Here is a 72,089-nt window from a genome sequence, read left to right on the forward strand (position 1 = left end):
TTTACCACCTAACTTTCACTAAATAAAGAGAGGAGTGTGTCAGCTAATGCTGCACATATATTAGTAGCAGACATAATGGACATTTTTTAAAAAATTAAGTGGAAGGAAATAAATAAAAAGTGTTAGTTGCTACCATATGAGGAACTCAGATTGCCTATGAATAAAAATCACGGCCAGTCACTTCTTTAGGAAAAAATAGCCAGTGAAAGGCTACAGGTAATTTGGCCACCTTAACTTCCGAAATCTAACCGAACACACCAGTTGCATATGGAGGACATGTTTAAGTATACAGTATATATCCACAGTTACCTGTTAATAACGCTGCAAAAACAAAGATGAGCCATAGCACAGGGATTTAAATATGCACAACACACAGAACAAACTCTCAGTGCTCGTTGTGGAAGTATGAAACAAAAGCTTGTCATTCAGTTTTCTTATTTTGTTTTAACTAAGTTAATTCAATGCACAGAAGAAAACTACAAAATTTGAGCCACCTTTTCACAGCAGTTCTTTTTGTGGTGATGGCTTCTAAAGACTTCTAGGTTATTAACTTTGACATTTCTGTACTAGGTACTTACAGGCTATTATCAAAATGTTTCTAGGCGACAGCTTCAAAAACTCAAAGCCCAAAATAATGTGTTTCAGAAATTGTATTTAAAAACCTCTAACTGTTGCTACTGCCATTGACCAAGGCCCAGTGTTTAAATAGCCAACAGTAATCTCATGAAATCACTTGAAATGCTAAGAGAAATTTTTAGCTCTTTGGCTCATCTTTTACTTCAAGAGAAATCATAGGAAAACAACAACTTCTGCATTTTGTATTATCTATGTGTTTCAAGGCAACAGTCACATCTCATTTGTACTTGCAAAATGTAAATATTATCATAGTTAATCTCTTAAATTTTCATCATTGAATGGATACTCTCCTCTATATAAGGTTTGGTTCAGCATTGCAAACATAAAGAAATAAAAGAAGCACAAAAGTATTTTATTAAAATGCTTATTTTGTATATCTAAGCAGAAGAAAAACCTAAATGATAAGGTTTTTAAATTTAATGTATCACTCAATATTTCTTATATCAAAGCGAATTAAAAGCTTTAATTAATGTGTCAAAATATGAGCATCTTATTAAAGTCTTACTCTGCTGCACAGACCTTTCTTATTCACTCCTATTCTTCTAATTTCTCATCTCTTCCATTCTGCTGACAGCCTTAGCTAGTCAACATTCTTACCACCATGAAAACTGTCACAGGGGGCAGCTCTTAAGTGTAAGCCGAGATGTCTAAAGCGGTGGAGGTTCTTAATTTTCTTACGTAAACGCAAAAGATTTCTTTTTGTGCTAAAATGTAAGAAATGAGTCCCTGCTGGCTGTTTCCTATGCATGGAGGCACTAAACAGTAATTAGTCACACACTTGAGAAGATCTCACAAAGTACATAAACGAGAAGGTTTTTATTATGGAGCTGAGAGATGAGGTGTCCTGCCCATATTCCAATAAGGAGTGGCAGAATCAGCAAACTGGTTTATTAGTCCAAGTTACTAAGCCGTTGTGACATCTGTTAGAATACCAAAGCTCACACATAGACAGATACGAGACCTGTTGCCAGCAACAGTAGCGAGGTCCTACAGTAAGCTCTAACAGAACCTCAGGTGAGAGCCTCTACCATCCCCTCATTCTCTTCTCTTTTAATGTTCTCCGTTATTCTGACTTTGGTGATATATTGTAATTATAAAGATTTTAACATACACAATGTTAAAATACTTATGAACATAGACTGCTCACTTTTGTTTCAACTACAGTAGGTTTCCGTGACAGTGTATTGGTATGATGATCCCACTTATTTCTTATGAATTTAACTCTGTGTATCTAATTTAAAAAGTAGCTTTCTTGTAAGCTATATGCATAGGAGGACAGCAATACTATATACTACTTGAAGTTTCAGGTATCTGTCGTGGTTTTAGACTATATCCCCAGAAGATAAAAAAAAAAATTCTACTGTAAGCCACACAGAAAGGGTCCTCTACTTATCATTAGCACAATCATTGCCGTCACCACTGCACACACTAATATAGTTGATAAGATTGTTTGTTTTGTGTATGTGTGTTTTAAGTGGAAAACAAAAGGGAGGTTTATAGAATGTGGTCACACTGAGAAGATGGACAAACGGACTGAGCAATACACCCATACCCATCACGGAGTCAAGAACTGAGCTTTTCGGAGAGCAAGTATTTGCACATCTAAACAGTCCCAGTCAATACTGTTTCTGTTCTGTTTTGAGATCATCTTGTATGCTAGGATACCCTCCTCAGACCCAAGAATTCCCACTGTTCTCTCAAAAGCATTAAACAATCAGAGCTATAAATTAATGTGACTGGTGTCTTGAATCCCAGAGATGACACTGATCATAGAAAGTAATCTTGAAGGACAGGGAGAAGTGACTATTTAGTCCTTGTGTAGTCGGCATCTTGTAAATACATTTTACCTGGAAAGAGTTACAGAAATTATTTATGAACTTGACTTTTCAAAATCTTCATTCTTAATTGAGTGTCATTACATCATATTTCAAGCCCGATATAGGAAAGTGCACACACTTCAAATAACCCACAGTCATCACCAATTCCCTTATATTTACTTATGCACTGAATGTCTGCACCTGCAACTCGGATATGCACAGCAGGAAAGCTTTCTGCTTAATTTAGCGAAGAAAGTGGCAGCCAGAATTACACTCAAAAACTGAATTTCATACAACCATATACATGAATTATCCATGAAGAAAAGAATAGTAGTCTAGGGACAAAGGGGAGGTCTAATTTTGCTTATTTTTCTTTTTGATTAAATATGACAAGTGGTTAAAAAAACTACATCTAAGTTGAGGGGTTTTGAGTAACATTAGCAAAAATTTTGTAATAAATACAATTCATTTCAGTAAATACATTAATGATTTTCTGTTTAGTTCATGTTTTCTAAAATACATGTTTAAAAATATTTATATGGTAGCCCAGGCTCTGAAATATTACATATTTTATAATTAATGATTCATAGTGAATACTATGTGTAATGAAGAAAGGAGGCAAGGTAGGAATTTGTGACAGACATACAGGGTTATAGACATGAGTAACTCAAAAAGTATAAATCTATAGTCATACAATTTCCCCCATTTTAAAACTTCTGGCTTTTTTGTTTTCCCCAAACAGCATGATTCTGTACTGCCTAGAGTCAATGTCCCAAATACAAATTCTCACCTTAAGGTAAGGTTGACATCTCAGGGCTGTAATGTGTAGAATATTCATTAAATATTCATGACAGGTCTTCCTTAGAGAGGCATGGAAGTACTACGTAAGGAATGCTCTCATGGTAAACTTTCTGGCTAAAAGAAGGCCAGACCTAGGCAGCAGGCAGTCTATTTGGACCAAATCCAGACCTACAGTTCATAAGCTGATAGCCCTTTTCCTATGAGATGCATAAATTTCAAACTCTCTTGTTTGAAAGATTCAACCTTGGAGTTGAATCTCCTCTCAGGCTCCTATAATTACACAAAAATGACATCACCATGTGAGATGAGAAATTTTTCCTACTGAATATTTTATTGTCAATACAGAAAAGGCTTCTCTTTCTATTTTAAATTTGTTTCTCATATCTTACATCATGAAGTATTATTTTGGTAGATAAAACAAATAAAGTATAAATAAACATGGTACATTGTGGAAAGTGAAGCAGAGATCAGCCTCAAAATATACGGAGTTTCTGTTAGGGCTAATTAGGAGGGATGCTTTTGAGTCACAGTTAAGGATGGGATACCCTGCATCATGGAAAGGAGGCATGGAGGCAAGAATGTGAAACGGCTGGTGGCATTGCGATGACAGTCAAGAAAGAGAGAGGACAGTCAATGGGGCAGAGCTTCAAAACCTCCTGGCCCTCACTCAGGGCCTCTTCTCTGGCAGTAAGGCTATCCTTCCATCACGTTGTACAACACTAGTGTCGGGGACCAAGTGACCATCAGAGAGAGTTCACGATCACATCACAATACACAGGTACAGCTAAAGTAGACATAACATGATAAAAATCTAACACAAGTTTTTCTTCTCAGACAGTGGGGATGAAGAGGGTTTTCACTCCCACATCGTTGAGGCATCCAGGGAGATACATTAGTGCAATGTCTCCAAATTTCATCACATGGTTGTAACTCTATGAGTCACTGAAAAGAAATCTTGGCCATGAAATCTAGCTGTATGCCCAAAACAAGAAGGAAATTTAAGGAACAACTAGGCACTCCCTGCCAAAATCATGTGGACCATTATGGCTGCAATATAACCCTCCTGGAAAACATATAGCAAAAAAGTATTTGATTAATACATTTTAAAATTAATATGCCAATCATTGTGATAATAAATTAAAACCATATGGAATTTTTTAAAATTTTATTCATGGAATTGTCATCAAAAATAAATTACTGCAGATTGCTAGCCAAGAAGGTGACAGAGCATGTTGATTTGACAATGTTTTGCAGATGACATCATACATAATGTAATTTAACAGAGCATTCCCAAAGACAGGCTATGTTCTTCTCTGATGTATTATTAACTACTATTATTACAATGACAACTCTGTATATTTAAGGCATCATTGTATGTCTTATAAGCAGGTTTCTGCTGCTCATTTGAACACTATGAAGTCAATGAAGTCAAAGAGTACATCTTTGTTACCTTGGGTCAGATTGGAGCACATGATGAATTGGAGTACACAATCAATCATTTTTTATTGAATCAAATGAAGAAACTTGCCCATGGATACAACACAATTACAATGTCAGAGCAAGTATTGGATTCTGACGTTTATTAGAAAAGCTTGCCTCTTTCCACTACCATAGGTTTATGATATATATATAAAATGAGACAATCTTGTATTTAATCTAGCTACTTTATGCCTCCAGGACGCTAAGCTGGAAAATTACAACAGAATTTGAAAACTCACAACACTTTATGTGAGATGGTTATTACTATTACAATACTGTATAGTTTCTCCTGTCAGGAATAAAAATTCCAATACAATTTAATGGAGATAGAAATGATACTGTAGGTCTTTAAAAGATATAGTTGCCCTTGTTAATAAGGAGACTATTATATATCAACTCACAAATATAAAGCTACCAACAGAAAATTAACTTGACTTATTGTCTGTGTGTTGTCATCTACTTATGAGTGAAGAATTACTATATTTGGAAATGAAGTGGTGTCTCAGGGGTTAAAAATTCTTACTTTCAGTTCCATCATATATCTACCAGAATGGCTAAGATCAAAACTCAGAGGAAGGACAGCAGGTTACCAAGAACAGACTTGATACCCTATGAGCATATACAGGGGGAGGTAATCCCCCTCAGGAACAGTCATAGGGGAGGGGAATAAGGGGAAAATGGGAGGGAAGGAAGAATGGGAGGATACAAGGGATGGGATAACCATTGAGATGTAACAAGAATAAATTAATAAAAAATGAAAAAAAATAAATAAACTAACTAAAATGACAGCACATGATGGCAAAGATGTGGAGAAAGAGAAACACTGCTTCATTGCTGGTGGGAGTGCAAAACTGTACAACCACTTTGGAAATAAATCTGGTACTTTCTAAAAAAAATTGAGAATACAAGACCTCCTTCAGCAAGGGTCAACAACTCAAAGGTCATAGTGTGCAGCCTATGCATGGGATTTCTAACATGGCTGAATTTAGCATGGCTCCCCACAATGGAGAAATGGCACCATAACATTAGAAATCTGTTCTTTCAAGGTAGAGTGAATGAAGCACTGAACTGTATCAGAAACTTTTAAGTAGTTTATTTCTTAAGCATGAGCATCTATTATGCATCTAGAAGGCTTCAAGGCAGCTGTCCACTGCACAGCGAGCTGCTTGGAGGGCATGGAATTCCATCTCTACATGTACCTCCTTAATGCTGGAGGGATGAAGTGTGTGTGTGTAGCTAACCATTCATGACTCTGAAATGCCTCCACTCAGAAAGATACTAATTTAAGTTCACATTTTATTGTTCCACACAGTCATATGACTATGCTCATCTCTAAGGGATATATGCATACCAGCAAGCTCTAGTGAGGTCTGTTACAATTTTTCCTTTGGGAATATTCTGGCATAAGTTAATGAAATATAAGAAACCTAAAACAAAAGCTGCTTTTAAAACATGTCTTGCTTCCCTACTACCCTACTATTCCATCATTCAGCATAAGGCAGAAGGAAAAGGAAATCATTTTGGAGTGGCTTTGTAATGCTTGGAAGGTGATGTTTGCCTTGCGATGTTAAATGTTGGTAAGTAGCTTGAAGAGTACTGTACCTAACCCTGATCACTAGGTCCAACAGGAGACATATATGATTCTAAAAGTATTGAAACTGTCGTTCCTTTCCTTAGATTTGTTCAATGGCCTTCCATTTGATTCTTTAGTGACAACATCACTCAAAAGTTAAAAAAAAAAACCACATTTCTGCATTACTTTATTTTACTATGGAATGCTATGGAGAGGATTTTCCTAAGAGTCATTGAGAAAACTTGGCAGAAATGTAGTCAAAGGGAGTCAGCATTAAACAGTGTTGGTTGTCATTATCTTTGCTAAGTTTTCATGCTGGTATGAAGTGGCAAGCAACAAAAATCTTCAAAAATCTCATTATTCAAAAATAGTTTTAGAATAAATACAAAATGTTACTCATGAAGTTACCAATATTATTAATTAACTTTGTTGGTCATATGATCACTATTATTAAAACATTTTGCTTTGAAGCACATAAGGAAACTATTACTATATATTTTGTTATGATTTTTCAGTCTTTCACTCATATGTATATTTGAGTATATTCTCTTACACCATCTTACCTATATTTTGGTCCCTGTCCCATTGGTTACCTTTTATTTATACACATTTCCACTTCCTTTAAATTTGTGGGGTATTTTATTGTTGTTGTTGTTTGTTTGTTTGTTTGTTTGTTTCTATGTCTGTGTATCAGGAATATGTCTGATGCCCATGTGTTGTGGGATTTTAAGAACAAAAACAATGTGCTGGCTAGGCATACTTCAGTTCATAAGAATACTTAGCCAAAGAAACAACAGAAGTCAGAAAGCAAGGTTAGTACATTTAGAGATTTCCCAGGAGCTATGGACTTTGATTGATTAAGTCTTTGTTCTAGTTTAGGTAGATGGTGTTCCCTATGTGCTGAATTTTAGAGGCTGAATGGTACTTCCAAAGAGTCAGTCGTGCTAAGCTCTTGGAGCTTGCTAAGGTCTGGGACCCTGGGTCAGAAAAGGGCACTGGACACCCTGAAACAGGAATTAAAGATAGTGTGAGGCACTGCACAGGTGCTAGAAGTTGAACTTGGTTCCTCTGGAAGAGCAGCAAGTGCTCTTAATCTCTTAATCACTGAGCCATTCAGCACTTATTTCTACTTTCATCTCTCTTCTCCATCCCGCACCCCCTCTCCCTTTCCTCTGTCCTCTCTCCCTCCTCTGCCATTCCTCCTCTCATCACACAATATGTATATAAAGCACGAGGGCCACAAATGAATGAAAGCGTGCTGTAGTTGGCTCTTTGCAACACAATTAATGATTGTGTCTCTAGTTGCATCCATTTTTTTGCCTTGTATCATAACTTCAATCTTCCTCGTTGCTGAAAATTTCCCATTCTTTATATAAACTACATTTGCTTATCCACTACTCTGCTGTAGGAGACCTAGGTGGGCTCTGTAATTTTACTATGGCAAACAAAACTAACATTGATGTATAAATCCCTTTCTGCTATTCTGACTTGGAATCTTTTGGAAAGGTATAGCATTGTCAAGTGTAATGAAAACATAAAAAAAAACAATGCCAACTAAAGAAGTCCATGCCCAAAAGGCCGTACTGAAAATTCTATGAGACTATTAAAGAAGTAATATCTTACAGTGTGGGACGAGGTCCCCTTCTGTCACAGACCTAGGGGAGGGGAACAGGATAAAAAGGGGAAGGAGGGGGAACGGGAAGATAAAAGTGGGGCACAGCAATCTGGATGTAATCTGAATAAATTACTTAAATTAAAAAGAATATTCTATTAAGGGGGAAAAGAAAGGGCACTTCCAATCCTTTTTATGAAGCCAGGACAGTTTCATACTATATTTTCTAAAATAGTTAAAAATATTGATTCATTTTAAGAAATGTTTCCAGAAGGCATTTAGTATCCCAAACAATGCAACTTTCTTTAAAAAAAAAAATAGAAAAATGAGCAAATGAAGGCTGTTATTTCCTAGGAGTTAACAATCTACAGTGGTTCTCTAACAGACAAAACAAAGTTCAGCCATATCAAATTAAATGCAGACAGTGATTGATAGTTGCACAAAGAGTATAAAAGCTATTATTTCATAATTGCTATGGATTATGTTTAATTACGTTCTAGTGCTCAACAAACTTAAAGTGGCATATGCCCTTCTAATCTAAAGGATGGCATTTTGATTAATTGCCATGATAGACGTTAGACAAAGTTATTAAAAGTTATTTACAAAGTAATGCTCTTGCTTTCCTTTGTCAATAAAGTGTTGGAGATAAAGTACACATCTTCTGATACTCCTTTTCAACCATGATTAGGAATACAAAACATTATATAAGCACCCTATTGTCCTTTGGTGCTTATGTGTTTTCTTAATTTAATTGAAACATTTTCCAGAACTTATACCAATAAATCTGTGGTGCTAACAGTGAACATCACAGGCTGAATTAAGTGACCACAAAGACCAAACTTGCTGAGTAGCAGGGGCATTGTCTGCTACAACTCAAGATATCCTCCTTCAGAGATTCTTCCTAAGATATGTTAACCTATATTTATCATAAGCCATAGTGGTATGAATGCATTAAATTCAAAGTGCAATGGAATTGAATTATGATGTAGCTTTCAGCCACTTCTTACCTACAAGTCCTTCAAGACAATCTTGCTTTGCCTATTTGGTCTCCTGAGGGGAGAAAACAGTTAGTTTGGCACAAATGTGAAGATTCTCTTTGTTTGCTTGGTTTATCTCTTTTTAGAAAAGAACCAGTGCAGGAAAATACATTTAATGATACTTCCATGGAAACAGGAGGAACGTTCAGATTCCCAAGCCTGTGGTTACATTTCTATTATCAATGTACACTTAGGTCAGGGACACATGCACACACTCACATGTGTGATTCACAGAGAAAGGTGAGATGTGAAGGTAATTTTGGATTGTGTGTGGGAAAGTAACAAGATTTCTTTTAAAGTATGCACAACAAATTATTTGGTTTCAATCCAGGGAATATTCATTCATAGTCCAGGTGCAAACAGAATAATTACAAACCTCAGTGTCTGACCATGAGTCGCCCTTTGATACTTCAGGGATTGTTTTTCCCTCCTGGATTTTCTAAGAGCAAATTTACCAACAAAAACCATCTGTCATATCAAGAGAAGATTTGTTATTTTCTATGGAGAAGGTATATGTAACTAAAAATATACAAGCCACCACAGGTAGGCTTTGGGTTTTAATGAGATTTACAGACCCTGTCACTTTCACTAAGTTCAATATTTGTTGGCATTGCTATATTCTATAAGGATTGAGTCACTTCCTGGAAAAAATTGCATTTAGGAAAGTAACTCAAAAGATAACTCTTGGATGCTTAAAGGACAAACAGACAAGTAGTAACTGACTAGGTTTACTGTAACTGACCTATTTCTGCATGTTTCACAGTCTGATTTCCTGTTTCCCTGGAAGGCTCTCATCACGCACTCACAGAATAGTAGAGAGCTGCACAGTGGCTTCTCAGTTTTGTTTTGTTTCTTAGTTTGCTCACTTTACATCCCCAACAGTCTCCTTCTCCCTCATTGCCTCAGGTCCCACCCTTCCTCCCTTATTCCTTCTGACACACACTCTGCTAGTCCTCAGAAAGGAGGAACCTTCCTCCCCTGTCATTTGACTCCAGCCTACAAGTCTCAGCTGGACTTCCACCATCATTTTCCCCTGAGGCCTGGCATGGCTGTCCCACCAGGGTGAAGTGACCAGTGAGTGGGTAAAAGAGTCCATGTCATAGGTGTCCCCTACTCCCCATATTATGGGACCTACAAGGAGACTGTAGTGCCTATCTACTACATCTGAGCAGAGGGTCTAGGTCCTCACCATGCATGGTCCTTGGTTGGTGCATTAGTGCTGCAGCACCCCACTCCCCACCCCAGATTTGTTGGCTCTGTTGGTCTCCTTGTGGAGCTCCTTTCCCTTCCAGGTCATTGTAACCCCCAATTCTTCCAGAGGTGCTCCAGCCCAAAGTTTGGCTATGAGTCTCAGCATCTGCTTTGATCCCCCATTGGGTAGAGCCTTTCAGAAGACATCTATGGTAGGCTCCTTTCCTCTTCCTTCTTTTCAACCAGTTCCGGTGTCTACTCTATTTGCCCTTCAGAATGAGAAGTAAATATTCTCCCTAGGGACCTCCTTGTTATTTAGCTCCTTTAGGTTTGTGTATTATAATGTGGTTATCCAGTATTATGTGGCTAATATCCTTTTCTAAGTAAGTATATACCATGCAAGTGTGTCTGTGTCTGGGTTACCTTGTTCAGAATGACCATTTCTAGTTCCACCCATTTGCCTGAAATTTTCAAGATTTCCTTGTTTGTAATAGTTGATTAGTATTCTATTGTATATATATATACCACAGAGTTTTTAAATTCATTCTTCTGTTGAGGAACATCTCGGTTGTATCCATTTGGGCTAGTATGATTAAAGCTGCATTAAACACAGTTGAGTAAATGTTTTTGTTGTATGCTGGAGCATCTTTTGGGTATATGCCCAGTAGTGGTATAGTTGGGTCTTGAGGTAGAATATTCCTAATTTTCTGAGAAAGTTCCAGATTGATTTCCAAAATGGTTGTGCAAGTTTGCACTCCCAACAACAATGGAGCAGTGCTCCTATTTCTCCACATCCCTGACAGCCTGAGCTTTATCTTGAGTTTTTTACCTTAGTCATTCTGGTAGGTGTAAGGTAGAGTCTCAGAATTGTTTTGGTTTGCATTTCCCTGATGACTAGGTACATTGAACATATCTGTAAGTGTTTTTGACCATTCCATATTCCTCTATTGAGAATTCTTTGTTTAATTCTGTACCACGTTATTTAATTGGATTATTTCATTTGGTAGTATTTAACTTCTTGACTTCTTTAAATGTTTTGGATATCATGCCTCTGTCTGATGTAGGTTTGGTGAAGATCTTTTTCCAGTCTCTAGGCTATCATTTTTTTCTGTTGACAGTGTACTTTGCCTTACAGAAACTTTTCAGTTTCATGAGGCCTCATTTATTAATTGCTGATCTTACAGCCGGAGCTATTGATGTTCTGTTCAGGAAGTTGTCTCCTACATGAGTGCAAGGTTTCCCCACTTTTTCCTTTAGGACATTTAGTGTGTCTGGTCTTATGTTGAGTTCATTAATCCACTATGACTTTACTTTTTTGCATGGTAATAAATATGGGTCTATTTATGTTTTTCCACACGTAGACATTCAGTTAGACCAGCACCTTCTGTTGAAGATGCTATCTTTTTTTCCTTTCTATGGTTTTGGGTTCTTTGTCAAATATCAAGTGTCCATAGTTGTGTGGGTTTATCTTTGTGTCTTCATTTCAAGCCCATTGATCCTGTCAGTTTCTAAGCCAATACCATGCAGTTATTTTTTTAATCAGTGTTGCTCTATAGTACAGCTTGAGATCAGGGATGGAGATACCTCCAAAAGATCTTTATTGTATAAGATTATCTTAGCTATTTAGGGTTTTTGGTTTTCCATATGAAGTTGCGAATTGTTCTTTCAAGATACAAAAAGAATTGTGCTGGCATTTTGATGGGAATTGCATTGAATCTGTAGATTGTATTTAATAAGAACACCATTTGTACTCTGTTGATCTTACCCATCCATGAGCATGGGAGAGCTTTCCATTTTCTGATAAGTTCTTCAATTTCTTTCTTCAGAAATTTGAAGGTTTTTTTTTTCATATAGGTCTTTCATTTGCTTGATTAGACTGACACCAAGATACTTTATGGTTTTTGTGCCTATTGTGCAGAGTGTTGTTTTCTCAGTCTGTTTTTTGTTTGTTTGTTTGTTTGTTTTGTATAAAAGAGAGCTGATTTTTTTTAGTTGATTTTATATCCAGCTACTTTTCTGAAGGAGTTTATCAGCTGTAGGAGTTCCTTGGTAGAATTTTTGGGGTCACTTATGTATACTATCATGTCTTCTGAGAATAGTGATAATTTGACTTCTTCCTTTGTAATTCATATACATTTTATCTCTTTTAGTTGTCTTATTGCTCTAGCTAGGACTTTAAGTGCTGTACTGAAAAGATACAGAGGGAGTGGACAGCCTAGTCATTCACTATTTTCAGTGGAATTTATTTAAGTTTCTCTCCGTCTAGTTTGATATTGGCTATAGGCTTGCTGTATATTGCCTTTACTATATCTATGTAAATGCCTTGTATCCTTGATCTCAGCAAGACTTTTAACATGAATGGGTGTTGGATTGTGTCAAATGCTTTTCTGGCACCTAAGGAGATGATGATTTGGGTTTTTTTTTTCTTTCAGTTTGTTTATATTATGCATTACATTGATGGATTTGTGTATATTGAACTACCCCTGCAGGCCTGAGATGAAGCCTACTACTTCATGTTGAATGGCATTTTGATGTGTTCGTGGCTTCTGTTTTTCATTCTTTTATTGAATATTTTTGCATCAATGTTCATAAGGGAAATTGATCTGAAACTTCTTCTTTTCTTTTGTCTTTGTGTGGTTTGTGTATCAAGGTGATTATGGCCCATAGAATGATTGTGGTAATGTTCTGATTGTTTCTATTTTGGGCAAAAGTTTGAAGTGAATAGGTATTAGCTTTTCTTTGAAAGTCTGGTAAAATTCTGCCCTGAATCCATTTGGTCTTGGGTTTTTTTTTTTAATGGCTCCATGATTTTTTATTTAAAATACTTCTTTTCCAAAGATTTTATATTTTCAAATGTTAGATTTGTATCTTTTATTTATTGGAGTTGAATACTGTGCATACATAATGTGAGAGCCCAAGTTTGTTCTTGTTTGCACATGAATCTTGTTAGTTTTATTATACTATAACAAAATGCCAGACAGAGAAAATACAGCAATGATTCTCTTTGCTCAATTTCAAAAGGTGCAGTCTATCAGGACATCAGAAATACAGTGCAGCTGAGTAGCTCACACAATAGTGGTCAGAGGAGAGGAAGAGAGAGGAAATACAAAAGGGGTTAGGCCTAGATGCAGCCCTCAATGACACACCCCTAGGTATCTAGGCCCTTCATGTACTTTTCTCCAAGTACTGAAAAATGGGGTTATATTAAAAATTCACCAAGGATTGGTCAGCTGATAACATAAATGCCCTCATGATCCAAAGACACAAAGAATGAGCATCTATGCTCCCATTTCTTATTCAACTATTCATGCTTATCTTCCTTTCTCAATATGATTTTTAAAAAGATTGTGTTTTCCTTACTGCGTGTTTTATACGTTCTTGTCAAAAACCAGTTAGTTATATATTCATGGGTTAGGGCTGGTCATTCTATTCTATCATTTTATGCTACAAGTTCATTTGTATGTCATTCATGCTGGATTTCTACAGCTCTGCAATGTACTTTGAGGTAGGATAAGGTACAACTTTCAGGTTTCTTTGTTCCCGTTATTCAAATTTTCTATGACTATTTGAACTTTTTTTTTTATTAATTTATTCTTGTTACATCTCATTGGTTATCCCATCCCTTGTATCCTCCCATTCTTCCCTCCCTCCCATTTTCCCCTTATTCCCCTCCCCTATGACAGTTCCACTCAAACTAGGCATCAGACAAGGACAATACAGGCGGTAAACCTTAAACCCCTACCCAGATCTAGACAATGGACAGAACACTCTCCACAGTAGAGTGGAGAGTGGGATATTACTTTCTCACACACTCTGGTGCCTCACCTCTGACCATATCCCCTGGACGGGGAGACCTGGTGGCACTCAGAGGAAGGACAGCAGGTTACCAAGAAGAGACTTGATACCCTATGATCATATAGAGGGGGAGGTAATCCCCCTCAGGTCTTGGGTTTTTTGTTTGTTTGTTTTTTGAGACTTTTGATGACTGCTTCTATTTCCTTAGGATATGTAGAACTATTTAATTTGTTTAACTGATCTTGATTCAATTTTGGTAAGAAGCATCTATCAAGAAAATAGTCCATTTCATTTAGATTTTCAAATTTTGTAGCATATAGGCTTTTGAAGTAAGATATAATGATTCTTTGGATTTCCTTGGTGTCTGTCATTATATCTCCCCTTTTCATTTCTGATTTTGTTGACTTGAATGCCCTCCTTCTGCCTTTTAGTTAGTTTGGCTAAGGGTTTGTCTATCTTGCTCATTTTCTCAAAGAATTGGATCTTGGTATCTTTGTTTCTTGGAATTGAGTCCTTGTTTCTAATTTATTGACTTCAGCCCTGAGTTTGATGATTTCCTTTTGTCTACTCCTCTTTGGTGTGTTTGTTTCTTTTTGTTGTAAAGCTTTCAGGTGTGCTGTTAAGTTGCTAGTATGGGATCTCTCCAATTTCTTTATGAAGGTGCTTAGTGCTATGAGTTTTCCTCTTAGCACTGCTTTCATTGTGTTGCACAAACTGTGATAAATTGTGCCTTCATTTTCATTGAATTCAAGGAAGTCCCTAACCCATAGGTCTTTGAGTATTGAGTTGTTCGGTTTCATAAGTTTGTATACTTCCCTTGGTTGTTGTTGAGTTCTTTCTGGTATAGTAATATGCAAGGGGTCATTTTGATCTTCTTTTTTTATGCTGAGGTTTGCTTTGTGACCAAGTATACGGTCAGTTTGTGAGAGGGCTTGGTGAGGTACTGAGAAGAAGGTATATTCTTTTGTGTTTGGTAAAATGTTCTCTAGATATCTTTTATGTCCATTTGATTCATGATGTCTATTCACTTCATTATTTATCCACTTAGCTTCTGTCTCAATCATCTGTCTATTGGTAAGAGTGGGTTCTTGAAGTATCCCTCTACTAATATGAGGTTCTATGAGTGTTTTAAGCTTTAGTAATGTTTCTTTTATGAATGTGGGCATTCCTGCGTTTGGGGCAAGAAGTTCAGAATTGAGATATTCTCTTGGTGCTTCTTTCCTTTAATGAGTATGATGTGTCCTTCCCATCTCTTTTGATTGGTTTTGGTTTAAAATCTATTTTATTAGATATTAGAATGACTACTCCAGCTTTTTTCTTGGGTCCATTTGCTCAGAATACCTCTTTCCAGGCCTTTACTCTCATGTAATGTCTATCTTTACAGGTGTGGTGTGTTTCCTGTATGCAGCAAAATGACAGGTCGTGTTTTGCATCCATTCTGTTAGCCTATGTCTTTTTGTTGGTGAGCTAAAGCCATTAATGTTGAAAGATATTATTGACATGTGGTTGCTAGTTTCTGGTTGTTTTTTTTTTTATGTTGATGTTGGTGGAATGTGTATGTGTGTGTTTCCCTTCCATCGGTTTTTCAGATGTGGGGTTATTTATTTCCCATACCCTCCTGGGTGTAGTTAACTTCCTTGGGTTGGAATTTTCCTTTTAGTATATTATATAGGGCTGAATTTGTGGGTAGATACTGACTAAACTTGGATTTGTCTTGGAATATTTTGTTTTTTCCATCTATGGTGGGTGGAACATTTTCTGGATATAGTAATCTGGATTGGCATCTGTGGTCTCTCATTGTCTGCATGGCATCTGTACAGGCTTCTATAATTTTCATCACCTCGATTTAAAACCTATATCTTATATTTCGTGAGTTTTCATATCTCCAGGGATTTCTGCAGTAGGATCACTGCTTTCCAGTGGTGTCATATGGCTCTGAGGTTTGTTGCTTGTGTTCTTGCTTTGGTCTCTAGACACCTGATTGTCTCTCACGTTAGCAGGGATGAGGGTGTGTGCAATAAGATCACTATCTGTGATTGTCTCACATGGGCCAGGCTGATTGGAAGCCAGCAGGGAGAACTGCAAGATGAAGGCTGTTTGCTAGAACTCCTCAGAGACCTTTGCAGAATGGTGAAAAATGAGTGGTTCAGCCTACACCCTGCTCAGTTCTACTGGGTGGCCTGTCTGTGTCCCAGTGTGGTCAAACGGGAGTGTCAGGCTGAGAGAGCTCCAAGTTAAAAGCTGCTTGCGTGCTCCTCAGGCCTCCATGGTATAGTGGACAATAAGACTTGTGTCCAGCACCCTACTCACCTCTGCTAGTTTGCTTTTTATGAACCAAATGGGCCAGACAAGTGAGAAGTGGATGGAGAGTGATCCAAGCCCAAAGATTCTTGGGTTTTGCACAAGCCTTCTTGGGATAGCAGCTAATGGGGGTGGTGGCCTGTACCAACTCACCTCTGCTGGTTAGATCTCTGGGTCCCAGTTGGGCCAGGTCTGTGAGGAGAAGAGAGAGAGAGAGAGAGAGAGAGAGAGAGAGAGAGAGAGAGAGAGGGAGGGAGGGAGGGAGGAGAGAGAGAGAATGAGCTCAAACCTGCGCTCAGGTGCCCCGCAGGCCTCCTCTGCTCCTTTGCTGGCTGTGTCATGCATGGAACAGGCTGGTGGGGAGTGAGAAGAGAGAGATCAGAGCCCAAAGCTGCTCTGGTGTCCCATAAGCCTTCTCAGGATGACAGCTAATATGGGTCTGACCAGCACTCAATTCACCTCTGCTGGTTTGCTCTCTGTGTCCCAGATGGGCCAGGCTAGGAGGAGCTGGTAAAGAGAGATCAAGCCCCAAGCTGCTGGAGTGTCCCAAGGGCCTCCTCTGTGGGTTCACTGCTATGTCCCAGATGTGCAAGGCTGTTGGGGAGTGGGTGGAGAGAGATCCAAGCCCAAAGTTGCTCCAGTGTCCCAAAGGCCTTCTTGGAATGGTAGGTAGCTAATATGAGTTGCCAGCCCTTAGTTTTCAATAATCAAGAAAAGTGGGGAGAAGTTGAGACATTGTCTGGGTGAAAATAATCAGATAAGGTGGAATGATTCTTATCATTGTTAGTGGAGTAAGGTAGGGCATGGGATTGAAGTGAAAATTCATTCAAAAAGCAGAATATCTTTAAATGTCAACATGCATTTGAATTTAAATCCACTTATATTTTATAAAGGTTCACTATTTACAATGTTAGATATATATGTAACTTATATAGCTTGTTTTATTCCAAAAGATTGTCCTTCTACCAATGAACTATGAATCACTGGAGACAGGTTCTCACTTCACAACGTGCATTTCAGAATATGCATCATTATGTCAAGTATGCTTGTGTGTTCGTGCACCATTTCTTATTTTAAACTTGGGTTTCTAGATGGTTTCACTGTATTTCTATGGACTTACTTTCCACGTGAATGATTTATATATTATTAGCTCCTAGAGAAATGCCAACTTCCCCAATTTGATCATTATAATATGCTCAGTCAATGTTTGGGACTAGGAAAGACACTCATTGACTCAGCTTAAAAGTGTTATGCATGTTTTTAGATATAACACTACTGTATCCATTAGTATGGATATTAACTGCATAGTAACAGGTTATATCTATAATGTAGGAGAGAAAATAAACTCTCAAAAATAATATAATAAACATTTATCACCTTCTTCATTCAATATATATTAAAGAAATATATCTAAGCAAAATTTACATAAAGAAAGAATGTCCAAGGATATCTGCAATGCTAGTGGACTTTTGAAAGGCAATTTAAAAACACCACAAGAGATTTTACTATATTTTCCCCATGCTGCATATTTTCTCTTGCATAAATGTCTAATATCAACTTCAATGGTGCAATTTCTTGCTTGAAAATATAGAGCAGCACTGAAAGAGATTAGAGGCTGTACTGGAGATGAACAGAAATGGATGCAAGTAGACGCCAAGGTTAAGCTAAAAGGCACCACAAGCACATTCAAGGTGTCTAGCTACTTACTGAAAAGAAGAAAGAAGTCTCATAGATTTGAGTTTAATATTTATCTAAACTTTGGTAGTCATAAATCTCTTGTGAACACCAAATATATAACAAATACAACATTTAACATATCACCTAGTGAATAACATAGTTTTTAGTAGGGCTTGAATTATCCTAGAGTCTCATGCATGAATGCTAGGCAATTGTTCAACCACAGGGCCATCTCTGCAGCTCTAAGAAAGATGTTTAAAAAATAAGAAGTTGAATTTAGTATTTTAGGTAATGTCCAGAGAAGTTAGATAAGATAATGAAAAACAAGTCACAGAATAATTAAAAGAGTTAATGCAATTGAGTATTAACTTCTAAGTTCATTACATTTATACAGTATTGGGGGGTGTGTGTGTGTGTGTGTGTGTGTGTGTGTGTGTGTGTGCGTGCGTGCGTGCGTGCGTGTGTGTGTTTCTGTGTGATACATATGAATGTCTGGAAATTAAAGGACAACTGTCAAGAGTTGGTGTTCACCTTCTACCTCGTTGATGATGCACTGTGTACTCCATGCTAGCTGGCGCACAGGCTGGTGATTCTCCTGTCTTCGTCTCCTGTCCCCAGGAAAGAGTGCTGTGGTTACCAATGCACAAGATCACTTCCCATGCAGGTTCTTAGGACTGACCTCACATTGTCTGACTTCGGTAGCATGCACTCTTACCTTCTTAACCATCTTGCTTGTACCAAATTCTCCTATTTTCAAGGCTTCTACAAAGACATCATATATCCCATTTCATGGTATTTAAAGTTTTTATGATCCTAATTCCTAAGAATATAATTGTATCAACCATTACAATTCTATATAAAGATGATTCTGGGTATTAAGATAGCCATTAATTGAAATTACACAGCTGGTTTTTTGGTTGCAGTTCTGTGATATACCCTATTTTATGAATGTATTTTTGTTACTGGATTATACTAATGATAAAGATCCAGTTCCATTTTCTTTATTAAAACATGACATCTAAGAGAACTGTAGTCAAATGTATACCAAATATAATCATCAGACAACCTTGTTAAATAAGTCATTTAGCAACTTGCTAAGTCATAATTATAAATAAAACTGTACATAACTACTTTTAAAATCTACTACATGTACTTATATGTAGGATAAATTCTATAAAAATAAATGTGTTTAAGAAAAGAACTTCTAATGTCAAATGGCATGTTAATAATCAAAAATCATAGTTAGTAATTTTAAAATAATTGCCCTTTCTAATTTAATTTATACACTAATAAATGTATACTAAATTCTGCTTCTCTTATCAACAAAATAATCTCAGTCAACAATTTTAATTTGTATTTGTCTTTTCATAAATGAGATTGTTATCCATGTGTGAGAACTGTCTGCATTTTTAGTGCTCTGCTTATTTCATTCATCCCATTTTCTGTGAGACTCAATGTCTTTGTTAGCCATGTACATGACAGATTGCTGGAAACAACACTCATGAACACTGAGGTACCTGTGCTGTTGATGAATCTTTTAGAAGTTATATTGTCAGGCTAGAATATCTTCAGTAAGACAGAAGGCAAAATGTCATCTCCTGTTCCCTAACTCTTACCACTGTGACAGAGCCAAAAGCTTTGAAATTTGAACACATATTCTCATAAATTTGGTAGGATGGCATTACTAACAGAGCCTTTAAAATAATGTATGCAGTAGCCTATTGCATGTTATTGAAAGCCCTTTTATCTTCTGCCATTAAGCTTAGTAAATAATACTAGGTTATGTGTCTGTGGTTGATTAATAATCTTACATTAATTCATTTTACATCCTAATCAAAGAATTTCAGCATTGTTTCCCATATTGGCTGTTACAATGAAACTACATGGAATGAAGAAATTATGTATCATAACTTTTACATCTTCTGATTTACCAATTCTCAAAATCAGGAATGCAAAGAAGAAATGCTTTGCATATGTAGAAAAGTTGGATTCTTAAGGAGACTCCTATAGCTCACCCAGAAATAATGGCATAGACTATTGGTGCAACAGTGTTTTCTTGCTATCAGTTCATTCATATGATCTGAAGTCTGCTCCACAGAGACCAGCTCATAGAAATCAGAATTGCCTTAAGGTTTCTATTGCTGGGACAAAACCCCACGATCAGAGCATCTTATAGAGAAAAGGGGTTTTTTGTTTGTTTGGTTGGTTGGTGTTTTTTTCTTAGCTTAAACTTCCACTTCATTGTTCATCAACAGACTAAGTCAGGATAAGAACTCAAGCAGGACACAGACCTGGAGGCAGAAGCTGATGCAGAAGTGATTACTGACACAGTCCTTGTATACAAGCAAGCTGCTTACTGCCTTGTTCACTGTGGTTTTCTCAGCCTGATTTCTTTTTTTTTTTAACTTTTTTTTCTCCTTTATTAATTTATTCTTGTTACATCTCAATGGTTATCCCATCCCTTGTATCCTCCCATTCTTCCCTCCCTCCCATTTTCCCCCTTATTCCCCTCCCCTATGACTGTTCCTGAAGGGGATTACCTCCCCCTGTATATGCTCATAGCGTATCAAGTCTCTTCTTGGTAACCTGCTGTCCTTCCTCTGAGTGCCACCAGGTCTCCCCCTCCAGGGGACATGGTCAAAGGTGAGGCACCAAAGTATGTGAGAAAGTAATATCCCACTCTCCACTCTACTGATTTCTTATAGAATCAGAACCACAAGCCCAGGAAATGACACCACCCACAATGTGCTGGGCTCTTCCCCCCCTGATCACTAATTAAGAAAATGTCTTGAAAATGGAGGCATTTTATCCACTGAGGTCACCTCAATTCAGACAAATCTATCTGTGTCAGGTAGAAAGAAAACTAGCCAGGACTGAAATATTATGGTGCAAGAAAAAGGATGTGTTTTCTCTGACTTCTGCCATATCAGGAATTTATTAGCAGAATTTTTGAAAAACACATTTATGGAAATCTATTCTACAGATGGAGTTAAGTGAGAGTACATGAGGCATATTGACTGTTAACATAGTTGTAATTAAGAAATATCTTGCATTTCTGTCATTTTTCTCCACATGGATGAGTTATGTATATCAAATCTTAATAAGTTATTAATCCATGACTGGTTTGTCAGAAGCCTAGATGGGGAAATTTTTAAATTTAAAGCCTTGTATTATAAACTTAAAGAGTTGTATTTTATATTAAGGCTCCAAGGAAAGCTTCCTTCAGAATATACTGCTGGTGAGAAGACAGAAATAAACCCGTGTCTTATCTTACTTTAGTGTTCATATAGTAGGATAATTGTAAGTAGCAATAGACACAGAGATGGAGGAATCAAAGCATATTCCTTCCTTGGAAGGTTACTTTAGTTCAAGACTTCTCAACCTGTGGGATTTGACCCCTTTGGGAGCTGAACAGCCATTTGACAGGGGTCACATATCAGAAACCCTGCATATCTTGTATTTACATTATGATTTATGACCGTAGTAGAATTACAGTTATGAAGTATCAAGGAAAATAACTTTATGGTTGGGGGTCTCCACAACACAGGATCTGTATTAAAGGGCTGAAGCATTAGAAAGGTTGAGAACCACTGCTCTAGCTGTTTTCACCAGTGAGTACCCCATTTATTATGTGGAATATTGATTCCGAGCTCTGAAGGTTGCAACTGGAACACAATTGACTGTATCAGGCTAATTCTACCTTGGATTGTGTAATACTTTTCAAGGTGATGGCTAATCTTGGTTGTCAGCTTAATGCATTTTGGAATCAATTAAGAGACGTGCCTTTGAACAGGTCCATGAGAATGTTTCCTAGGATGATTAACTGAGGAGGAACATGCAGCCCCAGAATAGATGATCTCTTCCAGCAGTGTTCTACACGTGATGAGTGTGCGAGGGGAAATCTGCTGTTGCCTGTTCCCTTGGCTAGTTAGTTTCTCTACCCTTTGCTGCCACTGATGTTATTTACCATCTTTCACTGACATTGGAATTCACCTTCTTTGACCTTCTATCATGAAGCAAAGCCCAAAAGGTCTACAGGAATCCCCCAGCACCAGACAGCGACTGCTAAAGAAGTGAACTAAAGAGCTGCCAGGTTTTGGGCATTGACTGTGCTGAAAATCACGGTTGGATGTCCCAGCCTATATTATGTATGCTAGTCTCATAAATCTACTTTACATTCTATATTAACACTATCAGCTCTGTTTCTCTTGAGAATCCTGAAGAATACACTCACATGCAAAAGTGACTCATATTAAAAATATGGTCCTATCTTCTCAGCACTCTTTATCCAGCACTTTCTATGGTAATACTTACCTCAGGGTTTCTCAGGTATCTAATGCCTTGCTGTAATTCTTCACACAGACTGACTCAGACTGAGGTACAGCAGTGGCTTCACTGTAATTTGTGACATCGCTCAGGTGCAGCTGACTCAGTAGAACAACTGAGTAGAATATTGAATGCTCTGCTGAGACGAGGTCCAGGAAGACCTGTTTTGCTGAAGAACGCAATGTCATCAGTGGGTCACTGAGGAAGCCACTGTGTTATCCGAGCTTAAGTGATCAGTAAATAGTGACACACATACTTTATTAACATAAGCTCCCGAAAGTGGACTCTGTTACATGAATACTTAAGATCTGATAGATTTGAAGTTTTAGTGTCTTGTGAGAGTGGTATGACAGATAAAGTAAATCACAATTCTGGAAGGTAGTACAGGTTATATTGAATCTTATTCTACATCTAAAATCTGGTGGGGGGGGGCGTTTGGCATTTCTGTTGCTGTGATAATTTATCAGTAATCAAGGGACAGATAAAGCACACCCAGAACTCCAATTTCTTTGGTATGCCATGATGTTTGTAACTTCACTAGTATTGTGAATAAGACAATTTGATGGCTGCAGTATAATAAAGCAACTAAGAAAGATGTTACTTACTGCCCAACCAGATAAATAACACAAAGACAAGTGCTACGAGCAGGGATAAATGAATCTAGACTATGTTGTGGAGAGAGAGATGATAATGTATGGGCCTCAGTGAGATGTACCAGCAAGAACTCAACTTATGTGATCTTTAACCATTATTTACAATATTATAAACTCAAGTACCTGAGAGAAGAGGGCTGCGTTTCTCCTGCTTTTCCCAGGTTTGAAGTGGGAGCACTCTGTTGAAAGTGTTCATATAATATATTATATCAGAGAGGACAGTTAACAGGAGTAGTGAAAGAATTGACTACTTTAAGACATTTTACAAATTTTCATTGTAACTGGCCACTGGCCTTGCAAGTTGGAGTTTTTGTCTAATCTATCATAATGAAGTTAATTATCTCAGTGTCCATGAAGAAAATCCAGCTTCAAACACAGTAAGGTATAATTGAATCTGAAAAGAATTCAGTTCAAACTCAAGAAAATAAGTTCACCACTAGTTTTCCTCTACCCTGTAAAAGTCAAGTGAAACTGAGGCATCCTGAGCCATGGAATCTGGTTTTCTGTCTTACTAGACTTATATGGCACAAACAAAAAAGTAAATGATTATCAATATCTTGTAAGCTTCAATTGATAGGTAAGAAAATGGAGACAAGAAATAAATAAAGAAAAGAAGGAGGAAAGAAGGGAGGGGGAAAGGAAGGAAGGAAGGAAGGAAGGAAGGAAGGAGGAGTAATTTTCTTCATTTCTTTATAATTAGATGAATGTTCACACTGAACTGTGTCCCTTGGTCTAAGTAGACATGATAGACATACATGCAACATACAACAGTTTACATGGTGTGTAAAGCCCATTAATTTACTGTCAAGCATTTTCTTTCTCTCACCCTCGATCTCTATCTCTACCCATTCTCCTGGAATATGTAGCCTAACATAACGTAGTGCCTATACTCTTCCCTAAGTTCTGTTCTGTATGGTACCTAAACCCCCAAGAATCCCACCTGTACTCAGTATGACCATCTACATATTTCTTAGTCTTACATGAGTTTAATTCTCTTATCTGTCTTCTCCTATCTTCAGAAGGTTGTTCTGGTGACAACTTCATTGACTACCACATCTCCACATACTAGAAGCAAATCTATTTTATTTGGCCTTTTGTTTCTTATTCTTGGGAAGAAAAGATAATCACTGTGTATGTTTTCTATAGTACATTTTCCCTGTCGGTGTTCTTATCGGCTGTGTATTGTTTCTTTTGGTTTCAATTTTGCAATATCCTTGTAGAATCCATGCAGTGATTGACTAGTTCATTTTCGTGGCCTTGTTTTGAAAGTTCAGTTCCCCCCTTGTCAATGAGAACACTCTTGAAGACAGATTTGATTCACTCCAGCATGTTGGATACAGAGTATGATATTTTAGTCCCTGTTTCTCAGCTGTAGCTGGGAGTAATAACTGATTGAACTCAGTGAAAAATTTCTCCCTTGGCACAGACCACAGCAGCAGACTGCTTAATGCGAACCCTGCCCTTGAGATACATTACTTGGTTCTGTAATCATTACTTCCCCCTGAACCTAAACTATTTTCTGTTGGAAAAGAAGCCCTCAACTCCTATGCATACACCCTATGTGTGAAATGATACTCTTGAGAAATTTTATGAGTTCTACATCTGAAGAGGCCTTATTTACCCAGCTTCTTTCATTGTATTCTCTGCCTTGTGATCCTTTATTTCATTTGTTCTGCCTGGATTTCACACAGTTGGCATATAATTGGAAAAAGAATATGCTTCTACTTTCTATTCTTCTACTGAATTATTCTGAGAAAACCAAATCCAGCTGGAAGTCAGTTCTCTGAACTTTTTTTTCATTGCAAATACTCGATTACTGGCAGTTCTTTTTCTCAGGTAGGATGTTAAACTGTTCACATTGTGTGTCATCTGAAAGGTTCTAGAAGGGGGGAAGAGAGCCCACTTTGGAGTTCTTTTTCACATACTGATCAAAATGAAAAAAAGGAAAAAGAGAAAAAATAACAAATCAAAGCAGAAAAGGTGAGAGATTATTTAGTCTAAAGATATTGTGCAATGCTTTGTGTTTGCTTATTATCATGTGTCTTAAATGTCTATCCCATTTGTCAAATAAAATATGTGATTTTACCAATACATGGTCTATTTTGCCATTTGATATATTATCTCTCAAAAGCAAAATTAAGTTGCCTCATAACTTACAGTTAATAATGCTAATATTTCTTTGAAACTCCAGGAGATGGTAAAAAATTATAAAAATTAAGTGATCCATGCTGACATACTAAAGAACAATCTAATACAAATTTACAATAGCTGTAAAAAAACAATCTGTCCATAAAATAAACAGGAGACATTTTTTGAGAAGTAATTATCAGCATGGTTAGACTACTGACCAGTTATTTAACAATAACAATAACCACGACAAAAACAACAAAGTCCAGATGTTGTGGATATGATTAATACATGACACAGTGTCTTTTATAAAAGGAATTGTTTTCTTTGATAATGTAAGCATCATCTGATCACTTGAAATTGAGAACAAAACAAAATCTGAGGCTTCACAAAGAAAACATTTTGCCACAAAATTTCAACATAAATTTTTTAGGGATCATTCTGATGGCCTGGAATTCAACAGAATTTGTCAAGTCTCACAACTATATGAAACAATTCTGGGAACATAACGGCAACAAAAGAAATAAGCATTCTATCTATCTATCATCTATCTATGTATCTATCTATCATCTATCTATCCATCTACCTATCTATCATCTATCTATCTATCATCTAACTATCTGTCTATCTATTTATCTATCTATCTATCTATCTATCTATCTACCATCTATCCATCTATCTATCATCTGTCATCTTTCTTCTCTGACTTAGATAGTATGTAATATTCACATGAAGCCCCTTCTGTGTCACAGAAAAACTACAGTGGGTGAGTGTCTGGGAAAGTTTAGTCTCTGTTTCTCAAGTCTGGTGTCAAGTAAACTATGCACTCATCATAGATGAATATTTTTGAGGTTACGCTTGTTTGTGTTTTTCTTACAAAAGGATGCTTAGAGAGACTGGAGAGTTGGCTCAGAGGTTAACTGCACTGGATACTTTTTCACAGGGCCTACTTTGATTACAAGTCCCATCTATGGCTCTGCTTCCAAGGGACCAGACAATATTTCTTGAAACCCATGCATTGTTACACATAAAATTTAAAATAATAATACTTTTTAAATGAGGCACCCTTAAGTACATGTTTATATTATGAAGTTCAAAGGAAGAATAATATTTTAAATATTTAAAGGCTTACTATATTTTTAGTGAAATATCATAAGCTTTTCTAGACACCTCTTACTTATTCCATTGATTTTACCAGCATAACACCCATACTGGTAGAGAATTGGGACTGTAGGAATAATGAAATACAATGTATAGATTGAACTGAGGGTAGGTAATAATCTAATAATGAATACCCCACACTTAACAATTACATCTACAATATTTCAAGTGATGAAAGTAAATTAAACTTTTTCATAGTAAAAGCAGTAATTACACTCAGGCTCATATTCAACTAATTTGGTTATGAAAGGTCTTAAAAGTCATTGGTTCACACCTTTTCCAGGATTCTTTGGAAATAGCAGAAATAGACTCATGAAAGTGAGGAGCTATGGGTTGCATTCAGATGCTGTTGACACTATATGAAAACCTCATATAGGTAAACTGAGACTCTTCAACTCAGATAACAAGCAGTGGTTAAGTTTACCAAGATTAGTGCAAAGACAACAGACACTTAAAATAAAAATTAATAATAGTTAAATATTAGAGATAAAATGGAAGACAGCATAGAAGTAGCATGTTCTCAGGATTGAGTTAATGTGTTAAAACATATATGAACAGGTAAAACCAGAGGAAAGCTGAAGACATCCAGGGCTGAGCATCATCCATTGATGATGATATGTAAAATTTGAATGACTCCAACAAACCAAAATGCTAAAATTGATTATCATTGGGACATTTGAAGGAAAACATGTTATAATAGGTTTAAATCTTCTTTATATTTAATTATGTATTTTTCACTTACAATTGCAAAATTTCCAAGCATATCAAAGACATGGGAGCTGTTTTAGGAATAATGAACTTTCAGTTTTTAATTTATGAAAGACTTTTTTTTTTACATAGAATGTCATAATGAATCATCTTTCAGAACACTTGTTTTTGGCTTTCTCTGACTAATATACCTTTATGGAAATTCTGGCTATTTAGTGCTTGTTTGAAATGTCCAGAATATTATACATTTCTTTGGAATTTCTGCCCAATTTTCTCATTAAAGTGTTATTTCTTTCTGCTACTGACTTGCCTCAGCATGGTATCTTTCAGCCTGAGGAGATTAAGAAATACAATTATTCTTTACAGGCTCATTTTTTTTTTTTTTTTTGGTTTGAGTCACACATCACTGTACTTTAAATTCTGCAAAGCAAACTCTCTTACAATGTCTAGAAAAAGGATAGATTGTTATTTCAGAAAATAGTAGATCACTTGGACTTTGATTTTAAAACAGTAGAACTTCTATGTCCATAAGCAGTGTACAGAAATATGTATATATGCTGTGCGTGGTACAGGAGAGGAATGTGTTATTAAACTTTTAAGATGATAGACATGGCTCCTGCTGAGGAAACCAGCCTTCAGTTTCATACTCCAAGCTGGTTAATTGCCTGAATCTTATTACAGAAAGGGGGACTTGTGACATATTGCCACCACAGGACATTTATAAATTGTGGCTCTTCACCTGAGCACATATAAAAAGAATCAAAATGCAAGAGTGTAGAAATTCATGTACAAAGAAGAAGAAGAAAGAAGGAAGGAAAGAAAGAAAAAAAAGAACACATGGTAAATGCCATCTCAGCCAAGAGTCAATGATTGACCCTGTGGAGCTACAGGACCTCTGCTGGGCTCGATTAGGATGGGCTGGGGTTGTCCTGGGCTCTGCTGGGCTCTAGGTGACTACAGGAATAAAATTAGGAAACAGTAAGATTTGTGCTTTCATTAGGGATCTTAAAATCTTCGGCTATAAATAACATGGATCTTGTGAATGAAATTGAATTTTAAAAATTTTTTAATTTAAACTTTTATTTAATATACTGAACATTTTCTAAGTTTTGGTTATTAGCCATTTGTCATAATTGTGGCATTCATATATAAAAACTGTTATGGGTCAGTTTTAGTTATATGTATTTTGAAAATTAGGTTTTCACAGGATCAAAAAATCTTGGAAATATTTTTATTACCAATTGTTAGAAAGAAAAAAATAAAGCTCAAATAATTCAGTCAGCTGAAGTTTGGAGACCCTTCACTCCAGTGGCTAGGTGAGCCCAACCCTCTGAAAAGGCAGAAAATAATTTTGGATGATGATGGACTGGGGAAATATTATGGCGTCTTTCAATTCTTAAAAAGGAGAAATAAGTTCATCAATCATGAAGATATTTTATTCTTTTCACTGTTTCATTGAAGCAGAAACTATGCCTGGTGATGACATCACAGGCCCTGCTGTATGGAACACTCTTAGGGCATCCAATTGATTCTTCTGGACTACATCTGAAGGTGTTTAATTTCATAGAAATGCCCACCAAACTCTGTGTGAAGAAATTTTAAATTTGCCTATTATTCATCTCCTCTTTCCAATTCTGATTTGTGTAATTAAAAAAAGTATGTCTCTTATACAAGGGATGGGATAACCATTGAGATGTAAGAAGAATAAATTTATAAAAAATAAAAAATAAATTATGATAGGCAGATTTGGGCCCAGGGGTCCCACTCAAACTAAGGCACCAGCCAAGGACAATACAGGCGGTAAACCTTAAGCCCCTACCCAGATCTAGCCAATGGACAGAACACTCTCCACAGTTGAGTGGAGAGTGGGATATGACTTTCTCACATACTCTGGTGCCTCATATTTGACCATGTCCCCTGGAGAGGGAGACCTGGTGGCACTCAGAGGAAGGACAGCAGGTTACCAAGAAGAGACTTGATACCCTATGAGCATATACAGGGGGAGGAAATCCCCCTCTGGAACAGTCATAGGGGAGGGGAATAAGGGGAAAATGGGAGGGAGGGAAGAATGGGAGGATACAAGGGATGGGATAACCATTGAGATGTAACAAGAATAAATTAATAAAAAAAATTTTTAAAAGAAAAAAATGTTTCTTATTTATGTATATTTTCATTTTTTATTTTAAAGAATTTTTACTACTCTGATCACACTTCTCTCTTCCTCAAAATTGGAATTAGAATATTAAATATCATTATGACATGCAAATTTAGTCCACTTGATCTCGCCCCGTCTACTTCTTCCCACTCATACCTCAGACCGCACATTCTACTTTTGTAGCTCCTGTGGTTTCAGCTCTCCCTCCCTCACATCGCTCGGCACATGGTTCCCTCCCTCACATCGCTCGGCACGTGGTTCCCTCCCTCCCCTGATCTTTCTAGCACTTACCCTTTAACTACAAGTGAACACCCACTGATGTATATATATATATATATATATATATATATATATATATATAAATATATATATATATATATATATATATATATATTATAAGCTAGTAATGTTATATGAGCGTTAATGCTCAGTTCCTGTTTTTGAATAATATGAATTAGTTTATATCCATTAATTTTCCTGAAGTCTTTATTTTCCTTTACAGCAGAGTAAAATTCTATTCCATATGTATGTGCCACGATTCCATTATCTACTCCTCTGCCACTGTATATATAAGATGAGACCTTACTTTTCTATTGTAAATAGAGCAGCAATAAACACGGAGGTGCCCGTATTTTTGTGGTGTGACATGCAGCTGTTTGAGCAAGTTCTCAAGAGTGTTTTAGCTAAGTCATGGTAGTTTTATTTTTAATTAGAGGTGGCACTCAGAGGAAGGATAGCAGGCTACCAAGAAGAGACTTAATACCCTATGAGCATATACAGGGGGAGGAGGCCCCCCTCAGTCACAGTCATAGAGGAGGGGAGTAGGGGAAAAATGGGAGGGAGGGAGGAATGGGAGGATACAAGGAAGGGGATAACCATTGAATGAATAAATTAATAAAAAAAATTTTAAAAAGGAAAAATAAACTACCATATTGTTTTCCATAATGATTAATGTATTTTGGCATATTTTTGTGCTGATACTAAAGACTGTTATAGACCTCTAATAAAATTTGTTATTACCATAATCAATGAATGAAGTATCCCAATAGAAGTAATATAAGAATTAGAGGAATGCAGACTTAGAAATGGTTTTGGTGTTAAAGTTGCCATTGTAGTAAATAATATTTCTGCCCTAGTATACTTTTTTATTGAAATCATTGTTATTTCATTGTTTTGAGGTAAAGTCTCACTACACAAATCGTGTAAGCTTCAAACTCACTATTGAATTTCTAATCTTATTTTTGAATTTGTATGTATTGTTGTTTTGCCTGCATGATGTCTGCGAACCTCCTGTAAGCCCAGCCCCACACCACCAGCAGAGAACATCAGGTGCTCTCCACCCAGAGGCTGTGAACGTTGCAAGCCATGTTGTAGGAGACTTGAAACCAGATCCTCTGGAGATGCAGCTTGTGTTTTTAACCACTAAGGCATGTCTCTTTGGACCTGGATGATAATGTTAAAAGACAAAATGCACCATGAAGAAAAAGTATGAAGTGTCCTTCCCCATCTCTTTTGATTGGTTTTGGTTGAAAATCTATTTTATTAGACACTAGAATGGCTACTCCAGCTTCTTTCTTGGGTCAGTTTGCTTTGGATACCTTTGTCCAGCCCATTACTCTAAGGTAATGTCTGTCTTTATTGCTGAGGTGTGTTTCTAACATTCAGCAGAATGATGGGTCCTGTTTCTGCATCCATTCTGTCAGCCTGTGTCTCTTTATTGGGGAGCTGAGGCCATTGATGTTGAGAGATATTAATGACCAGTGGTTATAGGTTCCTTTTTTTTTAATGTTGGTGATGAGAGAGAGAGACAGAGAGAGACAGAGAGACAGAGAGAGAGAGAGAGAGAGAGAGAGAGAGAGAGAGAGAGAGAGAGAGAGAGAGGAGACTTTTCTTTTGGCTTTGGGAATGTAGTGTTATTTATTTCCTTTGTTTTCTTGGGGTTGGAAAACAAACCTCTTGGGTTGGAGTAGAACTCTGGGGCTCGTGAACTGATCACTGGCCCTTGGTGGAGAGGCCCTGTTGGAACCCAGAGGAAGGAGGGGCAGGTTATCTAGATGAGACCTCATAGTTGTGGTCAGAGAGTGGAGGAGGAGGACCCCATAGTCAGAGGTCTAGGAGAGGGGACTAGAACAGAAAAGGGAGGGAAGGTGGAAAAGGAAGATAAGAGGAAGGGGATTACAATCTAGATGTAATATAAATAAATTAAAATAAAAATATGCATAAAAGAAAAAGTAAATATATAAATTTAAATATATGCATTTAATACATATTAATATGTAAACATATACATTTCAATAGATTACTAATGTGAAACATTTCATCCAATTTCTCCCTGTTTGATAGTCTTATCTAGTTATTTTCCTTAGATAATTTTATGTACTAGAGTAAAATAGGATTTAAACTGCTTAAAACTGATAAAGCCTAGTGAAAAACAAGAAGTCAATTGCAAAACAATGGGAAAGCAATCACTCCAACTCAACATGCAATTGTTCAATATGAAGTTCAGATGACTACAGGACCAATGGGAAGGATACCTTAAATGGGGTTTCTCCAGTGGAAATTTTTCAGTAACAATTTATATTGCACTTTTCAATTGTGAAAATGGCTCTTTAATATACTATCTAATTTATTTATAGGACAAAATTGAGTGAATCACCTAAAGTCAAAGTGTATCAGACCAATGGCTATACTGAGGATATTTCTATACTGTTACTTAAATTATACAAATGATATAATTAGGGAGCCTCCTTACGTCATTTGGATAGAGGCCACTTATTCAGTCATAAAAGATTGGACAAATGTACAAATAACCTTACTACACCTAAGCCTCTGCTACTATGTTTCTGTGAATTTATATGAATAATTTCTAACTCTGACTGACATATCTGTTTTGTTGTTGTTTGGTTGTTTGTTTTTACCCTGGACATATTTCATTAAGTTATTGGAATATACCATTGAAGTGATTCCAAAAATACGTGTCATATCTCCTCACGCACAAACCGTTGTCCAGTTAGGCATTGTGGTGCACGGGAGGCTGAAAAACACAGAGATACATAGTGATACTATGTCTCAAATAGTCAAGTAAATCAACCATTAAATATTACCTGCATCCCAGTCACTATCATACAACAGTTCTTTTATGTCTTATTGAATGAGGCTACAATGAGAGGTGAACTGAAAAGCAGTGCCCCTCAGCAATTCATTAGCAAATGCTCCCAAATACACATGCACATCCCTTTCACCTTTTCTTTTTCACTTTAGCCTCTTTAGAATCAAAGAATATTTATTTTGTGGCACCAAAATTGTCTTTAGAAAATACAGTGAAAATCTTTGTTTATGAGAATAATAGACACAAGGATGTGTTACAACTTCATAACAATATTTTAGGATTAGTCTTCAAACTTAGCAAGGATTTTCAAATTTTAGTCTAGTATCATATTTTCTGTATTTACGTGTAGTAAAAGATAATAAGATGATAACTTCAATTTGAAATTACAAATTTACAAAATCATTTCCCCAATGGGAAAAAAGAAGTCTAGCATTGCAAAAGTGGTGTTAATTGGAAAGTTAATCTGTATGACTAATTCTAGGAACCTTATCCTGGCAGTTGCATTTTTCTAAAATTCTTCAGCCCCTGTTTAGCCCTCCTCTTGTGAGTTTGGTGAATGACTAGGTAATTTATCGGGGGACGTTGAATACATAGATTTTCTTCTCAAGTTTTCCTTCCTGGTACTAAATTGTCTTCCATCACAGTAATTGCTTAAATGGAAAATATTTCTACTCACAGATGAGAAAGGTATTTTTCAATTATAATTGCATTCTTGTGACTGACTAAACACCTAAGAATATACATCATCCGCAACATTTCTTGGTACATATGGAATTATGAGAAAATTAAACTTGAAAGTTATCTGCTTCATTCACCAAGTCAATTTGATGGTGCTTTTGTCAGAATTGTACGTCAGTATACAAACTTACATAGCTATAATTATGGGAGGCTTGCAAGAGGTTGTTAGATTTTTGGTCTTAGAACAACTCAGATCTCGAAAACATACAAATGAAACATTTGGATTCTAATTCTATGCTGCCTAGATATCTCAGCTCTTATACAGGAATATCCTTAAAGACTAGTGACTTGACTGGAGCCTCTGGATAGGCAGAAGCAGAAAATCAATGCCACATAATTGTCTTCTGGTCTCTACTTTGTACCGTGTGCTCTTTCTTTCTCTCTGTCTCTCTCCTTCTCCCTCCGTCCCCTGTCTCTCTGTCTCCCCCATCTCTCAATAGTAATACATAATAATAAAAAATTGAAAAGCATATTCTAATAATACAATAATATTGAGGCCAGTTTGCATTTTCGTGTTGTCATTCAAAAATAAAGTAACTCTGTTAGGTTCAGGATTGGCTGCTTCATCTGACAAGCTACTTGGCCATGATGGGCTATGCAAGAATTTTAATTTTCTAAGCAAAATTCCATTAAACATCGTTGCTCAGTAAGAGGAAAATGTGTAACCCCAGCCATATCTGCAGAGCCTTATGAGTAAGCAGAATACTAATGCAGCCTTTTTAGAGTGATGTGAAGTGCACATTCCCCAACGGCTGTGTGGCACAGGTGAGCAGGTGAGCTGTACAGTCTATATCTCAAGTAAGATGTCAGCGGGTCAATCAATCATTAATTAGCTTTTTATCCTAACAGAGTTCTTTTCTGTTGACAGACATCTCAGGAGAGTCCATTTTCAATTTGACTGAATGCCAAGTAACCAAATAGATTGTTTACCTGAATGCAATACTCAGAGGCTTTTTTGTCTGAGAAACAGAAAGCATGTTTTAGCACCATAGTTAGTATGGGTATGCTGTCTCACTCTATAAATGCAACTCTCCTAGGAAATAAAGCTTGTCAATCAAAAGTAATTTAGAATATTATTTACTATGTGAAGGTTTTTGTTGTTGCTGCTGTTTTCCAATATTTATCCAGACTTTCTTTTGTTCTCCAGACATAGAAAGTGAAGCTAGAGACGGCAGGAGGGTCCTATTACAGTGACTTTTCAAGACACTTACTTTCTTTTTTTTTTTAATTTTTTATTAATGTATTCTTGTTACATCTCAATGGTTATCCCATCCCTTGTATCCTCCCATTCTTCCCTCCCTCCCATTTCCCCTTATTCCCCTCCCCTATGACTGTTCCTGAGGGGGATTTCCTCCCCCTGTGTATGCTCATAGGGTATCAAGTCTCTTCTTGGTAACCTGCTGTCCTTCCTCTGAGTGCCACCAGGTCTCCCCCTCCAGGGGACATGGTCAAATATGGGGCACCAGAGTATGTGAGAAAGTCAGACCCCACTCTCCACTCAACTGTGGAGAATGTTCTGCCCATTGGCTAGATCTGGGTAGGGGTTTAAAGTTTACCACCTGTATTGCCCTTGGCTGGTGCCTTAGTTTGTGCAGAAACAGCCTAAGTGTCCCTCAGTAGAAGAATGGATAAAGAAACTGTGGTACATATACACTATGGAATACTACTCTGCTATTAAAAACAAGGAATTCCCGAAATTTGTGGACAAATGGATTGAGCTAGAAATGATCATAATGAGTGAGTTAACCCAGAAGCAGAAAGACTCAAATGGTATATACTCACTTATATCTGCATACTTGCCAAAGGGGCATGTCCCACGAAAGCCTTCACTTACCAGGAAACTGGGACAGAGGGGAGGACATCCTATTGGGACTCTAGATGGGAAAAGCATGGGAGAATAGCAAAGTAGAAGGATCCAGAGGGTCCTAGAAACCTACAAGTAGAACATTATGATAGGCAGATTTGGGCCCAGGGATCTTGCACAAACTAAGACGCTTACTTTCCACTTTTTCAAATTACTTTTGGTTTTAATTTCAATGCTTCAAAATTATTTTCTAATGGATTTACAGCAAGAAGAGGCACACTGCTTAGTAATTATCATGGCTATCATGCATCCATGTTAGAATCCAGTTTTTCTGCTCTCCTGGACAGATAATGTGAGGGACTCAAGGCATGCAATTATGGCTCTTGGGAAGGATGTGGAGCTAAGCCCAACCCAGCCTAGCTTCTTTGGTGAGTTCGAGTGAGAGATACTACTCAATAAGTAAATAAATAAACAAATAAGCACCTGAGAACTGACACAAAGATAAAATCATCATAATAATAAAATCTATCTTTTACCAACCTCCCTCTAATATATCATTATGATACTACAAAGAAAAAAGATTGATAAGCATGAATAGAAAATAATCTTCACAAGTAAAGGGCCATTGTTAGCAGAGCTGAACTGGAAGGTAATGAAAGGTCCAAGAAAGCACACCACTAGCAAAATGCTCTTCAAGTACTGCATGGCTGAATGGAAACAATCTCGTTAACTACAGCCAAGACCAAGAGTTAATTACTCAGGTAAATTTTCTCCAGAAGTTATTATGTTATTAAAGGAAAAATCTTTATTCCAATGTCAATAGGGTAAACTTCTGTCTTTCATGTTAATTAGTATTGATGGGAATGTGTGATAGACAATGATAAAAATCCACCATATTCAAGAACAAGATTCTAAATAAGCTACCTAAAATCCACATTACGCATTCAGTTGGACTTAAATGAACGTGAAAATGAGATAGGATTAGAAATTCTGGAAACAGAATTTATTCCAAACTCATGATAGGTTATACAATGTTGAAAATTCTTACACCTGGATGAATAATTAAGTTTGACTTCACGATTGATTGCTGACAGTTCCTCTTCTCCTCCTTATACCCTACATCTGGGAAAGTTGAGTTTTAATGTGTGCTGTTCTTTGACACCAGCAGAAAGTTCCACTCCTTTCCCAGCACCCCCTTACCAGCACCAAACCATCATGACAGTTTGAAGCCAATTTCATTCTTTTGCTCTCTTAAGGCATTTTTAAATCAATTTAAAAAGTTTGACTGGCTTTCCCCAGAAAGCCTCAAACTGATATTTTTATACTCTCCTGGTATATCTGTGATATTGATTCTTGGCATTAAAGCAATTTTAGATAGTAACCCATCCTGTCTCTACGGTGGCTTCACCAAGTGTTTTTTTTTTTTCAAATGTAGAAAAGGACCTGACTGAATAATTTTTGTAAAAATTCATATTCCCAAGTCCTTTCCCGAACACAATAGAAATGAAATCTATTTTCCAAAAAAAAGAGTCAATAATTTTAGTGTAAAATAAAGTAGAAATTATTGCAGAAATGCTTCTTTATATAAATCTATCTCTAATAAACTTTATGTTTTACTTAACTTATTTTATTAGATAGAAATTGGAAGGAGCCTTTGTTTATTTTTTACAAATCATTTCACTTTTCTTAACACAATAAGTATAATATTTAAATACCAATTTGATCAAAATTAGTTGGAATCATATTTATTTTGACATTCACCATTGTCTTACTTTTCTATTACTGTGAAAAGATCCCAAGACCAAAGCAGCTCTGCTCTTATAAAAGAAAGCATTTATTTGGGGGCTTGCTTATAATTACAGAGGATTATTCCATGATCATCATGGTGGAAAGCAGGCAGGCATGATGCTAGAGCAGCAACTGAGAGCTCTGCATCCTGGATCATAGGGAGAAAAGAGAGAGACTGGGCCTGCTGTGGACATTTGGACCCTTAAAGCCCACTCACAGTGACACATCTCTACAAACAAAGCTACATTTCCTAATCCTTCCCAAGCAGCTCCACTACATGGGGACTCAGCGTTCAAACATTTAAACCTGTGGGAATCATTCTCCTTCAACCCACTACAATTATATCCATGATTACATATAAGGAATTATGCATGTAGTTATAACTGAAGTACCTGTTAGCCCCATTACAATGCATCTATCCTGAATTGGGAACTATAATTTTGCTTTTCTTACTCAGTAGATATCTTCTGTCTATCACAGTATGGTAGTTCATATAATAAAAAAATTTAAAGGTAGGAAAGGAAGGAGGAAGGGAAGAAAGAAGAAGTGTAGGGAGGAAGGAAAGAAGCCAACAAGAAAAAAAAATAGGAAGGAGACAACACAAAGGAAATGAAACAATCCTGGATTATATATATAGTTTCAACAGAATCCTGAAAATACACTAAATCTCTATGCTGTATGAATCGGAGCCTTCTCACATTCCGACTGCCACACCCTCCTGACATGTAGATTGAAACCATGAGCAAAAACAAATCCTTTCCCCTTCAACATGCTTTCTGCCCCAATGGTCAAAGGTAACTAAACTTGGCCAAAGGTAACTAAAGCACAAAGCCTGGACCAAGAAGAGGTTTTCCTGCTGTTCTCAAGCTGACCTTCAGAAGTGTTCGTAGCTACTAGTGACAAATGAGCTGTGATGCTGCAGCTTAGGGATCTACTCCAATGTCCATTCAAATTAACAACTGGATAAAACAAATTCAAGTAGTAAAGATTGTACTCGGGGTCCTTCATGTGGAAGCAATGTCTTTGTGGAGATTTGGGCTGGAGGAGCGTCATTCTTTTCATACTCTGGCAAAGAAACATGCCTGAGCCCTGAAGGAAGTTTGAGTGTGGCTAGTAATGGAATGATTCACTTGGAGACTATTTTAAGACAGCACAACTTTTAGCTGTAGTATGGTCAATGGTGATTTATTACAGAAAAAAAATTTACAGTACAAATCAAGGCCAAAAAAGTAATAGAGAAGAATTTGAAAACAAGAAGTTTGATGAGAAAGAGATGGTGATCATAATCAAAGATACAGGCAAAATAACTATAGGCAAAGCAGTTATGTTTGGTGAAGAGATTAGTATCATTAAAGATAATCAACCTTTTACTAGTGAAGACATTATAAATGTGCCTTTAGTGTAAGACTCCACCCAAGGAAGGATCCAGGAGTACAAATGAAAGTTGATTTGATATATTTCAATTTGAAAAGGTAATGCCTGAAAAGAGATATTCTTCATGATACCCTAGTGGAAAGGCATCACATAGGGATATGTTTTTATCATGTTCAGCCACCTAAGAGCTATCAAATGTGGTCCAAAGGCACTTAGTTATGTCATGAGCTAACACTTATAACTTACCATTATCCATATGGTGTTGGTTTTGTGGCAGTGCAGAAGAGAAAGGTACAGAATCATAGAGAATTATACCAATGGGCCAGAGAAACATGTAGGAGATTATGTAATGCACAACAGAGTCAGATTTCCTTCCTGTAACTCTGTGCATGAGGGTGGCACCTAAGATGTCATGGTAACCACAAGATATTGGAGATGCCTATATGAAGAAAGCTGATGAAGAAAACTGTAGCCACCGAGTAGTGGAGCTGTCCCAAGGGAAAGGTCATGTGTATTTGAGGTGGCAATATCACGGGGACAAGGCTGCTGATGCCTCCTAAAGCTCAGATAATATCACCACATTCTTCAAACTAATAAAGTTATAGGGTTCAGTGATCATGCTGCTATGTTTTATACTTTTTTTATCCCTGCTCTTTGTTATTTTTCCTGCTTCTCTTCATTTTTTTAACTTATTGAAAATAGATTCTTCTCTCATATAATACATATTGACCACAGTTTCCCCTCCCTCCCCTCCTCCCAGAACTCCCATACCTCTTTCCCAAATCCATTCCCTCTCTGATTCCTTTTCAGGAAAATGTGGGCCTCCAAGAGAAAACAGCCAAACAGGACAAAACACAAGAAGAAAGCCCTCTTCTGAGGCTGAACAAGCAACCCAATAGGAGGAAAGAGTCCCAAGAGCAGGCAAAAGTCAGAAAAACGCCTGCTTTCACAATTAGGAGTCCCACAGAACACCAGTATGTAAGGTAATTTTAATCTACAAGCAGCACTGCTCCGGCAAAGATTCACATCCAAAGACCTTCTTGGTCTATGTGATCTGGCTGGAATGTAGACACACCCTGGATTATCGCATTATCTGGCTGGAATACAGACATGCCTTTAGTACACACCTTTAATCCATAACAGTGAAGGTATGATTATGTTATAGAAGGAAGAAGCCATGTTTGAAAGTGACATCTAACTGAGGGGTAGACAAAGCGATGAATCAGAAAAAGCTTTGACTGAATAGGATAGGCCCAACTCTCAGGAAAACAGGACAGGAAAGAGAGGCTAATTAAGATGCTTAGAGAGAGGGAAAGGGATAGAGAACAAACAGTTAAATTAGGTGAATTGAATTCAGTCCGTAAGTTTAGAGTCAGTGGGAAGTAGTTGAGAGGCAGTGCAGTGGAGCTGAGCTCACGGCAGTTCAGCTGATGACAGTTCACTTCAAGGAGCTCAGAGGCAGTTTTCCTGGGACAGTTCTACAGAGACAGGTTGCAGAGAGAAAACAAACTAGACCCAGGTGAAGACAGAAGGAGCCAGAGAGTGAGAAGGAGACAGAAGATTACAACATATTGCCAAAGTTAGTATGAGGCTAAATAGAGCAATTCAGTCTGAAGCTGAGAGAAGCCACTTTGAATCAGTCAGAATGAAGAAGAGTTTTGAGATAGAACAGCTGGTTTGAACCAGCCAGCCAGAGTTAAGAAAGGGTGGGAAAGGGTGAGCATATTCAACAGTAAGCCTCCAAGAGAAAATTACATCAGAATAATGAGAGATTAATTTTCACCAAGATGAGTTGCCATAGCATTTACACAGAGGACCTGGTGCAGACGCATGCAGGCCCTGTTCTAGCTGCTTCAGTCTCTATGAGCTCTTGTGAGCCTTGGTTAGTTCGTTCAGTGGGCGTGTTACCTTGGTGTCCCCCAAACCTTCTGACCCATACAAATTTTTTCTACCCCAAAGGTATGGCTATAGTGACCCCCCTTCTTGCTGACAGCACCTATGAAAGATTCAATTCCATGCCAAAGCAGTACCATCTGGAAACCAAACATTTATTTATGTGTCTTTGTAGGGAATCCTAATACTTAAAATACCTGAAATGTATAACAGGAAAATTATATCACAACCTTACACATAAAAGTCCATATTATTGTGTATCTCCTGAATTCTTATAGTAAGACAAAATAAAGATAATCCTAAGCTCATCTGCCAAACAAACAAACAAAAAACCCACTAAACTGTCAGGTTTATACCCAAGATAGGTTCTCAAATACTGAGTTAAATGATCTACATATAATATCATAACAGTGTCACAATCTGTCTATTGCTTTTATGCCTTAGCCAGTAGGAAAATTTTTCCAAAGTGTTTTGAAGATGGTTAATGGGTGCCATGTCATTTAGAAACAGTAGCAGTCATTACTATGTACATAGAAATACATGGTACATAGTATAGGACTTAAGCCTGGCACTCCAGACCAGTACGTTATAATCCTTTATAATTCTTTCCCAGTAAAATTGCTTCAAAAAAACTGTGATGAGTAATTGTAACCTACAGTATTGTCATTATGAAGCACAGCATGAGGTCCACCCACCTCCATTTTCATGGAGGTGAATAAGAAGGGAATAGTTCAGTCAAATCAAGACAGGAATTAGACTGTAAAAATAAATGTACTTTAAATGGAGTTCTCAGAATGAATCATCACTATTTACTTTTCTTTTTGTCTCTTTGGAGAACTCAAATGAATTCTCAGAATTCAAAAATGAATTTGGTTGTTACTCATGGATTCTTATATGTATTTTCCACTAGCACATTTGCCTAGTCTAGATTACTACAACATACCATATAATGTGCTTAATTACCACAAATTCCCAAAGCTGGGAAGGCCTTTCCTACAGTAGTTAGAAACATAGCTATAAACTCAAAGTACATGGTCACATTTGTCCTGAGTAACCTTGAGCTTTCTCTTGCTGTAATTGCCTTATGAGAAGAATGAGATAGCAAGAAGACCTAAAAGTGACCACAAAACAGAGGAAGACAGATATGACTCTAAATTGTAGGTCAAATTGTTGTTTTCTTCGTGATTTTATGTTGTAAAGAGGTGTTTCTTATCACCAAATATCCAGATAATACAATGAGCTACCTATACGTACCGTATTAGGTTATTAATGCATAAAAAGACATTTTTGGCAAGGATATCATAAAACAAATCCCTGTAAATTGTTTAGCAAAATGTAACAGCAAAAAGATAATTAAAAATGTATAGATGTGTATAAAATATCTAAAATACAACTGTCATATAAATACCTACATTCGTATCTATGAACAGTTCCAAGGAAATCGATATATTTGCTGATACCCTATGTACATTATAGCACTCTGTAATGTAACAAATCTGTCAGTGGGCTGTTGGGCAAAGAATATATATTTGTGTGTGTGTAATGTATACATATTACATAACATATGCACATACATATTACATATTATATGCATATTACATAAATATATACAGTATACACATATGTTTTTATATGTGTGTTTATTATGTATGTTTATTATAATATATACATGGTATATACATATAATATATATTTCTACAGTGGAGTGCTGTTATTCAGTCATAAAAAATAGCCATTTTTAATAAAGATCAATTTCTACAGTACAATTTTAAATGGAATAAAAAATAGTTAAACACACAGCAAAGAGCTGACAGAGCTTGTGGTGGATAATGAAGTGTGTTGGTCAAGATGTACAATTACACAAGATGAATGAAACTCTGGTTAGCTGAACATCTGCCGAACATCTTCTTGGACATTTTGGTTTTTTGTTTTGTTTTTGTTTTTTTCAAGACAGGGTTTCTCTGTGTACCCTTGGCTGTCCTGCACTCACTTTGTAGACCAGGCTCGCCTAGAACTCACAGCTATCTGCCTGCCTCTGCTTCCCAAGTGCTAGGATTAAAGGCATGCGCCACCACCGCCCGGCTGAACATCTTGGAATTTATAACTTACATATTTGTATAATCTTTCACATTTACTATCAGGGTAGATATTATATTACATTTCTTGCTGTACAGTCTCACATCCTAACAAAAGTACTGGAAGAAAAGTTTAGGGAGTCATGAATACATTCGCTTCCTTGGTGGAGCTGATAAATTATGCATATGTATGTGTGTATGTAAACAAATATTTCCAAAATTATTGAATTGTATATATTGAATATGATAGTTTCATATGAGAATCACACCTTGACAGAGTATTGTAAAAATATTTATCTTTACAACAGAGTAAGTAGTACAGAAAATAGCTTTGTGTATTTAGATATTTCCATCATGCAATATGACAATGATAAACACGATGCTGATAATCTCAGAATTCTAGCTTCCTTTTTTGCTTCACCTTTTTAATAAGTAAGGTGCTAATATTGTTTTGCTTTTTATAATTTAATTTAATTATCATCACTAATATTTATTTAATAATTTTTTTAGCAAAAGAAATGTTAAACCCCATATCTTGTTGACAAATTTCCTTCCCAGCTAGTGATATTTGACATTTTTCTTCTTGGATTTAAAGCCTCCTCAAAGTGAGGAAACATGCCTGATATTGTAAACCCTGCAAAGAACACAGGGCTGGATAGCTCACAGGACCTATTACTATTACTAGTACAATTTAGCACATACTTTGATTAGTGGTAAATTGAGATACTGTCACAGTGCAGTCTCATTTCAAGTCTCCATAGATTGGTGACACTCTCAGATTTCATCAGAGATGCATTGTTGTACAGTGAAAGGTGTTTAACACACAAAATCACAGCTAAGCGAAGTACAGAGAATAAGTATCTGCGGACTGCACTACCACACATGGGCTGTCTCTGTCCCTGCCGTCTGCCCCACACAGAGGGCTCCTCTAGAAGAGAGAGTGGTAAGATTGTAAGATCCAGAGATTGAGGGTGAACACGAATCAGTGTCTTCTGGACATGACAAGGCTGTGGTGCTCATAAACTCACAGCAGCTATGAGTGCCTGCATAACACTATACAAGATCAAGCTACTCAACACCCTAGCATGAAGGGGAAATCAGTCCATGTAAGTCCACACAACTTAGTTAGAAGGTATTGACACTTGGTGGCTTCTGGAAGATGCAGAGTCAGTTTTCTTTAAAGGTCTGACCCCTGGTAGGATGACTCCACTCTGATAGATAACTCCAAACCCAGGAGTGTGTGCTCACAAGTTTGAACTCACTTGACTCTCTGAGTTCAAGGCCAGCATGATCTAAAGAGTGAGTTGAGTTCAAGGCCAGCATGATCTAAAGAGTGAGTTTCAGGACATCCCTTGGTACACATAGAAACCCTGTCTCAAAACACAGAGAGAGAGAGAGAGAGAGAGAGAGAGAGAGAGAGAGAGAGAGAGAGAGAGAGAGAGAGAGAGAGAGAGAGAGAGAGAGAAGGGGGAGAGAGAGAGAGAAGAAAAGAAGGAAAGGGTAAGAAAGATGAACATGAAATGGATGGATCTGGAGAGAGCTAGTAGAACCAGTTGGGAGTAGTTAATATAATCAAAATACATGGTATGAAATTCTAAATAAATAAAATTATTAAAGTTAAAATCATTCTGTATTTCAGTTAATACTTTCCTTTATAGTTTGCCAAAATAATATTGTTTTGAAATAATTTTCTACTGCTAAATTTGGGTTATTATTATTTTTGTTGTTTAAGATCACAATGAATTGCTTCATTTAGCCCTTTCCTTTTCTTCATGCAAACCCTCCCATGTACTTTCTTGTTCTTTTTCACACACATACACATGTGTGTGCATGCACACACACACACACACACACACACATAAATAAACAAATAAAGAAAGCAAGAAAAGATAACGAAAATGAAGAAATAGAAGAAACGGTGGTTTTAAAATTAATGTACTAGGACTGAAGATAAATTAAGCACAAAAGAAATGTTATATAAGGTTGAACTTTAGAGAGGGATTTTTTATTATCCTCAGGACAATTACTTACACAATACGTGTGTGTATATGTGTGTGTGTGTGTGTGTGAGAGAGAGAGAGAGAGAGAGAGAGAGAGAGAGAGAGAGAGAGAGAGACAGAGAGAGACAGAGAGAGAGAGAGACAGAGAGAGAGAGACAGACAGAGAGAGAGAGACAGAGAGACAGAGATAGAGACAGAGATAGAGACAGAGAGACAAAGACAGAGACAGACAGACAGAGACAGACACACAGAGAGACAGAGACAGACAGACAGAGACAGAGATACACAGAGAGACAGAGACAGAGACATAGGCTCCTGAATATATAAATGCAACCTGTTGAATCTATATAATGTTACTTGCATATAAGTTCTCAGGGCTAACCATTTGATACTGCATAATTAGTGCACTTTTCCCTTGGTGAGACTGTTTCTCATCTCTCAGCATCATATAATTGAGAAGCTGAAAACTTCACATCTGAAGTTCTTTGCTTAGGGTCAAGGCCTCCTGAGTTTTCCCTCTTTCATTTCAGAATGTCTGTTGATGCTATCCTTCTTCAGGCCATGTTTAGGCCATCATCTTTGTGAGACTTCATGGGCATAGCTTTTTGAATGACTATTACCGTGAGACTTGAGAGAGCTATCAAATCTTTATTTATCTGACTTAGGCATGAAATTGGGGAAGAGCCACTCAGCCTTTCCATGCCTGCCTTCTTCCCTCAGTAAAGTTAAAGGGAAGCAGAATTCCAAATTTAGAGCTCTGATGCTCCTAACTGCATTCACTATTTATTGTAATACAACAAACTTGAAACCTTTATTGACCCTTTATTATTGATTAGCATTTTATGCTTAGAATTTCTTATACAACCATCTCAACAACTACTGACGCTTTGTTCAATGATCCAAATTGTATATTTACTAATGTAGAAAATATGACACACAGCAGGAGCTTGGGAATATCCATACATCTATTTCTTTTGTTCTCTTGAATTTCTCCAAGGCACACTTTTTTTTTAGCTAAGAGTTCATAATGCTGAGGTGTGAAATTTTTATTATATTGTTGAATTAGAATATCTGGATCTACAGTATGTATTTACCGTTATGCAACCCAGTCTTCTGAAATGGATACAATATTCCCATGGAGTTATGCTCCAGGAAAAAAAGCCCAAATGGTTTTAAACTAAAGTGAAATTTGCTGTGTGGTACATACACCATGTGGATGTTGGTTCTGCCTCCTTCACTCCCTTCAGCCAAAGCTATATGGGATGTGCATCTTTGCTGATTCAGTTCACACAAATAAAGGCATAAGCTATAAAGAAAGTTTGCTTTTTTCATCAGCAAGTTTCGCATTTGCCAGAGTGTTCCTAAGAATTTTCAGCACAATTTCAGAACAGGATTAATGATGCATGGGCAATTAAAATAAAGGGAGTAAGAGCAGGATGAATGGACGGGGGTTTGCTTTTAGAGTTCATGTAAAAGGACAGATGGTAAAATTACTGCAAAGATAAAAGACAGTTAAGAAAGACTTTCATATCAGAGTGCTGTATTTCGGACTGTTATATAAGAGGGGTTGGATAGATTGTCAAAGTCAGAGGGGATGGAGGACACCATTAGAGCACATCAAACTGAAACAACTAAGCAGGGATCATAGGGGCTCACAGAGACTTAAGCAACAAACACAGAGCCTGCACGGGCCTATGCTAGGTCTTTGGTGCCTATGCTGTGTTAGTGAGGTGTTTTTGTGTGACTCCTAACTGTGTGAGCAGATGTGTCTCTGACTATTTTGCCTGCTCTTGGTAATTATTTCCTCCTGTCGGTATGTCGTGTCCAGCTCTATGTGAGGGCTTTTGCTTTGTCGTATTGTATTTTGTTTTGTACTGTAATTTTGCTGTCTCTTGGAGGAGTGGAAGGAAAAGAAACTGATTAAGATATATTGTATGAGAGGAAACTCTGTTTTCAATAAAAAAAGAAACAACCCCCCCCCCACACACACACATCCTTGCTGCATAAAGGGTTTACTGCTGGCTCAGGGTTTAATGGTCTCATCGCTGGTAGCTCAGCAAGCTAGGATCTAGAGCAGTTATTTATGGCAGAGATTTTTACAGTAGCAATGCTTTTGATATATGACAATAATAACAAGGTTCTAATGAAGACATTGGATATTCTGATTTAAATTATACTCAACACTTTAGCTAACAAAATATAATTTGGTTGCCAAAACTTTTTCTGGATGTCCAGAAAATAGAAAAGGGCTGGATCCTTTCATGTTCATCCCAGACAAGCAGAAATCATAATCCTAAATTTGACAGAAACATAATTATAAAAATCCTCACATAACACATTTTATGGTTATCTAAGAAGTTTCATCCTTTTAGAAACAGGTTCAAATGAAATGTATTATTCTTTTATAAAACTATAAATGTGAATGTGAATTAAAAGGTGAAGGACTTTTTTATAAAAAGAAGAGAAAAGAAACACAAAGTAAATGACTTGTGCAAAATCATGTAGACACATGTAGACATTTCTCCTGTGTCACAGCAAATTCTCACCTTCAGTTATAAATAATATAAAGTGTTATAGTCATAACAGGCAGCTATATTACAATGAAAATTCCTCAGGAAACATAAAAGTCATCTTTTCTGGAACTCACAATATCTTTTCTTTACAATATTACAGTAGGCAAACATCCCTGCATTAGTAGACCATCAATATAACATGGTAAATAGTCTATCAGGCTATGTAATCTTCAGTGTGATCAAACTGTGGTCTAAAGACTTTAGCAATTAGGACAAGTGTAAAGAAAGATGGACCTCCTCCAGAAGTGTAATATAAATTCAAGTATAGAATGCAATACCTAACTAATTGCCTCATTTTATGCATCACAGCTATACACAAAACATTACTCTAGGAGCTATAGAGAATCCAAGCTAGTATTTATCTATATTATATTTATCTTTACTTTTCACCCTTACCTGTTGTATGTGTGGATATCAAGGCACAATATTCATGTAATTGCACATGTCAACCACTATGATTATTTCTCTATTTGTTTCGTTTTTTAAATTTTTTTATTTATGTAATCACTTTACAGTCCAATCCCAGCCCCTCCTCTCATGTCTGACCTGCCCTTATGGCCCCTCCCCCTATTGCTCTGCTCTCCTTCTTCTAAGAGACGGGGAGGCCTATAAGAAGTACAAAGCCACCATGGTACCTCAAGTCACAATAGGACTAAGAGCTTCTTCTGCCACACAGATAAGAAAAGGCATGCCAGGTAGAAAAAAGGGACCCAAAGGCAGGCTACAGAGTCAGACATAGCCCCTACTCCCATTGTTAGGGCACCCACATGAAGCTACACGTCTGTGACATATGTGTATGGTGTCTAGGTCTGGCTCGTGCAAGCTCTTTGGTTGGTAGTTCAGTCTCTGTGAGGCCCCATGGGCCCAAGTTAGTTGACTCTGTAAATATTCTTGTTGTTTCCTTGATCCCTCTGGTTCCCTCACTCTTCCCTCCTACTCTTTCACAAACCTCTCCAATGTCAGCCTATGCTTTGGCCATGGGTCTCTGCATCTGCTCCATCAGTGCCTGAATGAAGCCTCTCAGGAGAGAGTTATGCTAGACTCCTGTCTGCAAACATAGCTGAATATCATTAATAGCTTCACCATGGGATGGGTCTCAAGCTGGGCCAGTCATTGTTTGACATTTCCTCAATCTCCGCTCCATCTTTATCACTACACTTCTTGTAGGCAAGACAAATTTTGAGTCAAAAGTTTTATGGATGGTTTGGTGTCGCTGTCTCCCCACTGGAAGTATTACCTGGCTACAGGAGGTGGCAACTTCAAGCTCCATTTCCCCAGCTATTAGGGATCAATGAGGGTCACCCCTATAGACTCTCAGAGGCCTCCACTTTCCTAAAGACGCTCCCCGACAGATTTACAAGAGCTTCAAATTGTTGAAGAAGATATTAGAAGATGGAAAGATCTCCTTTGTTCATGGATTGTTAGATTTAACATCAAAATGACCATCTTATCAGAAGCAATCTACAGATTCAATGCAACTCCTATCAAAACTCCAACACAATTCTTTAAGACCTTGAGAGAACAGCCATCAATTTCATATGGAAAAAATAGGATAGCTAAAAATAATTCCATACAATAAAATAACTTCTGGTGATATCACCATCTCTGATTTCAAGCTGTATTACAGATCAATAGTAATAAAAACTGCATGGTTTTGGCACAAAAACAGAAAGGTTGATCAATGGAATTGACTATAGACCCAGAAATAAACCCACATACCTATTGACTCCTGATTTTTGACAAGAAGCAAAAACCATACAATGGGAAAAAACAAGGTCTTCAACAGGGGCTACTAGTCTAACTGGATGTCTGTGTGTAGATCAATGCAAACAGATCCATATTTATGACCTTGTGCAAAACTTAAGTCCCAGTGGATCAAAGACCTCACATAAAACTGGATACATTAAATATATTAGAAGAGAAAGTAGTGAATAGCCTTGAACTCATTGACATATTTCTCTATTTCTATTTCAACATTTTCTTCACATATTGTTTGACTGCAGTTAGACTATGGTTTCTAGGTTGGCTTGTATTTAAGCAAAGGTGAGTATAAGTTCTAACAAGGAATATAATCAAAGATCAGATGCTTCACTTCCAGGAATTGCCTATACAAGTACTCCGTTAAGTGAATGTCTCTCCTTTACCTTCAATAGATGGAAATGTTCAGTAGGTTCATATAACAAGATGAAAGGAGGTAGAGTACATAAAAACTACTTGGATTTAAATCACTTGCCATGTATTACACTGGAGTTTAGAATTCAGTTGATTAAGAAATTGGTTTCACTTTTGTCGTGCATACGCTTTGGAGTTGATACATTGTTGGCATTTCACTACTTTTTATAGTACTTGACTTGTGAGAATCACACATGGTGCTTACCTAAAAGATGGACCAAAAGTAAAACAAATGACAGCTACTTTAGTGTGAGTCACGGGGTACATAAGCAGTGCATCTCAAATGTAGTGGTCCTTATTTACAGTGTCTGTGTCCTTGGAGTTGGGTTGGACTACTGCTCATCCTGACATTGAGAAGTATGATTCAAAATAACTGATGGTTCCAATGCAAGTAAGTTGTGTAGTGAAAAAAAATTACAAGCAAGGTGTAGAAATCCCAATTACTTTCTTATGTGCTCTGTTGTATATGTCATAACCTTACAGTGTCCTTGTCCAAGTGTTTTTCTTTCTGTAGCAATTCCACTCACTATGCCACTATGGGTAGTAGGACAAAATGAACAAATGATGTCTTTGTAATAGAAGAACATGAGCACATAAGACAGATACTGTAATCAAAATGCTTTCTTATTGGATGCTAAATTACATCTTGAGTTTTGACATTTATTTTGCATAATAGAAGTCTTCCATTTACTAGTTCTTCAGCTATCCTCTGAATGTATACTTTGTCCTCCATTGGCTTTGGAGATTATCAAAATAATTATTAAGGTATAGGTAGTGTATTAAATTAAAAGCAACATTTAATATCTTATCAATCAATCAACTGGCATTTAAAGTCAACTGGCTGTTATTAAAACTATGTCAATCACTTATAGTTTTATTCTGAAACCAGGAATGCTGTGTTCAGGAATGTTTCTGTTCTCTCATGCTAATTCATATAATGTACCATGATGCCATTCAGTCAACCTCTAAATTTAATACTATCTAAAGTCTGGGTAAATCAACACCAATTGGACTTTAGGATTTACATTTTTAGAGTTGGGAGTAATTTTTCTGCTAAAACTTTCATGTTCATTCCTGTAATTTTAAAGACTACATCTCAGTTTGTTTATTTTTTCACTCTAATGTGTGAGATCATCAGGATGATTTTCTTGAAGCCTAAACAAGAAGACTTAGTCATGCCCACCAGGCTACATATAGAGACTGAGTTCTACCTGATGGCAGCTTTGCCATTTTGAGGACTTGGCCAATAAATACAATGATAGCACAATGAAAAGAAAATAAATCATGAAAATCCAATTAATTATCACTTCCGAGGCCCTGAGGCAGAGACTGCTGTTGAGTCACAATGTTACAGCGAGGACCTGTACTGCTCTGCACTCCCAGAGTTCTGATGCAAGTGACCACTATTCTGACACTTGCTATGAACTCAGCTCTTCAAAGGATTAAACTTAGTCTTGAGCTCTATCATATTTTCCTCATTTTCAGTGTTCTTCAAACACGTAGGAAAATGTTTTCTTTCAGCCTCATTGAGAGTAGCTGGTGGATTGCAATACATTTCTCCAGGCAATTGCAGTAGTGTGTATCTGGGATAACACAGAGGGACTACTCTATGTCTTTTAGAGAATGCTAATTATACTCCTGTGAGATGATAATTACCATCAGAGGCATACAATCTTTCTGCTTTAAAGGAGTTTTTGAATGTACGGCCAGCCCACATCTTTTTGGATTCATGAATATCTTCAGGGACAGGCGACTTTATATTTCTTAAGAGAGTATACAATGCCCCCAAGACAGCTGCAAAACCCAGAGTTTCCTCCTTATATTTATCTCGTGATAATTTCAGTTAGTCCCAGACTATAAACCAGCTGCTATACTGCATCATAACACAGGGTTGTTAAACCACCTCAACAAACTAGTTTGGTGTAGGACAAACAATAACCCTAATTTCTTTGCTTAGTACAAAAATCAAATTCTCTCTATATGAAATAAAATGCAAATAGCAATTTTGTCGACTGCAAATGGTCGGAAATTCTAAAAGATGTTTACTGCCTTGCCACATGTCTTTATGAACCCCACAGTAAATACTGCTGAACAGCTGAAGAGAACTTAAAGTATATTCAACTTTAAATGGTACTGACCTGTGTAGGTGCAATGTTTCGTACAACATTCCACTCATCGAACTTTGTAATACTTGATGTCGCCTGACAAATCGAGGAGAGAAAAGTAACTATTATTTTTCATTCTGGGTTCAAATTACTGGATTGAAAACCAGCATGCCCTCTGGCTCAGAAGTGCCCACCATGGACTAAAACTGATACTTAGACGAATATACGCAAAACAACAGCTAAGCAGCATTTCATGAAAACGTGGGGGATTTTGGTGTTTCACATCCCATTAGCTCCCGCCTTGCCAAATTGAATTATTACCACAGCTTGTGTCATTATTTTAGAGTTGGGATACAGTGAGGCAACCCATTTACTGCAGTAGTATCTACACATTTCCTATGTATTTCATCTATATTGATCACTTTACATACAAATGGAAAGATAAAGTTTATGTAACACCAAAGTCAGCAGCAAATTTAGTTGTTCTCAATTTAGAGAAAAACAGATTTAAACAGAAGTATTTGGCTAGAGAGCAATGAACCTTATTACTCATGTATTCCACACATATTTCATACATCTCCAATCAGATTGTGAAAATGGCTTGAGAATATTCATATTTTTCAGTATCATAGATAAACTGTTGAAAAAAAATCTTGCTTTTGTGGAATTACTGATGCAAAAAAGGTACATGAAAGATTGTGAAAAATCATTTTCCTGTGCTTAAAACAAGTTCTTTTAAGAAAAAAATAAAGGTTCTTTTTTTTTTTCTCTTTTCTTTTGATTAATTGAATTACTTCCACCCGAACTGGAGCTTCTACTCCTTCCTCTCCTCTGAGAACCTCCTTTTCACTTCCCCTACCCCAATGCCCTTCTCACTTCCTCCTCAGAGAAGGGGAGTCCAAGACTGCAGAGATGGCTCAGCCCTTAAAGACCAGGCTCACAACCAAAACTATAGGAGAACGAGATGTCAGTCCTCCTTGGCATATCAAGCTGAAGTATGACTGGGTGCATTTTCTTCTGATGAGGCTAGAGAAGATCATCCAGTTAGGGAGAAACTGATACAAAGGTGGGCAACAGAGTCAGATACAGGCCCTGCTCCTGCTGTTACAGGTTCCATTTGAGGACCAATCTGTACAATGTTACATATGTTTAGGGGGCGTAGGTCCAGCCCATACATGCTTCTCTGGTTAGTGACTCAGTCTCTGTAAGCCCCTATGGGACCAGGTTAGTTGATTCTGTAGGGTATTTTTGTGGTTTCTTCACCTTTCTGGCTCCTTCAATCCTTCCAACCCTTTGAACAAGATTTCCAAGCTCTACCTAATACTTAACTATGGATCTCTGCATCTGTTTTCATCAACTGCTGGGTGAAGCCACTCAGAAAATTGGGAATTGTTCTACTTCAAGCCCCATTTATATCACTCTTAGACATATACCCGAAAGGTCTTCCACCTTCCACAAGGACACATCCTCAACTATGCTCACAGCAGCTTTATTTGTAATATCCCCAAACTGGAAACAACCTATACATCCCTCAACTGAAGAACAGATAAAGAAAATATGATATATTTACACAAGCTTTCAGGCAAATGGATGAAAGTAGAAAAGTTCATCTTAAATGAGGTACCCTAGACCCAGAAAAACAAACATGGTATGTACACACTGATAAGTGAGTATTAGCCATAAAGTAAAGGAAAACCATGTTACGATCCACAGACCAAAAAAAAAAAAAAAAAAGGTAAGTAAAAAGTAGAGCACAAGGGATTTTGTTTGAATCTCACTCCAAAGGGGAAATAAAAGAGACATCTGAAGTAGACAGAGGGAGGAGACTGAGTGAGAGAAGAGGTCGGGAGGGGCACAGGAGAGATCAAGTGTGGACAGTGTGGTAGGCGAGAGGACTGGAAGACGGGGCTGGAATCAGTGGGGGGGGGGGGATTGTCTCTGGGACGAGCTAGAAGTAAAAGACAAGTGAAACTCCCAGAAGTCTATGAGGCTGACCCTCTAGCTAAGACTCCTATCAATATGGGATATGAAGCATGAAACCGTCACCTCCTGTATCCAAGCAAGAATTCCAATGGAGGGATGGAGAAAACAACGCAGCCACAAAGCCCATGATCCACAATTTCTCCTGCCTATAAGAGGTTCAGGAATAAGAAGGGACAAAAAGAGAGGGAATGGCTAACCAATGGCTGGATCAACTTAAGCTGTGCAGCAAAGACAATGAGTTGTGGGTTCTTAATATACAAAATCACACTTTGTCAAATTGGGATGGGTTGGGTTCAGCAGCATAATGCTTAGAGCTTGCCTGGTTTTTGCTTACTGGACTAACATAGTTTCAAGGTCTGCAGTGGCATTCCTTATACAAATATCTAGTTTACTAATTCTGTTTGCTTGCTATATTTATGGTTCCTCTCCCTTGTGAATCTCTAGTAGGATAGACCATGGCTCTTGCATCGCAGGAGTGACTTTTAAATTTGGATAAACCAGATTTCCTTATCATTTATTAAGTGTCTACAAAGTCAATGCCAAGGGACATTGCACCAGAGTGTGAGTATAAGGCTTGGTTTGCTGAGGGCCTTTGATGTATCTAGGTTACATGTCCTATTTTATACATAATTATTCTGGAATACTGACAAGGATATAATTAAACCAAACAAGAGGTGTAGATGAATAGAAAACTCTTACGATCCCTTTATCCATGCTAAGCTTCAGCAGTGATATGGCAAGCATTTCCAAGATAGAAACCTAAATTTAAGACTTGAATCAAAAGGTAAGCTCTGATATGACAGAAAATCAGGCAGTGAGCTACTTCTTACAAAGGCCTGTACATAGACCCAAGTGTTAAAAAAATGATTGTAACAAAAACATTTTTAAAATGAAACTCAGAGAGATGTGAGTGGTGCGTGTGCGTGTGCGTGTGCGCGTGTGTGTGTGTGTGTGCGCGCGCGCGTGTGTGTGTATGCGCACATTCATGTGTAAATAGTAGGACATTTTTAGTTACAGAGCTGAAACAAAGTTCATTAGATTATAACAGATCAAGCCCTATAGATGGAGGCCTCTTCAGTCCTGAGACTGGAACTAGGTCCAAAAATGCACACTGAGATATTCAAAGAGTTTAACTAAGCAGCAAGAGGAGACACATTTTTCATAAGGCCAGGGTGGGGTTATTGTAATTCTTACAGGGTTACTTTAGTCCAATTCTCAGCTGATTCTCTTTTCACCATAGGATGATCCATTGTTACCTCCTAATTACATTCACTTGTGCCTTAAGGAGATTTCTTTTACATTTCCAATCCATATAGTCATCCTTTTAGAAGAGAATTTAACCATGATTAGCAACTAATTAATTCTCCTAAAATTTCACTAGGAAGGTTTCAAATTTGTGAATGTATTTTGTTTACTAGGTTTGAACTTAGACTGCTCAAAATGATATATATGTAAATATTTACCAAATTTCTCCAGAAAGACATCAAAGAAACTCACAAAAAGCTACGGGTGTGTGTCCTGCTCACTTTCATGGCTATACATGATATGCCATTACTGTTTAGATCTCTTCAAGATCTATTTTTATTTACACATTTGTTCCTTGATTGAAAGACAAAAACAATTCCTAATGTCCCAGCTTCCATTGGCATTATAATGAGAATGAGTCAAGCAGCAAGTATCAGGCAAGTTGGTACTGAGAAGTATTAACTACGATGCCTATAGGATGCTCATGAGAATATTCATAAGATAACACAGAAAATAAAACTAAGATGCCAGTTATTTTGCCCAATTTCCCTGCCAGGAATAATCAAAGACATCAAACTAATATAAAGGTTAGATGAGATTTAAAAGAGGTAAATAAAGTCATTAAAACCAGTTATGCAGAAATACAGAGCAGAGGGAAGATGAATTACACATATCACTGAAAGGATGAGCTGGAACTGTACTTGACACAGATAGGTCTATAAGCACAACCCAAAGAATATTTTCTATATACTTGTATCTATGAGGGTTTGTAAATTCCATAAAGGTATATATAAATGACTCCCCCTCTTCTTGCAGCGGACTTTATAGCCTGATGGTTCTTAAAGCTTATATACCTTTATGCCATTGTCACCTCTAAAAACACTAATTGCCATTTAAAGTTTCTTGATTTGTCTGAAGAAATATCATTACTCTCTAAAGCCATTGATATGCAATGAGGTGCCCTAAGGTATTCCATACTCTGTTCAGTAGAACAGTAGCATGGAGCTCGATTGGACACTGCCTTTTGTCTACTCTGGTACAAAGTTTAAATTTCCACATGAAATTTATATGAAAACAGAGAGACCTTACAACGGGTGCTAATGGAAATATTATCTACTATGTCATAGGTTATATCCTATTAATTGGCAGATTACAAAGATTCTGAACATACAAAAATATTTAAGGTTTCCATTGATTACTTACTAGAAGAATAAGAGCTCTGATGTAATAGCACTAAGGTATAAATCATCAATGCAGCCAAGAAAACTGTAGGACTTAATTTTTCTAATGACAAGATATTAAATTCTACTTATTGTTTACTGTAGATCAAAGTATGATTCCATGTAGTTGATCTCTCTTACTTATGAGAGCACAAAGAACTTCCTAAAGCAAAAATTAGTAAAAACTTGTTTTATTCTGTGGCTTCATTCATATGAAACTGCCTCAGGATTCCTGGTGTGATAAAACACCATACCATGAACACAAGGCAATATGGGGAGGAGTTTATTTGGCTTGTCAATTACAGTTTATCATCAGAGGAAGTAGAGACGGGGGCAAAGCACTAAAATGGAGCCATGGAGTTAAGGAGAGGACAGGAAGGACTGTTGTTTCACTGATTGGCCAGCCTTGGCTTGCTCAGCTGCCTTTCCTTAAAACCCATAGCTACCTGCCTAGGGGGTGGGCACTTCCCTATTAATTAGCAATCAAGAAATGTCCTGACAGACTTGCCTACAAGTCAATCTAATGGAAGAATATTACCAATATATTAGTTACAGAAGAGAATGGTTCACCTTAATAAACATTTTCAATAAAGCTTAAATAGCCCAATGGCATGGCTTCACACTAACAATTTTTAAAAATGTTTTGTGTTAGCACCTTCAAGGAAGCTGTCTTGCTTATTATACCACCAAAATTTTACTTCATGCAAAGACATCCCTCCAAATAGACTATTTCTCTGTAACTCGATATATCCCTGCTTTCTGGACAAAATAACATGAAGTCTCATGTATTATTAAGGTAAAAGGCAGCTACAGAAAATGTTAGTGCCAAGAGGATTCTAGTGTATTTCCACAGACAACAAATCTCTCCATTTCTGAGAAGGGAGAAATCATTACAGAGTCTGTATTCATCCTTCTATCTTTTCATTTTATTTAATGATGTAATTACTGCTGAACTCTCTTTAACATAGTGTTAACTAATACTAATTATTTCTGAATTTATTTTCTTATTCTATCATACAACACATCCTTATGGCATTTTCCCTCCCTCCGCCCTTCTTATTTCCCCCACACACCTCACCCCTGCACGTCCATGCCTCTATTTCACTTCCTAAATATCAACTGAACACAGTATAGCAAGATACAATAACACTTGGCACAAATCCTCAAATTAGGGAAGGGCTAGGCAACCCAGTAGGAGGAAAAGGGTCCCAAGAGCAGGAGAAAGATTCAGAGACACATCCACTCCCACTGTTAGGATTCCCACAGAAACACCAAAGTAACCATAACAAATATGCCGAGAACATAGCACAGACCCATGTGTACTCGTTGGACACTTCAGTCTCTGTGAGCCCCTATGAGGCCTGATTAGTTGATTCTGTGGTGGATATTCACCAAGTGTTCTCAACCCCTTTGGCTTCTGCAATTCCTCTGTCCCTTCTGACGAGAGGTTTCCAGCTATAAGGGGTGGGACCCAATAGAGATCTCCAAATTGGACTCAGTATTTCTCTGTCAAATGTTTGACTGTAGATCTCAGCGCCTGCTCCCATCAATTGCCAGAGGAGGCCTGATGACGCTGACAGTATGCTAGACAAGCCGTGGCCAAGCAGGACACAAAGTTGCTTGAGGAACTCTGTCAGAGCAAGGTAGAGATGTCCTTCATAATTCCTGCTTCACAGAAAAATCTTTCCGATATCCTGGGGCTATAGGCCTAAGAGATCGAAAATTGGGCAAGACCCTAGTATATGAGTACACAGAATGAAATTAGGAATCTATTTTCTTTTTCTGAGACAAGATTTCTCTGTGTACCCTTGGCTGCCCTGGACTTGCTTTTTATACCAGGATGGCCTTGAACTCACAGAGATTTGCTTGCCTCTGCCTTCCTGAGTGCTAAGATTATAGCCATGCACAACCATACCTTACTATTTTTAAATGGTTTATTATTTTAATTATGCATGTCTGTGTTTATGTATGCACACATTAATCCCCAAGGAGGCCTGAGGTGTTGGACACCCCTGGCCTGGAGTTACAGACTTCTGAACTGTCCAACTTAGGTATTGGGAACTGAACTCAGGTCCCTGCAAGTAAGGTTTGTGCTCTTAACTACTGAGCCATCTCTCCAGCCCTGATTAGGAAACATTTTATTGATTTTTTAAAATCGTGGATCTCTGGACTATCCAGCCCCTGATTCTTGGTCATCCAGGCAGTCTGTGACATGGGCTCCCTCTCTTGGTATGGATTTCAAACTATACTAATTATTAGGTGGCCACACCCACAATTTATACACCTCCATTGCTTTCAGGCAGAACAGAATCAATTATAGGTTAAAGGTTTTATGGCTGCATTGGTGTTCCAGCCTCACCAAGGAAAGCCTTGCCTCATTAGAAAACATGGTGAATTCAGGTTACACATTTTCTATTACTAGGAGTCCTCACTAGGACTACCCTCGTAGAATCCTACTGTAATAGGGTTCAACACCACCACCCCCAAATGCTCTGCAACTCCAGTTTCTTCACAGTACTTTCACCCTTCATCCCCCACACACCTATGATGCCTCCTGTTCCCCTTCCCACTTGCCCCTAGTTCACTTGCAGAAATCTAGTCTATTTCTCCCTCTCAGGGAGATCTAAGGAGCCCCTTGGAGCCCTGCTTATAACCTAGCTGCTCTGGGTCTGTGATTTGTAGCATGTTTATCATTTACTGTGCTAATATCCACTTATAATTGGGTATATAACATATTTGTCTTTTTCAGACTGGGTAATCTCTCTTCAAATCATTTCTTTAGGTCCATCCATTTACCTGCAAATTTCAAGGTGTAATTTCTTCTAAACAGCTAAGTAATATTCAATTGTGTGAATGTACCACATTTTCTTTACACAGTTTTCAGTTGACAGGCATCTCGGTTGTTTCCAATTTATGGCTATTACAAATTTTAAAAAGGAGTTTTGAACACGGTTGGGCAAGTATCTTTGTGATAGGATGGAGTTTCCTTTCCATGGATGGCCAAGAGTGGTATAACTAGGTCTTGAAGGATATTGATTCTCAACTTTTAAAGGAACCACCGTATCAGTTTCCATAGTGACTGTACAAGTACACAGTTCGATCTGCAATGGAGGAGTGTTCCCCATGATCCATCTCCTCGCCAGCATGAGCTGCCATTTGTAGTTTTGATATTGGCCATTCTGACAGGTATAAGGTGGAATTTGAAAGTAGTTTTGACTTAATTTCCCTTATTGCTAAAGATGTTGAACATTTATTAAAGAGTTTCTCAGTCACTTGAGAATTCTCAATCAAGATCTGTATCCTACTTTTAATTATTTAACCTGATTATTTGGGAGTTTTTGGTTGTCTATATGCAATATATATGACAAGATATGATATGAGCCCTCTATTGGATGTGGTGTGCTGTGAAATCTATATTAGACTCTAGAGGACTTCTCAACCACAGCTAGTTCCCAAATAAATGATACAGACTTTTTAGATTAATAAAAGCTAAGTCACAGTAACTGGGCAGATATTAACCCTCTAAGCTCTTTTGCTATGTCCCAGATACACACTCCAAGTTACTTGCCATAATTGCTCCTGTCTGGACTGCTTCTGTTCCATAGGGCTAGCCGTCATGGCCACATGCCCTGTCCCTACAGACCCTTGAGGACCTCCTTCTCTCTGGTTTCCTCTCCTTCTCCTACATCTCCTTTCTGTCTCTCTCTCCTTGTGGTCCTCATCTGACCCCAAGCCTGGGAACCTAAGTTCTGCCTACTTCTCTTCTGCCTGGCTATAGGCTGTCAGCTATTTTAGCCTGCCACAGAATATTGGTGAGCAAACCTTCTACAGCATCGCTTGGTGTACTCAAGAGTATGTACTAGTCCGAGCTGCAATCAGCTCTTGGGAGCCAGAAATTTAGCATTTGAATGCATGACACCAGACCAACTCTAGTAGTGGAACTGCTGAAAATGTCTTCCCATTCTTTAGGCTGCTGTTTTAACCTACTCATGGTGTTCTTAGCATTACAGAAGCTTTATGGTTGCACCAACTCCCATTTATTTGTTGTTAGTCTTAGTGTCTGTGCTATCAGTGTTTGGTTCAGGAAGTCATCTCCTGTGTCAGTGCCTTCAAGGCTGTGTTCCACTTTTTTTCTAGCAGGTTCAGTTATAAAGCACTGTTTTTCAATTCTCTTGGAAAATGAGTTTGTTTGAGTTTTCTTCAGATGTACTTTATAAAACAAATAAGATGATCCAGGGTCATAAGAACTTCTCATTTCTTCTGTGTCGTTGAGATATGCATTCTGTTCTCCTTTTAACACATGTCACATCAAGCAATTACGTAAGTGCTGACTCCTACAGCCCATAATACATGCATGGCCTCACAAAACACTAATCACCCAACAGGTGCTTATAAATCCTTACTCTTACATTCATACATCAGGTTTATAGTGTCATATATTTCTGGCTCAAGAACTCTTGAACAGCTTGCTGAGGTTTACGTTTCTTGTACTTAAAAAGTTAAAAGAATTGATAGATTGTTGCTGGTGGTATTTTTATAGCTTATAAGCTTTCTTTGCTTATTTTTTAACCTGGTTATCACACAAACAACTGAGACATCCCAGCCATAGTTGCACTTTGTAGCTGTCCTCGGCTCCTACTCCTTCCTCCTTCCTGATCTCCCTTGCACGTCGTTGCTGAACCCCTGCTTCCTCTCCTGTTGCCTCCTTCCTGTCTGGCAGGAAGTTCAGTTCTGTTCTCTCTCTGGCTCATAGTTGGCTGTAAGCTGCTTTATTTACCTAACAGGGACACAATTGGGAAGCAGATTTTGCACAGCACTTAGACAGGAAATCAGAATTTAAACTATGCAATCTTATGCCTAGAGATAATTTTCATATGAAAGTAGAACATTGATATATACAACAGAAAAATCCTAGTTTTTAATACTTTTAATTTTTACATATACATTTATATTATCACAAATATATACAATAAACTACTTATGGCAAGTAGAACCATGGCACACTCAGGAATTGTATAAATGTTACATTATTAGTGTTTTGGCTATTTGTATTTGGCATCCTTGAAGAAAACATCATTCCTATCTTAGTGAGTCTAAAATTCTCAATGTAAATCAATATCTATCATATCTCATCATTATCAACTTAAAGCATCTATCTACACCAGAAACATCTTAACCCCTAAACAAGTAAGCTTAATTGTAGAACTAAACTATCTGGTCTTGAACCCTCATTGACTCTTTGGATAGCAAACTGTCTCTGTCATCTTCTCACTTGGACAGCTACTAACCTGCACTCCTGGTATATACTCAGGAAATCCAATTGTTTTAATGTTTCTGTTTTACAGTTAATGTAGATAAGAATGCAAACACCAGGCATATTCTGTGTCATGATTCTATATGGGGGTCACAACTCACAACTGAAGGAGTGAGGTATGTGTTAAAGGACATGGGAGCCGAATGAACAGCCCTCAATGGAGTCTGCCACACCGCAAATATTCACAAAATTTATCTAGGTATACCATCCTCCAGAAAAGATATGTCTTCCTTAAGGAGATAGAGCGTAAGTCTTGTCTGTTTGATTGGGAAACTTATAGTGACTTTCTTCAGAGTTTAGAAATAGGGTAAATGCTTCATCATACCAGAATTATTATCAACATTAATTACATCAAGCTACTGCTATTGACCGTTCACTTAACACCACCAAAAACGACACTTTATGCCTGTGCTATTCCTCCTGTTAGCCCACAGTCTTAATCAAAACACTAGAAAGTCAAATTTAAAAAGACTCCAAGATCATCCTACAAAGCACCTAATATTACTGGTCAAAATCATCAGAATGATGATACCAAGATCAGTTTGAGAAAGATGTAAGGAAACCGTACACCTGGAGATGGTGTGCATACACCTGGAGATGGTGTGCATATACCTGGAGATGGTGTGCATACACCTGGAGATGGTGTGCATACACCTGGATATGGTGTGATCTCTAGATAGAACCTAGAACAGAAAGGGGATATCATGAAAAAAACACATTTTAATGATAATAATGAGCTGACAATGATTTGTTACTTCACCAAATATGCAAAATTAATATACTGTTTTAATGATAAAGACACTAGGCTTGGGATACATGAAAACTCTGTTCAATACATTTTCAAATTTTCCATCAGCTTAATGGCTTTTAAAAGTATCTACTTTAAAAGGCATTAAAATAATTGGAAGTATTTTGACTAAGACCTCAATTAGTCACTTGAGATGATAGTAGGTTGCACGGAAAGTGCTTTAACATTAGACTGATGGAGTTCAATTTAACCTCTGCTACTAAGTAGAGGCATAAATCACCATAATTTGTATCTCTTAGAGGCATAGTATCCTTTCATCAGCACACAGAGGATGATAATATCCTAGTAAAGTTGCAATGAAGTTTAAATGAAATCAGATATATGAATCATCCATAGTGATACCTGTCACTGAAAACTTTAAAAAAAATCTGACCGAGAACTCAGCACCATTAGGAGGGACCTAGATTTGCCTTCATCTCCTCCAGGTTCGCACTGACCTTATGACATACTGGTTGTGCTTCGAGTGTCAACAACCAGCCTTCAGGGCAGAGGCGTTGGGTTGCCTTGCTCTCTTCTCTGTGCCCCAGCTAGGAAAACTTTCTTGTCGGGGCAGAGGCGTTGGGTTGCCTTGCTTTCTTCTCTGTCCCCCAGCTAGGAAAGCTTTCTTGGATCCCATGCACAGACATTGTGAGACTCTCCCCTGAGGTCTGGTATAAATGCAGGTAATATCATGGAAAGAAGATAATGGAAATTAATGAGGACACAGGAAAAATGGAATGGGAACAAAAAAGATACAGAATCCCAAAAGCTAGCAAGAGAAAAACACTGATGTGCACCTCAGTGAGCACTTGAGTTGTCTTCATTCGCAGCTTTCTGAAGAACAGAATGCTAAATGAATGTAACATACTCATTAGGCGTGCTTATTATAATTATTCCATATTTGAAGCTGAATATGACACATTTCCTTGTAATACATAGAGTAATTCAACATTCAATAATTTAAAACAACATTCCAACACGATGTGTTTATTTCTTTTGTTTATTACATGTAAGTAAGCAGATTTTATCATTTATGTCTTGAAATCCAAGCAGAGAGGACTTTGTTTACTGAAAGACTTCACAGAAATAATATGACAGTGGACGTTTTCTGTGCTAGTTCCCTTTGTTGATATAATAAAACACCATGACCCAAAGCAACATATGTAAGAAAGTTTATTTTGATGTTTGCTTTCAGAGCAAAAGTCCATGGATGCAAGGGACAGTCCCCAGAGGAGGCCTAGAGCAGAAAACTGAGGGATCACACGTACATCTTTTTTTCCCCAAGACAGAGTTTCTCTGTGTAGCCTTGGCTGTCCTGGATTCACTTTGTAGTCTAGGCTGGTCTCAAACTCACAGAGATTTGCCTGCCTCTGCTTCCCGAGTGCTAGGAATAAAGGTGTGCACCACCACACCTGGCCTCAGAAGTATCTCCTTAAACACAAATCAGAGGTGGAAAGGAATTGAGGTGAAGCCATAGACCCTTCAATTCTGTGGCTTATTTCTTCCACCCATGCTCCATCCAGTAAATAGTCCTCATCCTCCCAAACGGAACCACCAATCAGAAGCCAAGTGTCAAATACATGAACTTATGAAAGACAATTCTCATTCAAACTATCACACTCTCTAAGAACTATATTTTTAGTTCCCTTAGGTCACACCATGACAGTGTGGGAGGTTAAATGTCAACAGGCAGAGGGTCTACAAGAACGCTACATGAGGCAGCAAGGTGGCTTTCGTCTTTGAGCTAAAGCACAGGAAGACGAGAGAGACAAGCAACTGGGCGTTTACAGTCCAACACATTGTGTGTCATATAGAAATTATACATTTCACCACTGAAGTTTCTACTAAGAAGTTCTTTCTCATTACTACCAGTCAGTTGGTTAAATCTACAGCCTCCACCAATTCAATGTGAGACCACAGATTCAGTGGCTGATAGGTATTGCTTCAACTATTGACTCAGTAAGTAAAATCTATGCTGACATTATGAAATAACTTGTTTTTTAAGAGTTCCATTTTTTTGTTTGATGTAGTATTTTTGAAATAAGAAAGATGTCATTTCGATTAGAAGAGAAAAAAATTAGTATATAAAATGAGAAGATTATGAGTTGTTAAATTATTAAATGTTTTTAAATTATAAATAATGGCTGTTTTCAACACACACATCATATATAGGATTTGAAAAATGGATCTTGAATCATTGACTAAAAACGTTGAAACCATAGTCACATACAAGTTTGCAAAATATGATCTTTCAGAAGTTACTGCTTCTAAAGATATTACCATGACCACAGCAGGTTGTGAGAGTAGATGTGTCAGAACGCCTCAAGAATTTAAAGCATTTTTCCCCACTGAGAACTAAGAAGTTACTTTCACTGGTTTTTTCTTGCCTCTGAGCTCCATTATAGTTTTTTCTAAATCCCAAGCTGAAAAGCACCAGGGAAGATGTTCAGGCAAAAAAAAAATCTATTTTTAGTCTTTAGCTCATTCTGACGTGAGCACAAAGATCCGCTGCAGCTGCAACACCTGGGAGTTTCCTCTGCTCTGTAAACAGTGCTAGCATGTAGCAAAAACTGTATTTGAAGCTAAAATCCACCAAATACGAATTGTATCATTGGAAAAAAAAAGCCATATGTGAAAAAAAGAATTCTCTGGACATTCAACAAAATAAAGAGAGGAGAAAAAATAAGAAGAACAGAAAGAAAGAGGAGAACTCCATTGGCTGGCTCTTATACTAGACAGTCTCAAATGGATCATCTCATCATTTTTTTGTGCATTTCCTATATTTGAAACATTTCTGAACTTTAATCTCCTCATTGTTTAACCCTTAAAAGATGATTTAAACATTAACCTCAGGCTGAAGAAGCAGATAAGGGTAAGAGTACTTTTATAGAATGCTCGAGACTTTCGGCCCTCTCTGAGTACCAAAACAAACAACAAAATCAGATAAAGATGAATTTTGGGTTGATGATGTAACTCTGTAAATAGAATGCATGAGGCTGTGAGTTCTCTCCCCCAGCCCCGCAGCATAAACTAGGCATGGCCATGCATGTCTGCAGTCACAACACTTGGGTAGTGAATGTAGGAAAATCTGAAGCTTAAGGGTATCGTCAGTGACACAACAGTACAAGGCTAGTTTGAGGTACATTACATCCTCTCAATAACCAAAACCAAAAAAAAAAAAAAATCAATAGCCCATTTCAAGTCAGGTGCTGGAACTGAGCACGTACTGGGTAAGTTTCAGGTAGAGTGACTGTTAGTTGCCATGAGGTTAGTTTTCAGGTCTTCTGGAAACATGTTTCTTTCCATCACCAAGAATAAAAACCAAGTAAAGAAAGTAAAGAACTGTGTTGTTTTACTCTTAAAAAAAAAAAAGGAAGATCTTGGTCATTAGCATCCTATGCCTTTTAGATGCTTGTTTTCTGCCTGTGAAATCTGCTGGCTTTGGAATGGAGTACTATCAAATCATCAGCCTTCTCACTGTGTACAGAACTGCAGCACACAGCACTTGTGTCAAACAGGAAGCCATGCTCTTCAACGATTCAAACATGATTGAGAATAGTGGGAGGCAGTCATGCCTCAGGGCACAAAGCTACGGCACATGAAATCAAATATAGATTTTATACTCTGAGTTCTGCTTGTACTGTATTTCAGATTTCCCTTGAAAGATCAGAGAAAGACATGAATCACATCCTGCAAATTAGTAAATGTAGTGTACATGAATAACACTCTTCTCAGAACTGAACATGACCCAGAACTGCCCATTAAAGCCTCTGCCTTTAGAAAGGAGTCAGAAATCACACTGATGCAGAAAAGTGGCAATATTGGGTTCTCCTCTATGGTCTGTGATGACATCAGCCATGCAATACCAGGTATGAATTCTCCACAATTGAATAAACCTTAAATCCAATTGGACAAATATTGTTTAACCCCAAGATATAAGTGCCACTATTGCCCCATTGTGGATTAATTGCTTTAGTCAATAGGTGTCACAGTTAGGTTGGTTGTTTCTCCTCCACGCACTTTTATTGTGCCTTTGAGTACTATGAGGACTAGCCTTCAGGGTGAACTTATGTTTTCCAAAATCATATGTCCGAAGTTTGGGATGTGATTTTTAAATTTCTTACATTCAAAATTTCTCATTAAATGAAATTACCTTTTTATATTTACTGCTAAATTATATCTGTCTTAATCTGTTAAATGCTACACAGGTTATGAGGTGCAGTAAGGTTAGTGAAAGGAAAATGAATAATATTCCTTAGTCTGGTCATACTGTTATGTCTAGATAAGTATTGTATTCGAAAACATGTGCACCTTTAATTTCTGTATTTTATGCTGAGATAAACAGAACTTCCAATTAAATCTGTAAGGTGAGTCCCTTACAACTCTCAATTCTGTTCTACTTTCTGTAGCAAATGAGCAAAGTAGATAGCCAAAGAATTCCAGAGTTCTGTGGTGGGAAGTGTATGCAGTCATGTGAGATGACCCCTTCTTAAAGGACAGCTGTTGTCTATTCGATAATCATGCATTCACATGTAATTTTGTTGTTAAAATCCTATAACTTTGACTTCCTGCATTGAATAAAGGACTAAATACTTAATAATAACTTTATGTAGCACAGTATTATATTGAGGTGTATCCTGCAAAAAAAAAAATCTGAATTAATCCATATCCACCCTCCGAACTTTCTTTATGGCCAATCTTCTCATTTGTAAAGTGTGCTCTTCTCTAGTCTTCTATGTAGAATTTATGTATAAGCAAATGTAAACCTCCTTACACGTGAAAGGTGTTCCATGAGCACTAATTCTCCCTCTCAGGGAACAACTCAAGACACAATGATCAGATGTGAGAACACATGCTAATTTTTCACTGTCTTTCACATGTACGTATGAGCAGGACATTTACAGTAGTAAACCTAAATAGTTGAGTGACATCTCAACTGCTTTTAGTTCAAGAATTAAAAGACCATATGTCACTAAATGACTAAAGGGGTAACTTTAAACATTCATCATCCTAGAATACTTTCTCTTCTACAGAAAATAAAATTACAGTGTAACCTAGATTTATAAGTTTTCTAAATGATTCCTACTTTAAATTAGCTATGTTGAATCACAAGTGTTTCTGTTTCACCATTTTCTAATAATCTTGTTATTTACATCACTGATAAGACTAATGTAAAGAACTTTCAATTAGTAGACAAACCAACAACACTCTAGGCTCAACAAGTAGCTACATAGTTGATGATACAGAACAGCTGTGTGAATTGTTTCCAAAGTCCACAGTATAATGTATAGGGTCGGTACAGAGCTAGAAAATATCCATTCCAAGTGTCAGATTACAGTCACTGCACAGTTTCTTATCTACAATTCTTCACACATCTTCTTCTTGGATCCAATATTTTCCAGCCCCCTTTCATCTTTTAAAGTTCAAACACAAAGTCTCTACAGTGGTCAAGCCTGTCCAAATGCTTTGCCATCTCCAAATTAAATCGTGAAAGTGACCCTGTATTTCAATAAAAATAAATGTTCTCAAGTTCCAGGGCTAGTATTTTTTCAACAATTCAATACTGAATTTTATGTTACAGATATTTTTATAAACAGCATTATACTTTAGGTGTCTAAAAGGAGAGAGAGAGAGAAGGAAGATTGAAGGATGGCTCATTGCATTCTGCAAAACTACATTTCCATAGTGACTAATGGCAACACAATTATTAGAGGACAAGGAAGTTGCAAGCCATATAAAGGAATATATTTTTTAATCTAAAAATATACAGATTATAGTATATAGACAGAAAGAAATGAATGTACTTGCATGCACACATAGAGACACACAGAGAGATAGAGACACAGAGAGAGAAAAGCTCAAAAATGTGAATTAAAAACATAATCCTCTACCAAGAAGAGACTTGATACCCTATGAACATATACAGGGGGCAGAGGTCCCCCTCAGTCACAGTCATAGGGGAGGGGAGTAAGGAGAAAATGGGCGGGAGGGAGGAATGGGAGGATACAAGGGATGGGATAACAATTTAGATGTAATATGAATAAACTAATAAAATATATTTTTAAAATGGTGTGGTAAGTAGCTCACAGGATCATCACAAAACTTCTAAAATTTTTTGCCAATCTAAGCATCTGATGGGAGTAGGCAACTAATAATAAAAAATAAACTTAAAAAAAACCATAATCCTTATCAGTAAAGTCTATATCATGTAATAAATCCATTGCTGTGATATTTAAGACATTGACTGGAATTTTTTACATTTTTTCTACTGGTGCAATGGCATTTTGGTTCTAATTTCATGATACTTAACTACCAAGCATTTGTCTCTGAGTCTTAGGTGGATATTGGAACAGTCCAGATGGACTTCTCAAATACAGAAAGAGATAGTACAACTGATGATGCCCTTACCACATAGGCTAGAATTCAGTATCACAGACTATCTTTTGTTAGGTGTAAAAGAAACCACCAGGTAAACCAGCCATTGCCAGAATAATTAATGATGAGCATTTTCTATGGTCATTATGAACCAATTCCACATTCATATCTAAAAGAACAGAACAGGACTTCCTGGACCATCCTCGCTAATAAGATAAAGAAATAAGTGTGAATTCAGTGTACACTTTATAAGCACATGCATTTATTTCTGTGTCTGCATTGTTTTCATCCCCTTGTCTCTCTGCTCTGTTCTGCCCTGCCCTCTCTCAGCGGAGAGCCTAGAGACGATTTTAATACCAATGCTGCATCCGAACATGAGCCCAGGCAAGGCATTTCCTAAGATATTGAAAATATAACAGGTAGCAATAATGTCAACCAACACAAAATTGAGACAATGACCTCTGCTATCTGTGAAATGCTTTGAGTGTAAACCATCAGTCTTAGCAATGGGCAACAACCGGCCGAAGTGCGATCATCACAGTGCTCACACAGTTCGGGCTGTGCACAGAGGTCCTAGACCTAGTGGGTAGAGAGAACGCCTCGATAACCAAGCAGCTCCTCGGGTTAGGGCAACTATCAGTTCTGGTGACTTTTCTTCAGATTGGAAAGCGTTTGACTGAAGTAATTGAGAAAGACGAGGACACAAGGCATGCCTTGTTTGATTTCCTGCTATTGCATCCATACAGATGAAGGACCAAAATAATAATAATAAAAGGATATTCTCTATTCTTCTGATAAGAAGTGGAGTATTTGTTTATGGAAACTTATCAAATGTTTTTTAAAAAATTATCACATTCACTTCTTAAAAACTTGAAAATTCATGATTCTTCTGGAAGGGAATAATACGCACAAACTAGAAAGAAACTGGACACCTCTGCCTGAGTGCTGCTGCATTAGAAAGCGGGTATTCCGCAATCACTAAATGCAGGAATGAGAGTAAGGAATTTACGGACCTTCCAGGTATTTTTGCCAAATTAAAAACTCATATTTTTTACATGAAACACTTTCTAGCATTAAATGATAAAAACTTGTTCAAATGCTTCACTATTACAGTACTGGCCAAGGCTGCATGAGGTCCCAGCTTCAGTACCCAGTACTGAAAAAATAAACCTAAAAATTTGAAAACAGAAGTCAATTCTTTACTCTATCCACAGACAAAAATGAGTGTATACCTATGTGTGCATATCTATCTACCCATATAATTAATTTGTGTGGTGTATCTTTGCTTTGTTATCTTCCCACCCACTGTACTGTAATACATAATTCTTTTTTCCTTTTCTTAAAGAGTAGCTGAAAGGATATATTTTTTTTATCTATTCTAAGTCATTTGTAGAAGAAAGACCACATGCATTATCTATTGAGACACACAGAGTACATATGGTGATATATGTGTTTAGTCTGATTATTAAATATATATAAAATTATTAGCCTAATATTTTAGGAAGAAAGCATATTTCCCTAAAGTAGAGAGTGGAGAAAAGTTAGTCCATTCAGCTAACACAATCCAATTGAATTATACCACATTCTCTGTGTAAGAAAAAAACCTGCCTGTCATCATATTCATAGCATTCAGTGTATTTATGGAATTGCAGAAGAAATATGAAAGGCACAGTCATCTGTGAAAACAAGATGCAGAGAGTGTATTCAGTTCATGTAAAGAGTTCAGCATTATCTATCATATAATTACTTGAATTTTAAATAAACTGATATTAACCTGTATGACTGACAAAAGGGAAAAAGATAACTTTTTTAAAAAACACAGATGTTGGATTTTAAAGACTTTTTTTTAAAAAGTTACAATAAATGTAGCAGTGATTTGTTATCTTTTCTAATGTAATTTCAAACTTCATTTAATTAATATTTATGTATTTATTTATTAGACTTTATTTATTTATTATGTATACAGTATTCTTCCTGCACCCAGAAGGGGAGACCAGATCTCATTATGGATGGTTGTGAGCCACGATGGGGTTGGTGGGAATTGAACCCATATCTTTTGAAAGATGGCTCTTAACCTCTGAACCATCTCACCACCCCTCATTTGTTATCTTACGTCCACAAAGGAAAATATTTAAATCCTTTTAATTTTTCAAAAAAAATAGTGTTAATCCTCCGAGAGAGGGGGTGTTGAAGAGTGGTGGGTAGTTGGGGAGGAATTCGCCCACAGTTCTATAATGAAACCAAGTCTTTAAGTACTACATGACGATGAAATTATTGATCCCCCTGAATAGAAGAATATTAACCTATTTTTATGAAAACAACACACTATAAAAATACTATATCTCAAATACTGTCAAGCCACTCGGATCATTTACATGGCCAATTGGTCAGTCAAAACTTCCTTAGACTTAACGCAGGAACTCTTTATTCAGGTGAAATGTTTGGCCGCCTTGCGGTGTCATGGCCATAGCACATGCGGCTTCACGCCACGGCGTGCAACGTCACGACACTCCGTCCTCCACAGGGGATGTTACATTCTTGAACTACGCTGATCGCCAAGTAATCGTTTAATTATTAGGGCACATTGCAGGAGATGGGTGATGCTCAGCAGATGAAGCATTTACATCCCGAGGGTGCTGAGTAGAGTTTGAATCCCCAGAGATAGATGACATGGCTGCCCAAGGAGACAGGAGAGCCCCTGGGCAGGCACCCTAGATACACACGTGGAATCAATAAGTTCTGTGTTGAGTGAGAGATGCAGACTAACTACAAAACAGTAATAGGGATGAACAAAGTCACAGGATGTCAATGTATGTCCTTCATATGAACACATACATGTGAACACATACATACACACATGTGCTATCCATCAGCTACACAAACACAATTAAAATATGTTTATTTAATTTTTAAATGTGTGTGTGTGTGAATGTGTATACCACATGTATGCGCATTCACAGACACTAGATGAGATTATCCAATATCTTATGAAACTAGAGTTTATAGACAGTTTCTGTAGCCTGTTATGGGTGCTTGCTTGGAACTGAACTCATTCCTCTGGAAAAGCAGCAAGAGGTGTTACTCACTATTACATCTTTTCCAGCTTCCAAGAAAAAAACATTTAAATGATAATTTTTATATAACAGTGCTTCTTTCTTTATTATATATATATTCTAAAATGATATGATAAAACCATAAAGTAAAATAATAATTATGTAAAAGAAATATATTACTCTAATTTCAAGCATGGAGGCAAATTTTCCTACTGTTGACAAGTAAACAAACAAACAAAAAAAATCATCCAAGCAAAACATAAATTATTCCATTGAAAACTTCAAAGTAGTGAACATTGGAAAGCTCCTGTCTAGGACAAGAACTAAATTGACTGTCATGGATCTTATGAAACACTAAGAACAGTCTGGAACTCAGGGAGCAGCAGGTAAAAGACTTACCCCAGCAGTGATACTCCACAAATCTATGAGGACAAAGAAGTAGGCAAAGACCCACCAAACTGGAGACTGTCTTAATTAAGAAAAGGACAAATGCATCATAGTAATAATAGAAGAAAAATTTCTCACAGAGAATTTTCACTTTGCATGAAAGGCTATGAAATGCCAAATACCTGAAAGAAATGTATTGTGATTCACAATTACTACCACTCATTAGTATTAATCTTAAAACATACGGGCATCCTATGTAGATAAAGACAGCATCGTGCCTGTTCCAAAATCTCATCTACAAGTTCTCCCAAAAACTGCAGTTTGGTTGAAAATCAAAGATAAATAATTTAGGATTACTTCACTTAAGAAAGAAACAGTAGGAAGAGATTAAAATAAGAAAACAGAGCCCTGGGGATCTAAATGAGCTAAAATGAACTCAGATTTGTAGAAAGAATATCCTGTGTATTGTATGGACACGTTGCCTATCAATTAAAACAAAACAAAACTATGGCCTTTAGGAAAGTGTAAATAGATGGTGGGACATCCACCAGGAAGAAAGGATTCTAGGATAGAACCAGGCATGGTAATAGTTCCAGGAAAATTGGAGGAAGACAGATGCCTGGTGCCTGAGCAGAGGTAACCAGCCATGTGGCAGACTGTAGATTAGTACAAATGGGTTGCTTTAAGTTATGAGCTAATCAGAGAAGAGCCTTGCTATCTGGCCTAGGTATTTGTAAGTATACTTTGAGTCTCATGAGTCATTATCCCAGGAGCTTGGAGCCAGGAGGAGAAACATGCACCCTATTACAGATGGTACAGTGAGCATGGCCTGAATCTAAGCTTAAAGTCTGAGATGTCCCAGGTGAAAGGTGGTTTCCTATCCAAAGAGCAGGTAACTGAAGCTTAGTTTATTTCAGAAGTGCAGCCCCTTCAAGAGAAGCCACAGGCTTCCAACAAAGCTAGCAGAGGGCGAGCTAGAGGGCAGGCTGCTCTGTGAGCATAGCAGCTGAAGTCCAGCTGGCCACATGAGTGAGTTGGAGAGGCA

Source organism: Acomys minous (assembly GCF_964271855.1).
Source record: "Acomys minous genome assembly, chromosome: 10".
Taxonomy (NCBI): Eukaryota; Metazoa; Chordata; class Mammalia; order Rodentia; family Muridae; genus Acomys; species Acomys minous.